Below are 72,089 nucleotides of genomic sequence, written 5' to 3'. Positions count from 1 at the left end.
TTTAATAGTGTTTATCCTACTTAGTGTGAATATTTATGTTTTACTGAAGAAAACTTAATGCATTTCAATGCTTCCCTCAGCCCTGATGGGGATGTTACATAATACACACGGCATGCTCATGTTACCATCCTAATATACAACAAATCCTAACGCCTGGTCCACAAGTGTTATGGTTCAGGAATTGTGTCCCTGCATTAATAGTCACTCTGGGAAGCAATTTGCACTAGATAATGTATAAACTATGACCATTCGATTTGTACACAAACTCTCTGGGAATGTAATTAAACTGACTTTTAAGCCATCTCTATCTTTTATGTGCAAATAAAGGCCAAAAACCATGGCTCTAGTCTTCCTAGATATTTCTATTTCTTTGGGAATATTTTGTAACTGCATCAGATTTTAATATTAAGTCTTAAATCTTCAGCAGCCAAATATTCACAAATTTATTGGTATTTTGTGGAGCTAGTAACCCTATATATAAATAAAATAGTAAAGAGATTGCTGTTTTAAAAAATATGACATTACTGCAATCAGTAAATCTTTCTAACTTTGTTGGACACAAATGAGTAAAATGTGACCATTAAACAGATTTATCTGAAGACTGAATTATTCAAGGAGCAGTGAAAGTATTTTATTTTCTATGGGAAATGTATGTCCTTGATGGGCACATATAGATTTGTAGTTAGTGAGTGAACACTAACCATAGTTATAGATTGTTTAAAGATACATATATCTTATATATATAATTACATATATATATCTCTTATATATATATCAGCCTAATAATTTTATATATATCTTACATATATATATATATTTATTTAGTAGGCTGATTTGAGCTGTGCCTCTATTTATTGGATAAGCAAATTGACACATAGGAAGAAAGAAAACATCCTGTATCACACCTTCGATTTGCTGTTAAAGAACAGCTTCTCAGTTCTTTGCCATCAGTCTTCTCCTCTTCCTCTTCTTCTTCTGTAGTTCAATACCTCTATCTCATTGTTGTTGTTGTTGTTGTTGTTATTGTTGTTGTTGTTGTTGTTATTATTATTATTATTATTATTATTATTATTATTATTATTATTGTGGTACTGGGGATGAAACCCAGGGGCATTCTACCTCCAAGCTATTCCCCCAGCCCTATTTTTTATTCTTTATTTTGAAATAAGATCTCACTAAGTTGCAGAGGCCTCACTAAGTAGCTGAGGCTGTCCTTGAACCATGATCCTCCCGTCTCAGCCTCCCAAGTACAGGGATTACAAGTGTGTGCCACCACGCCTGGCTCCCATTCTTCATTCCTTTTTGACTTAGACTTTCTATTATCTTCATTAGCAGTGAGCATTTTTCAGTTTCTCTGTGAAACACGCACTGAATGTCTTTGAGATTAATGATTATCTTCGTGGATATGAGGCATGGGATAGGTTTTAAGGCTCAATCTGAGAAATCCATTACTCAATTGAGCCACTGAATTTTTTTTTTTATTAATTTATTTTTTATTGGTGCAATGTATTCATACATTATAGTGGTATAAAGAAAATACTTTTGTAGACATACATGCACATATCGCCCAGTTAGCCCCTACCCGATCCCCACCCCATTCCCTCCCCATCCCTCCTTCCCATGCTTGAGCCACTGAATTTTAATACAATGAATTCCAAGGAAGATCTAGTGGCTATAATTATAAATGCTACTACAGATGGGTAAGATTTAAAAAAAACCACTCCTCCAATTATGTTTTAGTACATCTCAATTTTCTAAAAGTGACTGTTAACAGAAACATTAAGAGAGGCTGATGCTGAGCAGGTTGAAGACTGATGTGAACTTCAGCGAAGGAGCTTCACTGAAGGCTTCACATGAACTTGATGTTCTTTATAATTTGGTGGAGTGACTTATAGTCAAAATTTCCCTTCAGGAGACAGAGGCATGGAGACATTTAATAGTATACCTATTCCAGAAATGAAGTCAGAACATTAAATTAAAGCTCAGGGCATCTGAGGATCCCATATTTGATATCACCCATTTAGCCATAGAGAGGATGAATTGAGTCACCAGTGAAAATTCTGGGGGAGGGGACCCTAAAATACTTTCTTCTGACTATGCTACATCTTATCTTGCCACGCTGTGGGTGACAGAGCCTGTCCTCATTATCTTATGCCCAACCATGAGCCCTTGTGTAGGAGAAGTGAGAAAAGTGAAGTCTGTGGTGTGATTTTGATTGTCATGTGGGAAGAGGACGTAAACGACTCCCTCCTCGCGGACCAGGGATCTGAGTGTGCAGGCCTTTACAGATGGATCCAGGGCACGGCACTCTCTTCTCTGCCTGACAGCTGAGAGCGCACCTCCTACTTCCTTGGCCACAAGCACACATTTTTAATAAGACATCAGTCGAGCAGCAGAATAGCAGATATGCGTTTTCATTGCATTCTGTTTCCTTCAGCTCTGTCCCTTCACTGTTAAAGAAACTATCACCACCTTTGGGTTCACAAGGTAACTTTCTCAGTAGGCAGGCAGTTCCCAATTTTTACATGAAAATTCCAAACAAGATATGACCCACCTCACCAGCTTGTGTTACAAAATAAGGTCTCCTTTGCATTGCCTTAGTCCTACTGGTCATGAGAAGGCGCTTCCTCTGGAGGTCCCCATCATTTAGATGTTAAGGGGATCAGTAGTGATTAATAACACTTTGCAGGGGAGAAAATGAGAAATTTTGGCCATTTCCCTTGAGGGAGACCCTTTTGCTTGAGCTGCTGCTGCTGCTACAGTATGATGTTACAACCAAAACAGGGAATCTGAGCATCCCAGGGCCAGGCAGAGCCCCAAGGCTCTGAGGTATGCCCGACTTTCCCTACCTTTGAGTTCAGGGTGTGGACAACACTGCTTTCCTTCCCAGGCTTATGCCCTCCCATGGTTGCTTCATACCAAACCAGTTCTCAAACCGAAGATATAATTCTATCACTTTATGCTTATATACAGACATTTCCCCCAGGGTGTGCTATTCTACCTGCATATTGGTTTAGGAAGGGTTATGTAAGCAGCTTTGCCAGAAACAGCTCTGAACAGCTCTCCTCCTCCACAACGCAGGCTGGTGTTGAGCTGAACTCCACCTTTCCTGGAGCCCCTGGTCTTATCTTTTAGCCTCACCGAAGGCAACATCAGACCACTAGATGATTTCACTCTTACTAATGTGGAAATGCAATACTTTGATTACTTTCTTTCTAGAGGGCTATTTAGACCTTTCTAGGAATCTGTTGATGTAAACATACAAAGGAGAAGGACAAAACCCAGTTTTATCCACTGTGCTAACTGTGACTCAGCAATTTGCTGTGCCAACCAGAAAACCATTATGTGCTTGTCTTATATCATATATTTAAATGATACTGATTTTTCCCCTAAACATAAAAAGGGAGTCTGCTATGTTGCTAAAATTAGGAGTGACTAGAGCTATTTAATGTTAGTTTTCTAACAGAAAGTAATATAAAACATATTAACCAAACAACCAAACAGGTAAATAAAAAGATTCAACCCCCAAACAGTAGTTTTTGTACTATGTAGTCTGAATAGAAGCACTATCATCGAGGAAGAGAGAGATAATTTCTGCTAAAGGTAAAGTTTCACGTGTAAAACAGTAGCTACCAACATAGATGTTCTGACTGTGCTAAGGACCAAGAGAAAATTCATAGTCTAATATAGGTTGCACATCCCTGGTCTAAAAATCTGAAATAAAAAATACTCCAAAATCCAAACCTTTTTCAGAACTGATGCGACACCACAATTTCACAACGTGGAGTGGAAAACTCTACATTTTGAAATTTCATTCCATGTACAAAATTAATTACAATATTGTATACAATTATATTTAGGCTATGTGTCTAAGGTATTTATAAAATATATATATGAAATTTTGTGTTTATGCTTGGGTCCTGTTGCAAAATATCTTATTATATATGTGTAAATTTCCAAAGTCTGAAGAAATCCAAAATTGTAAATATTTCTAGTGCTATACATTTAGGTAAGAGGTATATAACCTGCAATATAGTCATGAAACTTGAATGTAACATGAGGACGAAGCATCCTTCTTGATTTATACAGAGCCCAAAGAATGTCTAACTGCTGATCAGTGGAAAAGGGGATAGGAGGGTAATCTACCAGGACCCAAGTAGGCTGCAGCTAATACTCTACACATACTTCCTATGGACAAAGTTTAGTCTGGAAGGCTTGTACCTCATTCCAGTTTAGGCAGATGGGAATCACATCAAACATTAGTAAGATTCTGAGATCATCAAATAAAACAAATATTACATATAATTAAATTATCTTGAAAAAAATCCCCCAATGTATCCATAGGTTTAGAATGTATTTCTTTGTGGGTATAAATCTAGAAAAATATCAGAGTCACATCACTTCCTCTATTCTCGGGCATATTCATTGATTAGATGGCAAGTGGAATCACTCACGGCAATGTAATGTTCTCGTTCTTTCAAGTGTGTTTAATTCAGACCACAGTAGCTAAATATGCACATAGTATGACTACAGAGTAAGCGGGAAGGGGATATTCTCACATGTGAGGTCTAGACAGATGCGTCATACCAGGGAAAGTCTTGAAAGTCATCAAAAGAGATATTATTCTAGTCGCTCTGGGAAACCATTTGAAACATTTAAATAGGGGAGACACATGATCTTATTTATATATTTAAAATGTATCTTTGACCTATGTGAGAAAAATGTATAGTCTCCTGTGTAGAGTCAGGAGTAGAAGAAGGAGAGCCAGTAAAAGAATGGTAGTGGTCCAACAAGGAGATGTCAATAGCCTGGACCAAGATGGAACCAAGGAAAATAATGAAAATGCCCAGCTTGTGAATATGATTAGAATATCTACACAACAGGACTTGCTGATGAGCTAGACATGGTGTGGGAGAGAAAGATAAAAAGAAAAATGACTACAGACTGTTGACCTGAGCAATTGGGTGCATGGTGACACCCATGACAATGATGGGAGCAAATATGATGGAAACAGGGAATCAGGTTTAGTCTTAGACACATTCACTAAGATACCTACTACATCAAAGGGGAAGTGTTAGGCACGTGATTCATATGTGAATCTGCAGCCCTGGGCAAGGATAAATATGCAAAGCCATCAAAGTATATATGTACATAAAACCATGGGATGGAAGCAAGCACATGTATGCATAGGAAAAAAAGGCATCCAAAGACTAAGCCAATGGAATCACAACACTTAGAGGCCAGGAAAATTGGGAAGAAGGAGCAAAGAAGACTGAATCTCTCAGACATCACTACTACTACTACTGATATTATTATTGTTATTGTTATTGGTTTCATCTCATTTTTTTAATGCAGAAATTATTTTTAGAAGGGTGCTTTTTCTTTGCACTTTCTGGTGAATATTGCCTTTCCCTGGTATGACGCATCTGTCTAGACCTCACATGTGAGAATATCCCCTTCCCGCTTACTCTGTAGTCATACTATGTGCATATTTAGCTACTGTGGTCTGAATTAAACACACTTGAAAGAACGAGAACATTACATTGCCGTGAGTGATTCCACTTGCCATCTAATCAATGAATATGCCCGAGAATAGAGGAAGTGATGTGACTCTGATATTTTTCTAGATTTATACCCACAAAGAAATACATTCTAAACCTATGGATACATTGGGGGATTTTTTTCAAGATAATTTAATTATATGTAATATTTGTTTTATTTGATGATCTCAGAATCTTACTAATGTTTGATGTGATTCCCATCTGCCTAAACTGGAATGAGGTACAAGCCTTCCAGACTAACTTTGTCCATAGGAAGTATGTGTAGAGTATTAGCTGCAGCCTACTTGGGTCCTGGTAGATTACCCTCCTATCCCCTTTTCCACTGATCAGCAGTTAGGCATTCATGCATGCAGCACTCATTGAACCTTTCCCCAGCTCCCAGCCTACTTTCTTCCCCTTCCTGTGCAGGACATTGTGATTGGCACTGATAAATTTGTCTGTGTATACCACGTTCATTGAAGTGTTTCCCTCATCAAGTCTCCTTCCCTCCTCTCACCTCCCTCTGTTAGGTCATTACCCCACTAGGGTTTCTCCTTTCTAGCATCCCTTCTGTGCCCCAATTTCTCTAGCTTCCACATATGAAGGAAAACATTTGGCCTCTCATTTTTTTGTGACTGACTAATTTCAGTATATTCTCCAGTTCTATTAATCTCCCTGCAAATGACATAAATTTGTTCTTCTTTATGACTGAGTAGAATTCTATTGTGTGCATGTCCCATAATTTTGTAATCCATTCATCTGCTGATGGACATGTGGGCTGGCTCCATAGTTTGGCTATTATGAATTGTGCTGCTACAAACAGAGATATGCATGTGTTACTATGGTAGTCTGATTTTAATTCCTTTGTGTAGATACTCAGGAGTGGTATGGCTGGTTCATATGGTAGATTTATTCTCATTCTTCTGAGTACCCATCATACTGAGTTCCAAAGTGGTTGAAGCAATCTGCAATCCCACCAAAAATGTATCAGAGTTTCTACTCTCCACCTCCTCGCCAGCATTTATTACTCTTTTGTGTTTTTAATGATAGTCATTCCAATTGAGTTGAGGGGAAACCTCAGAGTAGTTTTGATTTGCATCTCTATGATTGCTAATGATGATCAGAGACTTTGCAATTATTTGAAGAAGGCATAGGACCAATGCTCCAACATATAGGCACAGGGAAAACCTTCCTCAATAAGACCCCAAAGGCACAAGAAATTAAAGTGAGGAATATTACGAGGGATTGCATTAAACTGAAGAGCTTCTGTGCAGCAAAGGAAACTATCAAGAACCTTAATAGAGAACCAACAGAATGGGAGAAGATCTTAGCCAGCTACTCCTCCAATAGAGGACTAAGATCTAGATTATACAAAGAACTCAAGAAACTTACTGCAAAAAAAAAAAATTAAATTAAAAAATGGGCAAGTGGAGCTGGTGGATCTGGGTGTGGTGGCAGACGCTTGTGATCCCAGTGCTTGGGAGGCTGAGACAGGAGGATTACAGGTTTCCAGCCAGCTTCAGCTATTTAGTGAGGCCCTCTGCAGCTTAGTGATATTTTGTTTAAAAATAAAGAGTAAGCCAGGCATGGTGGTGCACACTTGTAATCCCAGCATTTGGGAGGCTGAGACAGAAGGATCTCAGTTTGCAGACAGCCCCAGCTACTTAGTGAGGCCCTCTGCAACTCAGTGAGACCCTGTTTCAAAATTAAGAATAAAAAATAGGGCCGGAGTATAGGGGGTATAGCTCAAAAGTAGAATTTCCCTGGAATTCATTTCCAGTACTGCAAAAAAAAAAAAAAAAAAAAAAAAAGTAATTTAACCAGCCTGGCCTAGGTGTTCATCAACAGATGAATGGGTAAAGAAAATGTGGTATATACACACAATGGAGTTTTACTCAGCCATAAATAAGAACAAAATTGTGTCATTGCGAGAAAATGTATAGAACTGGAGAACACTGCGCTAAATGAGATAAGTCAGACTCAGAAAATCCAGGGCCACATGCTTTCTCTCATGTGGAAGCTAGAAAGAAGAAAAAAGAAAAAGGGACCTCATATAGGATCTCAAAATAGGAGAGATATCATGCTGGTAGAGAAGCGTAAGGCATGGGGGAGGGGAGGGCAAGGGGAGGTTTGGGGAAGGAAACAGAATAATGTTGTATACATGTGAATGCATCATTGTGACCACCCACTCTCATGTCATGAACAATTACAATGCACCAATAAAACATTTAAAAAACAAATACGTAGCAATGTGTCACTTGATACCATGAAAGACTGGTAGAATAAAAAAGTATAATTTGCAAATCATTATAAAAATAAAAGCCTTAATGGTGATATAATTGGCGAGTATCTTTGTGAACTGAAACCAACAGTTATTACCTTCACTCTAAACAAAACTTGTTTGCAAATATAGAAAAAAATTTAAATATAATAGTGTTTAAAATATTTTTTGTGGTCCTGGGGATGGAACCCAGGTCTCTCTACCTCTGGGCTATGCCCCTGACCTATTTTATATTTTATTTTGAAGCAGAGTCTCACTAAGTTGCTGAGAGCCTCACTAAGTAACTGAGGCTGGCTTTGAACCTATGCGATCCTTCTGACTCAGCCTCCCAAGTACTGGGATTACAAGCACGCACCACTATGCCTGGTTGTGTTTTAATCATTAATACTTTAAAAAATTTTTGTACAATAAAAATGTAATAATATTCATATAATACATTACTATGTATTTACTTTTACTCAAAAAACATGAGTAGGTCTTTTGTTTATGTTAATAAAACATTTAAAAATCATGTAGTTTTTATTAGGCCAAAAACTTTAATAATTTTCAAACAACAGAATCTGCACACAAAATATCAGATTAAATTTCCATAAAGTGAATTTTAAACTTCAATATCATTAATTTCTTTATACCTTTTGTTTAGCATTTAGTATGCAGACTTTAATATGGCTAAATATTAGTTTTCTCCTGTTTGCTTAGTAATGGAACATAGCATCTTTAGCAATCAACCAGAAAAAAAAAACAACTCATGTTCCTTTGCAGCTAGGTTTGCTCATGTGACTACATTCAAGCCAATGAGATACAAATTGAAGGGGTGTTCATGACTTTTATTTTTTTCTCCTTCTTCTTTTCTTCTTTTACTGGGTATTGAACTGAGGAGCACTCTGCCTCCAAGTTACATCTGAATCCCTATTTTACTTTTTATTTTGAAGCAAGGTTCACTATGTTGCTGAAGGTCTCCCTTAACTTCTGAGTCTCGCCTCAAACTTGTGATCCTCTTGTCTCAGCCGTCCAAATCCTGAGATTAAAATTATGTTCCACCACGCCTAGCTGTGCACAACCTTTGGTAAGTGTCCCTGGAGGGAAGGGATGCACTTTTCTTTATTACATCCTTCTTCCTACTGGCCCAGCAGTGGATTGGGCCACAAGCACCTCCCTTGGACTCTGGAGCATCAACTAAAGATGGCTGAGTGACAAGATAGACACTCTTGAAGACCTATGTCACAGATGATTTGGGTCTTACTTTTGTCAGAGTAGTTCCTGGTTGGTGGTAGAAACACCCAGCCATACTGAGTTGTGTGGAGGTGTAAGTGGTTGGTGAAAAGTAGAGGGCATGAGTACAGGCCGCTCTTCCAAGAAGAGTCATGAGGAAGCACTGGAGAGGTGGGGTGGAGGAGTGTGGGCCAGTGGAGTTTGGGAGTGGATCCTGCCTTTCCTGGGGGTGGGGAGGGAAGGAGAGTGGGGAATGTGGAATGTTTATAGTTTGATTCCAAGAAAGAAATAAGTCTTGAAGAAAAAGAAAGAAAGTTTTGGAAGAAAAATCAGAGAAAGGTTGAAAGATTATAGTAAATGGGGTTATCATAACCTCCATGGCGGAAGGGAAGAATGATAAAGATAGTTTAGGAAATTAAAGATCCAATAGTCCCAGTTGACTTTTCTTTTCTTTCTGAAACTTAATTTAGAAGCAAATCAGGTCTCAATAAAGAGGGAAACAGACAAGATTTGAATAACCTTCCAGGGAGTTGGAGAATCAACAAACCACAGACAGGAAAGAGCAGGGATGCTGGGCACTTCTGCGGGCTCACCTGAAGCTGGCCATGAAGGGTCAAAAAGCAGTAAGCAAAGCAGCAGGACTTTCTTCAGCAGCTCTTCACAGCTTAGAAAGGAGAGTCAGCGTGAGTCATTATCCTGTTTTAGAATAGACTATTTGCAGGGCTTATAGAGAGGATCAAAGGGTTGGTGGAAATGAGTGTGCTGATGACAGTGTGGTTGAAATAATAAACCATGAAGTCCAGACAAGTCAGGAAATTAGTTGAAATGGGGAGGGACGTAGGGGAGGAGTGGAGGTGATGTGGTGGGGACGGAACCTGGCAGTCCACCCGGGAAATATAGAAGGCAGGAGGTCAGAGGGGGAGCAGGGGCCAAGGGATGACTGTGGGTGAGGTTACAGCCAAGACGGGGAGGGAGAGGGCAAGAGCAGAGAGGATCAAAGGCTCCTGTAGTTGAGGTACGAAATGCCTCATCCAAATGAAAGCTGAAATTACCCACAGTTTTGGAAGGAAAAAAATTAAAGAAGAAAACTGATCCAGGGTCCAACCTCATTCCAGAGTCCATGGCTGTAAACCAAAAACTAATTGTGTGGAGACATGCAGTCACTGGAAATAACTAACTAGCTAACGGTGCTTCTCGTCAGCATCGTTCCGATTTTTCATAAATGTAAACCCCACAAAATGCACACCATTAGGTCCATATTAGTCCTTTTTAGAAAATGTCTTTATTACTATCAGATCACTGTGAGTGTGCTATGTTGAGCCCTTACTACTGGTTCTATTTTCCTAAGAATAATGACATCTTAGTGGTTGGGACAGAGACTTGTGCTATTGATTTCTTACTTGTTTCTTGTTCCAGTAGAGGGCACTCAAAGCTCAAATAAATCTGTGCAATTATTTTTTTTTTTACCACAATTGTTGTTTTATGTAATTAAAACTCATATTTAAAGGAAAAGAAAAATTCTAGCTTAACAGAGCTTAATTATTAGTCATGCATGTACATTTCACTAAAATGAGATGGGATTTTATAAATGACAACCTGCAGACAGGCCTCCCTATGCACACTGCTTCCATTTTTCTTTTTGCTCAGCAATAGTAAAAGTAGAAAAGAAATTCTCTTGTCTAAGGGACAAGATGGATTTCCCAAACATCAAGTCTTCAATAGAAGCCTGATTCTTGTGTTTTGTTTTTGTTCCTACCTGGATTTCTTTGAGGTTTCTCAATAAATTAGAAATAATCTTATAAGTTTTGGACAAATATCTTTCAATGAAAGAAATCTGAGAAAGAGCTAAAAGAAATGGTGGTAGAACTAGAGAAGCCCCTTTGGCAAGTATGTGTCACAATTGGATGAGGTCTTCCACAGTGAATCTGCAATCTGCAACCGCTGTGAGCAGCCCACAGGGAGCTCTGAGGAATGCTTCCAGAAGACTTTGAGTCTTAAAGAGTTGCAAAAATGTAAGCCATGTCAGTGCTGGAGGGAAGACTCTTCAAGCACAAGATTAACTCTGAGTGGCTTCGATTGCCAGTTTGGCAGGATGACAGTGGAAGATGTGAAAGGTGGTAACACTACCCTCAGCATTTCATCAAAGATTCTTCTGGAGGAGTTAGGCTCTGGGGTCAAGTGTCCTACAGCTATTTCTTTTATTACCATGACTGATTGGTCTGCCATGATCCAAACATGGCAGCTCTTCCAAACATAGTGGAAGGTTTGCTTTGGCCTTACTTCTTAAGTCAGGGAAGTGAATGGGCATCCTGCCAAGCATCCTTTAGTAATGGTGATCTATCAGTATGAGTTAACTACTTAAATAGTATTCAGGCAGCTAATGGGAAGGGAGGAGTTTCTCCAAAAAAAGCCTTTTTGACTGGATGGCACTATAAAGAGTATGTTATGACTTATTTACAGCAGCCTTTTTTTCAAGCATTTGTTGTGAGACTGTGAAACATTATGTTTTAAACAGCTCCCCTTATCTGCCCTCCACACCTCCAAACACACAGCCCTCCAAGTGCTCACACATGGAGTTTGTCACCTCTGGACTCTCTGGGGCTGGGGTCTTGCCATCTCACTGGTGCACACTCTCTCATGCTCAGCCTGTGCATGCCGGTAGGACAAAGGTCTGAGAGGCTATGAAGAATGGATCTTAAAAGGCATGTTCCCCCTTTCCTAATGACATGGCAACACAAGACAGAGGATTTAAGGTGTAAGACCCAGAAGGTGTCCTAACATCAATAATGGAAATTGAGCAACTTCAAGATTATGGGTTAAATACAGAATGTGTATTTATGGCTTGGTCTAATTGTTGAGCATGTCTAGCCTTGCCAGGTATTGTTGAAAGACCAGCAACAGCTGTCTCATTGTTTATTCTTTTTCGCAGCTCCCTGACATTGGCTTGATTTATAGTTGTAGGTGATAAATTACATGGTAGAGTCTAGTTTCTAACCCTCTGGCTAAATATTTTCCATTACCTGGGTAGGCAAGCTAAATATTTTATTTAGAAGGAGAGCAATGATCTTAAGAAGGTCATTAAAATGCTAGTGAATGCCAAAGTCCTTAAAATCAACCGGCAAGTCCCTGTAGGAGAGCGTGGTTGAGTGGAAAACACACAGTGGTCCAGTCTGGAACTCTGACTTTTACCATTTAGGCAAGACACTTTTTCTCTGTGAGTTTCAGTTACTCCAACTCTGTCTTAACCAAGTATTCTCCAGATCTTGTGCCTCTAGGGAGGGTTTTGTATCGCTGAGGATGCATTCTCCTGCCAGCAACAAAAGACCTGTCTAAAAATAGCTTCAGAGTAAGGCAGGTATAATCTTACCTAAGAGGAAGTCTGAGCACTGGGGAATTCCAGGAAGTGTAGACAGCCACTCAATGATGTCAGCTATCCTGCAGTTATCTTGTCTTTTCTTTCCTCAGGGTCACAAGATGGCTGTTTCTAGTATCATATCCTCACATAGTGACATTTGGAGAAAAGGCCAGAGGCCCTGTCTTATTTTCTCATTTCCATTTTCCTAAGGGCAAGAAAAACGTTTCCACAAGTTCCAGACTTCACCTCACTAGCAAGAATGGTGCATTGTGACCATCCCTTGATGAATCACCATAGTTACCCTAGGTCAGTCACTATTCGCCAGGAGAGCTCCAGCCTGCCCTGGCCTGTGAGGTGAGCATGAGCCAGATATGAGCTCAAATAGGAAAGGGTGGAGGCTAGGGGCTGTGGTGGTCAGCAGTCTCAGTCTATTTTGCATGTAAACATGCATGCAAAGACTTGCACACTCATATACAAAATGACAGATATTTCTATCCAACTAGTGCAATCCTACTAGGTAGATATTGCCCTCTTTATTCCACAGTTGGTATATATTTGCAGTTTGCTTAAAGTACTTAGAGACACACACAAGGCCCCACCTATTAAGTTCCTCTGGCAGGATACCCTATGCCTGCTTAACTCAATCCCATCCCAGTTCCTGTAACCAACGACATTCCACGCTATAGATATGGTGGCAGCTGCAGCAGCATCCCTGCTGGAGCCTCACTAAATGACCGTGGTGGAAGAGGGGAGAAGGATGTATGGTTGTTTCTAAAACTTGTTACAACTAAATTGTATACTTTGTATAATCAGTTTTTCCTGTATCAATAGTTGGATAATTTCCTTCTGAAAAGATGGAGAAAGCTCCCTTTACCATATGGTTCACCATCTCTGCATTCGAAACAGCTGATGCCAGGTGATTTTGCCTCTGCCCATCAGGGTGCTCTGTCTTTCCTTCTTTTCTGAGATGTTTGCACAAACATAGAACCAGAGGAGATTCAGAACGAGCAGGAAAATCAGGTGGCTCCAATTCTCTATCCTTTAAGCTCTCCTGTTATGGAAGATGGAGGGAAAATGGGGCTCTTCTGTATATGTAGGGGGTGGGGGCTGGAGTTCTTTCTCATCTGAGTCCCACTGAGCTGGGCCTGCAAGTTGGAGTTCTAAGAAATTGAACTGGAAGAATAACTGAGTTCAACAGTTATAAGAGAGCCTAGATCCAAAATACCAGAAGGTGAATCAGGATGTTCTCAACAGTTAGAGGAGCAGGGCAGAGGCAATGTCAGCTGGGAAACGGATCCAAAAATTCAAAGCCAGGACAGTGTGAGCAAGAGAAAGCACACAATGATCAACAGAACAAATGGAGAGGAGAACCAAGCAACCGAAGGGCATGTGTGTCAGTCAGCCTGGCTTACCCAGGAGCAGTTTGCATGGAAATAGTCTTTCCAGTGGTTACATCACTGAAGTCTTGGGGTTTTAGGAATGCAGTGATTAGACAAGAATATATTTAACTGTTTAAAAATGAAGATTGGTTTCTTTCCTCATAGACCACTCTCGATTTAAGAATAATTAGAAATGAGGAGGAAAAAATAAAGAGAATTGATGAAGGAGACAGTTCAAATCATTGTATGCCCATAAATGAAGGCATCACTACCAATCTCACTAATGTGTAAGGAGAGGTGGGAGTGGAATGGGATTTATAAGAAAACACATCAAGTGTTGTGTGCATGTATGTTTGTATTACTTTGAAACTCACTATAATGTATAATTATACTGTATCAATAAAAGTATAATAAACAAAATAAAAAGCAATGGATATACATGTATAAAAATATTGAGAGTGTTTGATTTGAGTACCAAAGCTATTCTCAGAATAATCTAAATCTTTGACATCCCTTTTTCTCATAGAATAACCTCATCTTACTCAAGATGTTTTTAAGCTCACAGCCAACATCATATTAAATGGGGAAAAACTTCAAGAATTCCCCCCACAAACAGGAACAAGACAAGGATGTCCATTATCACCACTTCTCTTCAACATAATACTTGAGACCCTAGCCAGAGCAATAAGGCAAGAAAAGGAAATCAGAGGAGTACAAATAGGAAAAGAAGAACTCAAATTTTACTACTTGCAGATGACATGATACTATACCTAGAAGACCCAAAAAACTCAACCAAAAGACTTATAGAACTGATCAACAAGTTCAGCAAAATATCTGGATACAAAATCAATCTTAAAAATTCAGAAGCTTTTTTGTACACCAACCATAAATCCACTGAAAAAGAAATTCAGAAAACACTTCCACTCAGGATCTCCCACAAAAATTTAAAATACGTAGGAATAAACTTAACCAAGAAGGTAAAAGATCTCTACAAAGAAAATTATAATACATTGAAAAAAGAAATTGAAGATCTTGGAAGATGGAAAGATCTGCCATGCTCATGGATAGGCAGAATAAATATCATTAAAATGGCCATCCTTCCAAAAGTGATCTACAGATTCAATGCAATGCTCATTAGATTACCAAGCTCATTCCTCAAAGACGTAGAAAAATCAGTCCTTAAATTTATTTGGAACAACAAAAAGCCCAGAATAGCCAAAGTAGTTTTCCAGATTTAAGAAATATCATTCACAGACAGTTAAAATATACTTTTAGGAAAAATGGGCTGACATGAGATTTGTTGGGTCTGCTACCATATGATTGCTATAGATTTAGGTTTACTATATTTTAGAACATCTCAACGCAATAACCTAAAGATACCAACAATGTAGATGTGGGTTCAGATGAGAATTTAGCCTATGGATTCATAAGGTGTAGAGTAATTAAATAATATTTGTATATGAGGCAGTACTAGAACATTTTCAAGGGACACATATAAATATGTGTTGATATTTTATCTATCTTAGTTGAGGAAACTTTAGTCTCAATCAACAGATAAGTTGACTAATAGTAGCTGAAGGTAGTAGAAGCTTGTGGTTTTCGGCTGACAATATGTTTGGAGGCAGAGTCCAAGAGCTGCTCTTCTACTTTTTTGGTCTGCCATCCTCAACATGATGGCTTACTGCCATAGTGTCAAAAGATGAATGCTTTCGCTCTAAACAATGCATTAAAAAAAAGGAGGAAAGAAAATTGCTGACACCAATTTTTTTATTAGAAAGGACCGGCTTCATTGGCAAGAACCGAGTCCCATTCCTTACTACAAAGAAACTTAGGAAACTGTGTTATTTTTTCAGCCTTTAGAGAGCAGGTGGCCAAGGAAGAATGAGGTGGGAATAAACTTGCCTAACAATGACTGCCACACCTTGCTACAATAAAGGCCCATCAGAGGGAAGCTATTAAAACCCAAGGGCAAGATCTTGTTTGTTTTAAAGTGGGCACTTTTATAGGGTTTTCCTATTTAAATGAAACTTTGTGTGGCATGCCATGACAGTCTCCCAGGAGTAGAGGCCTAAGGCTTCAGACTGCATTTAGAAGCAGTCAGAGGGCTGGTAAGCAGGAATGTGAAAAAGAGTTTTTAAAATCAAATGCGTTTACTTATTTTCCTTTACTTATACCTATCTTTTTCTTACAAATCCAGTAGCACATAAATTATTACAAAGTGGCACAAATTAAAATTAAAGCAAAAGTAGCATAAACCTGGAGCACAAGAAGTCCAAGAAGCATGAAGCCGATGGGGAGTGGGAACCCAAGCAGCCCACACTGCATGCTGAGGTGATCATGCGCCGTAAGTGGGCCCCAAGCTACTCTTTCATCTCTTCATGGGTCAAAAGGAAAGTCACAGTTACATACGCAGTTCACAGGGCATATCAACAAATGTGTGGAAGGACACAAAAGAGGGTCCTCAGCTGATCTATTTCGTTTATGTGCTGGATTTATTTTCTTGTCTCTTGACCGGTGCTTCCTCTAAAAGACCCTGTTCAGATTTTTCCAATTGTGATAGGAAAAAGCTGTTCCTGAGACCTAGAGTGAACCAGTGGGGAGAACAGGCATCCACCCACTGCAACCTCCCACGTTACCTTCTGAGACAGGTCTCTTCAACTCCTTGGCCACATGGAATGTTTTTTGTTTGTTTGTTTGTTTGTTTGTTTGTTTTGCAGTACTGGGGAGGGATGGAGCCCAGGGGCATTTTACCTCCAAGCTACACCTCTAGCCCTATTTTTTACTCTTTATTTTGATATGGGATCTCACTAAGTTGTGGAGGGCCTCACTAAGTAGCTGAGGCTGGCCTCAAACCCACCATCCTCTTGTTTTAGCCTGCCAAGTACAAGTGAGTACCATCACATCCAGCTGGGATTGTTTTTTTTTAGACCTTCTCCTGTTAAGGGAATTTTATTATTGTTGTTACACAGTAAAGAAACAATTTTGCTTTACTTGCTTTTTTTGATTTGAAGGAGAAAGGAAATATATGTTTGTTGCTGGCTCTTCCAGTAGCTCATTTAATCTCGCTGGTATGCAAGGAGTCACATATCGTAGTTGGGTTAAATGAGTTGCCCAAGGTTAGAACTAATCAATGGCAGGGCTGGGATTTGAGCCTGCATCCAACTCTGAAGCACAGGTCCCTCCCATTACACCACTTCAAAGGCACTGCTTTTATTCATAAAAGCAAGGCCCACTGTCAGAGCTAGACTTCTGAGTTGGACCATTCTCCCCTATTCCCTCTGCTTCCAAGACTTTTTCTCTCACAGCTGTACTAGGAAGATTCCAGGACTTGGAACTGGAAGGCTTGCTTATGATTCTTATCCTTTTCCTTAATAGCTGTGGGGCCATGGATAATCCAGAGAGTTTCTCAAAGCCTAGTTCACTCATCTACAGAGTGACCCCATTAGCTTCATGGCAGTAATGGTGGTGGCAGGGCAGGATTAGTGTCAAACTCCAATTAGGTCCTATTTATTGTAAAATCTTTGGAAAAATTGTAAGCTTTTTGATGTATTACTTTTTATTTGTTATTGTGACCTCAAGATGTTGTAAGAGAGAGAATCCCAATTCTTTGGTTTTCAGCTCTTGAGTCATTTTTTAAGGCAAATCTGACTGTCATGTTTGGAAAAGAAAGACAAATGGTTTTGGCTTAGTCATCTCCTGAGGCTGAACACTGACTCCATGGGCACCCTGTTCTTCATGGAACTTGCCACAACCCTACAAAGAAGGAACTGTTTGTGGTCACCTTTCCCTAAGCCAAAGGAGAGCTGGCCTGTGTTAGTCAGAGCTGTGTCCCGGCATGTACCACAAGTTAGTGTCCATCAATAAGAATTTGGGGAAATTTAATGTTGGGTAGTCACATAGGCAATGTCTCAAAGATAAAGGAATGGACTTTTCATAGCAAATATAACCTGCTACCAGGGTAATTACTTTGGGATGGGAAGACTCTGGAGATCATGTCAAAGGTAAATATGTTTCTGGTTCAGACATCTAATAAGGCTAGCCTATTTGCAGCTGTACAAGGTAAGCATGGGCATTGTCCATATGCCGTATTTACACAGACACAAAGCCATACCTGTCTGTGTAGGCTCATGTGCAGGGACATATGACACCTTAGTCAGACTTTCTGAAGAGCACTCCTTGGGAAGATGGACAACTTGGGAAAGTCAGCTAGTTCCCATGTAGATCCTGCAGGTATTGGCAAAGACAGTAGCCATCATGCACATGTATATGGGGCAGTGTCTGTCACTCTCCCCTCCACACAGCTTTTGGCTCCCCAGTCCTTTGCCTGAGCATAATTTCAAAAATTTGAAAACCAGTAAATAGAGATTTCCTTCCTGGATAGGGCAGAAGGTAGCCCTCCAAAGGCTGAAGAGCCCCCTACTTCCAAGTAACTGTAGAATGTGAGGAGAGCTACATTTTCGCAGCCCCAGGCTGTGCTCATGACTCCAGAAGTCTCTGTTGTTGGTCGGCACCCATAACTCCATGGCACCTTTAACAATTGTTGAGGCCTCCTGCTCAAAAAGCATGTCTCAGGCTGCTTGTGAACACAGAACCATTAATTATTGTTGTCATTGTTACTGGTGACTTTAATAATTAGGGTGCCGGTGTGGTAGCACACGTTTGTAATCCCAGCTTTTCAGAAGCTGAGACAAGAGGATTACAGTTAGTGAACAGCCTCATCTACTTAGTGAGGCCCTTTGCAACTTAGTAAGACCCTGTTTCAAAATAAAGAATAAAAAAGAGGGCTGGGGACATAACTCAGAGGTAGAATGCCCCTGGGTTTCATCTCCAGTGCCATAATAATAATAATAATAATAATAATAATAATAATAATAATAAGAACAAATACTTAGAATTTTTTATGTTACTTGTTATCATGTTTTAACAAATTTCTAATCAGACACACATCTCTTCTTGTTAGAGAACACTACTATTAGGAATTCCACCTAAGGCATGACACATAATGTCTCATTTTGAATTGAAACATGATGGCTAACATAGAATAGTATGAAAAATAGGGAATGTGCTAGAAATATGTATAATATATACACATATGTGTCAACCACACAACTCAGAGGAAGGAGGGTTTATTTGATCACTGTTTCCTTGGAGATTTTAGGTTCAGTCCATGTGAGGCTGTGGATGCTGGGTCTTGGTGTGGCAGAGAGGAGCAGAGAGAAGCAGAGTCTTACAAGGCTTAGCTCTGGAGACAGGAGAGCTCACAGGAGAGAACAAGACTCTGGTCTCACATCATGGTGGCCGAAAGCAAGAGCCAGCAAGCAAGGGGATTCAAAGACAAAAGCACAGTCCCTATGATCACAGCCTCAAGGACCCACCTTCTCCAGCCACACCAACCTAGGTTAGCACCCAGTAAATCCATTACAATGCACTTATCTACTGATGAGATTATAACCGTCATAATCTACCTCTATCAACCCTGAGCTCTTCAGGGGACATTCTGTATTTGACCATAACAGAAATAGACGCATGTCTCTAAAAATGTGTCATCGCGATTCCAGGTTTTCACGTGTATCAGTGCAGAATATCAGTGGATTTAAGAAGAATGTTTGCCAGGTTCTAGGAGTTAGTAGTTACCTTTCTTTCAGCAATATCACCAGGTCACAGAAGTCAGAGAAGAGAACCAAAGACTTGAAACTCTCTAACTGCAAATAGCTCACTATCTAATATGCAAAGATCTCTATGCGGCTAAAATAAATGAAAAGAAAAATAATAAATAAAGGAATGTACCAAAAGAACTATGCAGTTGATAAAACAAATTTCCTGAGCTGGGTGCGGTGGCACACACTTGTAATCCCAGCATTCGGGAGGTGGAGAGAGGAGGGTCGTGGTTTGTGGTTCGTGGACAGCCTTAGCTACTCAGTGAGGCCCTTTGCAACTCAGTGCGACCCTGTTTCAGAATAAAGAATAAAAAATAGGGCCAGGGGTGTAGCTTGGAGGTCGAATGCCTCTGGGTTCCATCCCCAGTACTGCAAAAAAAGAAAAGAAAAGCCAAATTTCCCATGATATTTAGCATTCAATGGGAAAACACTCTTCCTAAAAATATTTAGTAACAGAATAACACCTTAAAAATTTGGTATCCTGAAACAGTCCATGAAAAACTGACCAGAGAAGAGAGGGCAATGTGATAAAAGATACAAAATAATTTAGAAATAAAGGGTGAATGAAGATCAAAGAGAAAAAGATTGTATAGAAACTAAAGCTACAGTTTCAGAAGTGTGGGGGCATTCTACCTCTGAACTACACCCCAACCATAATATATATTTATATTTAGTACTTGGGATGAAACCCAGGGGCATTCTACCTCTATATCCCCAGCCCTACTTCTTTTTATTCTTTATTTTAAAACAGGGTCTCACTGAGTTGCAAAGGACCTCACTAAGTAGCTGAGACTGACCTTGAACTGTGATCCTGTCTCAGCCTCTCAAATGCTGGGATTATAAGCGTGCACCACCACACCCAGCTTATTTATTTATTTATTTATTTATTTATTTATTTATTTATTTATTTATTTATTTATTGCTGGTCTGGGGATAGAGCCCAGAGGCACTCAATCTCCAAGCTACACCCCTGGCCTATTTTTTATTCTTTATTTTGAAACAGGGTCTCACTAAGTTGTGAAGGGCTTTACTAAGCAGCTGAGGCTGTCCTTGAACTGTGACCCTCAGCCTCCTGGATGCTGGGATTACAAGAGTGCACTACTACACCGGGCTCCAGCTTTTTATTTTGAGACAGGGTCTCATTAAGTTGTTGAGGGCCTAAGTTTCTGAGATTGGCCTTGAATTTATGATCCTCCTGTTTCAGTCTCCCAAGTATTGAGATTACCACACCTGGCTTGTAAGACATAGTAATATATATATATATATATATATATATATATATATATATTTTTTTTTTTTTTTTTTTTTTGGGGGGGTGGGGTGGGGTGGGGTGGTGCTGTGGGTGGAACCCAGGGGCTTTCTACCTCTGAGCTATACTCCCAGACCTATTTTATATTTGATTTGAAAACAGGTTCACTAAGTTGCAGAGTGCCTAAGTAGCTGAGGCTGGCTTTGAACCTGTGTGATCCTCCTGTCTCAGCCTCCCAAGTGCTGAGATTACAAGCGTGCGCCACCACGCCCAGCTTATCTTATATTTACTTGAATTCTCACAAAACCATGGGAAACAAGCCATTAGTGCTATTTATGGTTTCTATATTTAGAGTAAGTAGGGCTTTGTGAGTTAAGAGATATGTCTCAGGATCTCTCTAATACAAATGGAATTGGGATTTGAATCTTCTAATTCTTGATTCAGCAGGCACTAGTTATCAGATTAGCATTGATTCTGTTTTGATTTTAGAAAGTTTCTATAATAAAAACATGAGAAAAAAGAAAACTGGCTTAAGGGTTGACTATGCTGAAAATAAATTCCTCTTTCTTTCCCAGGACTAGGCTATGTTTCAATATTGCTAACAATCTTGTCAACGATGACAGGTAAAGGCCTTCAATAACAGTGGGTTAGCTGAGTATGGTAGTGCAGGCCTGTAATCTCAATACTTGGGAGGCTAAGACTGGAGGATCACAGGTTTGAGGCCAGCCTTAGCAAATTAGAGAGACCCTCAGAAACTTTCCAAAGTAAAAAATTAAAAAATCCGAATCTGTGTAAAAGTATCAATATAGCATGGTTAACCTGGACACTCACTGTTGAGAGGGGGGGAAGGGAATGGGGTGGGGGAAGGCACCAAACACAGTCTAAATATATACCATTTTCAATATGTTCCACATATAATAAAATAAAATATAAAATATAAAAATAAATAAATATCAAAAAAGTGTTAAGTGTGAAGCTCAGAAGTACAATGTCCCTGGTTCAGTTTCTAGTACTATAAAAATAAGCAAACAAATGAACAAACAAACAAACACCAATAGGATATCAGTTTGGGGCTCATGTGCTGTGCCAACCACTTTCTAGGAACAACAGTTAAGATTCAGAGAACTAAACCAAACTGAATCAAATATTCATGTTTCCTGCTATGAAGAGAAGAGAAGAAACAGACCTATTAAGTCCCAGCAAAAAACACCCCTCCAGCTCTGGTGACTGACATACCAGCTATGCTAACTGACATACTCAGTCTTAACTATAAAGGGACAACCCAGGACTGACCAAAAGGCATCAGAAAGATCAAAGGTATAAACAAAGAGCAAGAAGAAAGTTTGATGACGTAGGAAACAGAAATGATTCCGTGTAATGAACAGAAAGTGTCTTTTCTAAAGGTACTTAAAGTGTCTTTAGAAACATTTCAGAAGAGATGACTCCAAAGACAGAGAGAAAACAGAATAAAAGAAACACTTTCTTATAAGTTAAATATATAAATTAATACAGAGCAAAGGTATAGGAAATATGAAAAAAAGAAAGAAGGAAGCAGAAGCATTAGCCCACAAGATATAACATCTGACTAATTAAAAGTTGTGGTCTGTGATGACAGTGTGCTTCTGTTATGGTGGTGGTTATTGTTATTGTTTACCTATTAGTAAAAAGTAATAGTTAACATTTGTTGAGGTTTTCACTGTGGTAGAACCTGGGCTAAAGTCCTAAGCCACAATGTCTTGGTGAAGTATCTTTCCACGTTTTTTTTTTTTTATAATAGAACACGGAGATTCAATCAGAGATATATTTAGGAGGTAAATGGTTACAATGTAGTTCTTAATTGTATTTAGCTGTGGGGAAGAAAGACTAGAAAATACAGATGGTAGAAAATAAGGCCCTTGCCTCATATTCTTCTGCCGGGCAGATTCTCTCTGAAACTGGGAAAGGCAGTGGTGGCTGTCTGGCATAGGTGATGGAGGAAGATGGCCAGGACATGGTCAAGGGAACAGAAGGAGAGGGCTAGGAGACTGGTGTCCACCTCAGGAGCAGTGGAGACTTGCAGGAGCCGTATAGTGCCCAGGGAGAGCACCCAGGACGTGGTTCTTGAGGATTTGTGCAACCAAGATACTAGAGTCTCAGCACTAACTAGTGAGGCCCTTGAACAGAAGGCTTTCCTTTGGTCAAGAACCAGGAAGTTTGAGACAAGAGGACTGTTGGTTCAGGACCAGCTCCACAACTTAGTGAGACCCTCAGTAACTAGAAAGGTCCTGAAGCAAATTAAAAAGTAAAGGCCTGGGAAATGTGGTGTGGAGGTAGAATGCCCCAGTATTCAATCCCTAGTACTAAAAAGAAAGAAAGAAAGAAAGAAAGAAAGAAAGAAAGAAAGAAAGAAAGAAAGAAAGAAAGAAAAGAAAAAGGAAGAAAAGAAATTAAAAAAAAGAAAAATGATTTTGTTTTGACCTGATCAGACCAAACAGAAAGAAAGCTCTGTTGATGGGTACAGGTAAGACAGAGGATGAGCCACACATCATGATTCCCAGTCCATCAGGACTGTGAGGGAATCAGACAGCTTTCAACCTTCACTACTGCCCTACCCTCTCCCATTCCCAGAATTTATGTCCCTGGGAAAATTTGGAGACTTGACAGTGAGCTTCACTTACTATCCATCCCCTTCCTCACTCACCTCTCCCAGATCTGAGCACCTCAGGAAAATATGCAGGGTTGATTGGAAGAGGGAGGTCCACAAAGGACTTCATGACAGAAAAGATCAAATGGGCAAACATTCAAGGTTAAAACTGAGAGCTAGTGGCAGTTTATTTACAGGAGAACAAGTGGACTATTAGGGAAGGAAACGAAAGGAAGAGGTGTGCATATGAAAGGAAAATCAAAGCCTCATGGTTGAAATTGATGTGATCATAGAAAAATAATGTAAGTTACCTATCCTAACCACTGTAGAGTAAGATTTATCCTCACTCTTATTTCAGTGCTCCCTGAAGCTTTTATCTTGTATAATATCTTCATAAGAGTAGATGTACTAAGAACCAGTTGAATGATACTATCCTGAATAGACTTTTGTAAAATTTAAAAATTTCATCTTTAATATTTTTCTAATATCTATTAACACATACAAGGGTTACACTTTAAAGTTTTATCATGGCCTAAGAAGTGACTATGGTACATTTCCTATATCCCATATTCTCAGTGTGAAACTTGAAGGTCGCATCAATGTTGGCTTGTTAGGCTTTAGCACCATCCCAAATCAAGCCTGCTGAGATGGTCATCTTTGAATGGCACAATGAACTCTGAGCCTCCACACCTCTTCCTTTTCTAATATCCCACTTGTTCTACTGTAAATAAACAGTCACTAGCTTTCAGTTTTTATCTCGAATGCTTGCCCATCATCTGATATTTTCTGACAAGAAGTCCTTTGTGGACACCCTTCTTCCAATCAACCCTGCATATTTCCCTGAGGTGCTCAGATCTGGGAGATGTGGCTGAGGATGGGGATGGGTAGAAGACACTGCAGACTCTCATTGCTGCCACTGCTGTCCCACAGGAGAAGGCAACAGGGCTTCCTGTCAACCATATCCACTTAGTGTCCTTCTACCTGGATTGAAATCTTAGCTCCATCATACCTTCCTTGGACAAGTTATTCGGTCTTTCTAAGCCTCAGTGACTTTACCTGTAAATGGCAGTAATAAGAAAATTTGCTTCAAAAAGTTGATCAATGAATTAAAGGAGATCACAAATATATCACAAACACTGTCCTGCACTTAGTCAAGCTGAGAGCCTGACCACTGATAACTAACAAGGATAGCATCCTCCCTGCTATACCCAGTGGCATACAAACAGCCTCAGGGCTCTCGGTATCCATTGTGCATCTTGGTGCCTGGATTAGTAAAGTTTCTCTAGAAGAGAGAACCTCCAGGATCTTTGTATTATAAAAGGGGACTTGTCAAATTGGCTTACATACTAAGAAGTTGTCAGTCCCCAAATGGCTGCCTGTACCTGGAGAGCTAGAGAACCCACAGTGGCGTGGTCCAAGAACCTGGAGCCTCAGAACCCGAGGGAGCAATCACAGAGGTCCACTCCAAGTCAGAAAGGCCCGGAAACTCCCTGGAGAATGGCTGGTGAAAGTCCACCTTGGGTGAGGGAAGGAGCTGGACTCTTTTGTCCTTGGGCAAGGGCAACAAGAGCAGACACAGCCCTCAGGAAGAAACCAAGCCTGCCTTCACTTGCTTCCTTGTCCACAGGGCCCCAGGTCCACATGCTTGGGTGAGACGTCTACCCTCTCTGCTGTTCCACATGTCAGTCATCTCATCAGCACACACCACAGCCTCTCCTTTTATGTGTGTGGTATTAGGGATTGAACTCCAGGGTGTTCTACCTCCAAGCTACACCCCGGAACCCTGAACACCCGTTTTTTTACTTTTCATTTTTGAAACAGGGTCTTGCCAGGTTGCCGAGAGTCTCAGTACATTGCTGAGGCTAGCCTCTAACTTGAAATTCCATTTTAGCTTCCCCAGTACTGGGATTACAGGTGTGCACCATACTTGGCCCAAAGTCTCTTAATCCTAGGCGTCTCTAGTCTTCTCAAGATGACAATCCAGTTTAACTATTTTGGTGCCTTGTACCTCCCGAGATTTTAAAAATTTCTTTAACTTTCTCTCTCATAGGCTTTTGAAGGACTTTCATGTCCACTCCAGGTAAGAAAGTTAACCCTATGACCATGCAAAAATTTCTCCTTTAAAATCAAACTACTTCCTGTTTGTTCTATCTTGCTTCAACCATACTACCCTTCGCCTCCTCAGTGCCTCTGGTTCCTGATAGCAACACTTTTCACCAATATCAGTTGTTTTCTGGCATTTTTCTTCACTGAGTACACTTTTTAGTTTTTTTATTATTATTATTTCTCTTACTCCAATTCTTTATTGTTCTGTTGTGGCTCCTGCTCTTTCAGAACCTGACCTTGGATACTCTACATGCACTGACCCATATAAAGCCTGTCACAGGGCATTCTACCTCCGAGCTACACTCCCAGGCCTCTTATTTTTATTTTGAAACAAGGTCTTGCAATATTGCCATTCATTGCCTCAAACCTGTAATCCTCCTGTCTCAGCTTCCTGACTGTCATGAGCCACCACACCTGGCCTCAGTGGTCAGTATCTTTGAGGTACTTGGAGCTGCTCTGAAGTAGCTTCATCTCTTAGCCAGCTTTCCACCACTGGGACAAAACTCCTTAACTGATCATCTTATCAGGAGGAAAGCCTTGTTTGGGCTCATTGTTGCAGAGGCTGCCGTCCACAGTCATGGCCCTCATTGTCTTTGGGCCTGTGACAGCCCAGTACATGATGGCGGGAGTGTTAGGGAAAGGAGGCTGCTCACCTCATGGCAGATGGAAGCAAAGAGAGAGAAAGGAGGAGCAGGACCCCATGACCTGACTCCTCCCTTGGGTTCTACCTCCTAAGGGTTCTCTCACTCTCAGTAGCACCGTGGACTTGGGACTATACATTCAACACATGGGACGTAGGGAACATTTCAGACCCAGCCATCACAATCTCCTGGCCCTTCTGCCACCATGACAATGCTTCCAACTGTCTTCTCAAACCTCCCGCTACACCATCTCTACCACCTTTACCATCTCTCTCAGAAAAAAACTTACCTCTTTTTTTTCCTGTGAAAAATCAACTATAATAGATAAAAATTCTTGTCCTTCCCTTCTCTGTCAGTTACTCTCAGGTCTCTCTATGCCCATCCTATATTTTTCCTAATTTTTTCTTAGAATTCATTCACCAGCCAACAAATACTTAGTGAGCAGCTACTACATGTCAGGCATGAGTTTAGGTGCTGAGATTTAGGTGTCAACAAGTCTCTATGCTCATTGTACTACTGTCAGGTAGACAAATATTGAATAAATATAGCAGGTGGTCATAAGTATAATGGAGAAAAAATAACAGGCAATTTATTAGGGTGTATGAGAGTGGAGTCAGTTGCTATTGGGTGTTGAGTGGTCAATGACGGGCATCTTTAATCTGGAGACAATTGACAAGAAAGCAGGGCGTTGAGCTGTGGGCTGTCTGGTGGAAAATGGTTAACTCCCCAGCAGGTGAGTGGCAAGTGCAAGGCTCTGAGATGCATAGGTTCATTTTCTGGAGCAGACCCATGTGCAAAGGATAGAGAGAGCAGAGGGTAACAAGAATCTATGATCAAGGACACAGAGGACTTGGAGTGGGTCGAGAAACCATGGAAATGTCTAAGCAGAGAAGGGAGCTCATCTGACTTAGAATTTTGAAGGATCAGTTGGAATGTTGGCGTATAAGGGCATGGATGGAAGTAGGGAATCTGCTAGAAGCCGATTGCAAAAAATCAGTGGGGTGGTGCACTTAGGTAGTTGGGATGGTGGGTTGGCAGTGATAGAGGAGGTAAGAAGTGGTGTGAGTAGGAGCCTTTAAAAAAATCAATCCATCAGCCAGGTGGAGTGGCACAGGCCTATAATCCCAGTACTTATGAGGCTGAGACAGGAGGATCATATATTCGAAGCCAGACTCAGCAAGTTATTGAGACCCTCAGCCACTTGGTGAGACCCTGTTTTGAAATAAAAAAATAAAAGGGGCCAGGAGTGTAGGTTGGTGGTAGGATGCCCCTGGATTCAAACAGCAGTACTAAAATAAATGAATGAGTAAATAAATAAATAAATAAATCCATCATTTCTTACTACTCAGGACACTCATTTCTCTCCTTTTTTAATGTCTTGAAGGTATTTTAAAATATTTGCTCGTTTCCTTTAGAAGAGGAACAGGCTTAACTCTCTTCCATCTTAAAATTAAAAAGAAATTGCTCCCCATCCTCAGTGCCCTCATGTCTAGCTAGTCATTATTCCATTTCTTCACGACTTTTGGAAGAGTGATTATCAGAGCTGAATCTCTTTAGCCTGCTCACATCCTTTTCCTCCCACTGAAATTTGCCCCTGATGACAAAGCAGGCCCGGGCAGGCTGGAGCTGGCGCTGAGTCAGGTCTCATCAGATCTGTTGAACTTTTCTGTCTGTCTTACTGGACTGCCCTGTGTAGTCTGACACTTCACAATTTTCATGTTTCTTGGCTTCCTTGGAGATGCTGTCTCCTCGGCTTCCTCTCCACATCAAGATCCTTCTCAAAATTCTTCACGAGCTTCTCCTCCTCCACTCGCTTAAATGTGAGGCTCCTCAAGACTCAAGTTTCTATTCCTCTCATGCTCTGCCTTTCTTGCATGAAGGCATTAGTTGCTGTAAGAAATAGATTACAAAATGATGATTTGGGAATTAAAATCAATAGAAGCCCATTTTTTTTTTTTTTGTGGGTCTGGGGATGGAACCCAGAGGCATTTGACCTCCGAGCTACACCCCGTGCCCTATTTTTTATTCTTTATTTTGAACCAGGGTTTCACTACGTTGCAGAGAGCCTAAGTAACTGAGGCTGTCCATGAACCGCGATCCTCCAGTCTCAGCCTCCTGAATGCTGGGATTACAAGCATGTGCCACCACTTCCAGCTCTATTTTTCACTCAAGCAATAACGGGAAATTAATGTTCCAAGTCTGTGATGTTTGATGTTTTAAAATTGAAATTCTAACTCAGGGGCCAAGATAACCAAAGAGCTATCAGAGATACAAGGATTCCATAGGCTACTGCAGAAGAATAGTAAAAGTAGCTATCTGAGAACAGATCTCAGGATTCATAAAACGCCTTGAAGACATTGAGGCCATAAAAGATTGTAAGTTTGTGAGCCAGGTGTGGTGGCTTATGATTGCAATCCAATATTTGGAATAGCTGAGACAAGAGGATCATAGGTTTGAGACCAGCGTGCAGTAACTTAGTGAGATCCTGCTTCAAAATAGAAAGGAAAATAGGGCTGGGTTATAACTCAGAGGAAGAACTCCCCTGGGTTCCAGTGCTAAATAAAAAAAACAAAACAAAAGGAAGGAAGGAAGGAAGGATTGTGAAAGTGTACAGAAAGAAATATTTTACAAAATGCTTCTAGAAAAAGCACCTGCTATGTGCAAATCTCACCTCCTGCTTGGATGCAGAGTTAACTTTTTTCAAATTGAGTAACAAGACACAGCCTGCAACAGCACCCCCTGCCTGATTCATATTTCCCTAAATGTAAAATGATGTTTAGCAAAGCAGAGAAGAAAAGGAGAGGGCTACGTTTATGAAGACGGCTGTTATGTTGCACCAATGGTGAGACTGATGTGTGGGTATAGTGAGCACAGTACAGTTTCTGTAAGAGGGAGGGCAGGAATGGCCTGAGGCTGTTTCAGATTCTACCCAGGAGGAGGGCCTGGGCTGATAATATGCCAACAAATGCTTTGTATGTGGTTGAATCTGGGGAACAGGGCTGAGGTGGGAGCAGATGGCCAGAAAAGGAGCGTGACCTATGTCAGGGATGCCGTAGGAGAACAGAATGGCAAGAGGGGGCTGCCAGTTAACAGAGGGCCACGGCCCACAGCACGGCAGCTGCAGATGGAAGGACCCAAGGTCCAGAGCAGGAGCCAGGTTTAAGCATCTGCCTAGCATGGAGCATGTGGGGTCAACTTAGTTTTCTCTTGCTGAGTATTGTGGCATAGGCTTATCTCTAGGGATAGAGAAAAGGAGAATTTGTTTCAGGTGAGAAAAGAAAATTAGGAATAAGATCAGTAAAGATGTGGGATGCTACAGAATAAAATACATGTGGCGGTACAGAAGAAATGGACGGCAAACTGCAGCAGTTTTTGAATGCAGTTAGCTCCAAAGCCAGGGATGAGTGAGCCCTACGGGGCAGAAAGCCTTGTGCCTCCACCTTTGCAGAATAGGCCCGGTGGCACACACAGGTCACACGAGGGCTCCTGCCTGCCTTCTCAGCTTTCTTCTGAGGCTGAGGCCATTCACACCTGGCCCTCCAAATGAAGAGCTAAGACAAGGATTAAATAAATAGTGTTCAGGGAACTAGAAAGGGAAATAGAGGGAGTGTAGCTATACAATCTGGGAGCATAGAGATGATTTGCTATGCAATCCTATTCAACAATGAGTTAACAAAACAAAATGCTGTCGGCAGATTCATGCATGCATTCTAACTAATAAGAAGGAAGCAAGCAAAGTAGGAAGCAAAGCTGAAGTGCACACGCAGAAACTAAAAAGTCCTTAAACCAACAATTGTCTTACACATTCAAGAAAATTTTAGAAACAAACAGAAACACTTGTCAAAAATGTAATAGAAGAAAATGTTCCTGAGATGAGGAGAGATTGCTCCACTTCTGGCAGGACATACACCATAATTTTGTTTCTGGGGTTTTTTTTATATATATTTTTAAATTCTAGAGGTCTGGCCTTCCTATCTTTTTCCCTCCTTCTTCCTTTCTTCCTCTCTCTGCCCCTTCTTGGTTCCCTTCTTTTTGCCTTAATAATGTTTGAATTTTTAAAATAAGCTTCTATTATTTTTATAATCATAAAAGGTCATTTTTAATAAAGAATAAATACTGTTTAATGAGAAACTATCATTACATTACAAACTTTGAGTAACTACAGGTAGGGAAACCTAGAATCATGTACAGTTGTTTTAAAGTTCTGACACTAGGGATTGTTATTTTAATCAAGATAACTGTTGGGTGTGGATTTGAATCAACTACATAAAAAGATATGATGAGACTAGAGTTAAAAGAACAACATTAAAGCTGGAAAAGATAAGAATGGGCTGGGGTAGAAAGTTCAGCAGCAGATAAGAGGTCAATGGAATGAAATATAGGGCTTATATTTGTGCACTTTCAATAGATGATAAAAAGCACATTCCAAAAGGGAAGACTCTGCAAATGGTGCTGATTAAATTTTTGGAAAAAAAATACTTTAAAAAGTATAGATTTCCCCTGTTCTCTATGTCAAAATATATTCCAGATAGTTTGGAATTTTAATGTCAGAAATTAGATGAAAATACAGATAACTATCATTTTGATTTCCGGAGGGAGTTAGTTTACATAAAAAATATAAACTCCATTTTGGTGTGAAACATTGTAAACCAAATCAAAGGGCAAAGGACAAATGGAGGAAATTATAATAATTCATAGCAGACAGTGGGTTAGGGTCCTTAATGCAGTTTTCAATAATAAAATATACTTATATGAACTTACATGTAATGAAATCTTATTTAAATATGAAAGATATGACATGAACTGTGACTCAAAAATAGGTTGTGCAAATAGACAGTACACTGTTTAATCTTGACTAATAATTTAAAAATGCAAACTAAAGCTGGGAGTGGTGGCCCACGCTTGTAATCCCTGTGCTTGGGAGGCAGAGACAGGTGGATTGTGCTGGTTCGGAGAGAGCCTCGCTGGCTTAAGAGACCCTGTTTCCAAATAAAAAAAATATAAAATAGGTCTGGGAGTGTAGCCCGAGGATAGAAAGGCTTCTATGAATCCCAGTACCACCAAATAAATAAATAAATAAATAAATAAATAAATAAATAAAAAATGCAAACTAAGACAAAGTATATTCTATATTTCACCTGAAATGAGGAAAAAGAAACTATTATAATATCCATTAAACAAGAGGAAGAAATCATGCTCTTATACTAGTCAGAATGTAAACAAGTAAAAACTTTTAGGAGATAGGAGGATCTTAAATATATTCAGCTTCTTAGATTCAGTAACTCAGCTTCGAGGAATTTATCTCAATAAAGTAACCAAAGATGCACTCCAAAACATGAACATATTAAAAAAAATTGTTTTTGCGGTACTAGGGATAGAACCCAGGGACATTCTACCTTCGAGCTACACCCCCAGCCCTATTTTTTATTCTTTATTTTGAAATAGGGTCTTACTGAGTTGCAAAGGGCATCACTTAGTAACTGAGGCAGTCCATGAACCAGGATCCTCTTGTGTCAGCTTCTCAAATGCTGGAATTACAAGCATGTGCCACCACTCCTGGCTGAAAAGATGTTTTTGATACTATTTACCATTGCAAAGTTTAGGAAGTATCTCTAATGTATAATAATAATAGTCTGGTTTAAAAATAAAGACATCTAGTTGATAAATAACTTCCCCCACACAGTCACTAATGTTTCCAGGAGATAATATGACCACTGAAAAATATTCAAACCTATAATAATAGACATATCCACTTTGAATATTACAGTTTATTACAATTTTGTTTTACATATACAACAAAATTTTAATAGTTGGTTCTGGGAAGGATGATCACAAGTGATTTGTATTTGTGTATTTTCATACTTTTTATATTTATATTTATTTTATATTAATATTCATGTTACTTACTTTATTCAAAGAACAAGTGTTGCTTTTAAAGGCAGTATGGGTTTTACTTAAGCAACGATTTGGGGGTTGGGAGTGACCAAAAGATTCCCTCCTTGCTACCTTCATAGGGTTTTTTGCTATACAGATGCACCAGAAGAGGGCGCCTCCCCACTGACATGACAGCTTAACCACCCGGTAAGTCTGGAATATTCCACAAGTCAAAAGGATTCACTCTCCCTGGTGGTCACATTCCTGTCCTGGGTCTCTCAGAATGTTTATAAATGGAAGAAGGTGTTGAGTTTTTTTTGTTTTTTTTTTTTTGAGGGGTGGGGGCTACTGGAAATTGAACCCAGGGGTATTCTGCCTCTAAGCAACACACTAAGCCCTATTTTATTTTTTATTTTGAAACAGGGTCTTGCTAAGTGACTGGAGGTCTTGCTAAGCTTCTGGGGCTGGCCTCAAAACTTCGATCTTCTTGTCTCAGCTGTCCAAGCACTGAGATGACAGGTTGGCTTCACCACCATGCCTGGTAGGAGGGTGTCATTTTCTCGTGGCCCTGTGAGAGCTTCCTCTAGTTAGAGTATTGGCAAACATTTGTGTAAGTGATTTGTGCCCAATGAACCCTTTGCCCTGGTTCCACGTAGGCAGATCCTGGGATGCAGAAGTACCCTTCATCTGGAAAAGACAAGCCGAACTTGGATCTACCCGATGGCTTTTCCTGAGCAGCCACAAAAAAAGTTCTGGGGCTGACTCAGCCACCAAACAGCTAACTACCTGAACCCTCCAATGCTAACTAAAAATTATGTGCTATTCTTCACGGTACCAGTTAGGGGCAGCAGACGCCCTGGCATTCTTTGTTATTTAAAGGCAGTGTCCAACCCGAGATACTAAAGTTGCTGTGTATTAGTATCTTATTTACCATGGAACACGGTCTGGCATTTTCTTCACGCGCCAGCTGATCATTCTGGAAGCCAAGCCTGTCACCTTTGAGTGCTATAATTCAATACTAAGCAAAGGTGGGGCCAAGTAGTAAATTATCCTGTATAATTACTGCATTCTGCAATAGCTGAGTCTGTTTCATTATTATGTAAATATTACGAAGCCTCAGCCTTCTCTTTTGGTCTATCATTGTACCTCTCACAGGCCTAGTAAGCTTTATTTTGACTTTTTAAAATACCCCGAGGATTGGACTGAGAATAAGGGGGTGAGTGAAGACATCTATAAAATGGCTTCTGTAAGGGCCAGAGATGCTGTGTTAAGAGGATGAAGTATAGCTCAGATTGCAGTAAAAACATTTACTTTTCCTGATGCAACATTATGGAGGCACTCCTATATATATATATATATATATATATATATATATATATATATATATATATATTTGACTGTGCCTGACACTTGTGTCTGTTCAGAAAGAAAAAAACAGTAACATGATGCTAAACAATGGAGTCTTGGAGCCAATGTCTTCTTTTGATTCTTATCACACGCCTCTTTAAGTCTTCAAAAGTTCTTCACTGGATACAAAGTCATAGGTGGGAAAATGGACCACAGAGAGACAGATTGACTTGACACTTTCAAACCAGTGACATTGCTGAGAGGGTAGTCAGGTCTCTCCTGTACCAGTCTGCCTTGACGGCTGGCTCCAGAATGTTTGTACATCTTTCCAATTCACTGCAGAGCAGGACACAGAAAGTTTAGTTCAGCTAGCAAAACTTTTCAGGAAAAGAATAACATTAGTGAGTAATATTTACTATGCACCAGCACATTCTATGTGCCTTATGTGTTATTAATTCACTCATCCCTCAGAACAATCCTATCCATGAGGGAAGTGCATTATTAGTAGAATTTACTAAGCAGAGAACTGAGCTATTGAGAGATACAGTCATTGCCCTGCATCCTCAACTTTGAAAGTGGTCAACTTGACTTTGAACCCAGGCAGTCTAACTTAAGACCCACATTGTTAATCACAACCTTTGACCACATCTCTGAATGGAGTTTTCACATTTAAAACCAGGTGTGTAGAGCCTGTGCTTTGGTCACCACAAGGCCAGGCTTGGCTGTGCCCTTCTGGATCCTTGAGAACCTGTTCATGCCAGGTGTATTTTCCAGTCAGATGCCGTCATCAAGATCAGAGTGAACCCAGAGTCATTTGGGATGCCATTGTTGCAGAAACTGCCTCCATCTCAGGCCCAGGATGAAGCTGCTCTGTGGAGGACTGTATCTTCCTGGAACAAGGCCCCTGAGTGAGACTGGGTCCTTCCGTGCCTCCATCTGAAAAGCTAAGCTCTTCTCTGGGAGTTTGAATTGAAGGTTAGGGATGATTGCTCAGAGGGGGAAAGTGTGAAATGGTAACTTTCATATGACACTTGAGAAATGTTATAATAAAGCTGAGTAAATTGGAGCATGAGTTAGCCAGTCCTTTGCCTAATGATGTCACCCACTTTGTGCTTCCTCCAGCCTATGATTAATAAAAGGGGGTTATTACAGTAACTCACTTCTAGTGGGCAGCAGTGACGTCAGCAGCAGCTGAGCAAACTGACTACATTTAGTCGTGCGTGTGTATGTGGGCATTTTTTTTTTCCCTGTGACTAACATGAACCTAACAGCATCTAATAAAACAAAACCTCCTTGGAAGTTGAGGAACTTATGGGGTGAACTCTTTTCTGCAGGGAGCACCATTTTAATTATTCTCATTTCATTGCTAAATGATGTTGGAGTTGGCCAAAATTACTTTATTGGCTTTCTGCCCCTGTTTCCTTACGTGATCACACATGAGCCCCTGGCCTGTGGGAGAGGTTTTCTGAGCTTTTTCCCTGCTGACATAATCGCTCTTCTTCATTCGTTATTCTAGCTCCTCTTTCAAGAGGAGTTCAATCAGTCTTGTGACAAGGAACTTAGTGGTCAGTTACTGAAAGTTTATGGCTGGTTGTAGGTTTTTGTAATTCTGGTTAAATTCTATGAGAACTTTGCATGTATTTACAGTTTGCTTTTCTAAGTTGATTAAGACTCACAGAAGTCCTGCTTGTGATTTCTTGCAAACTTGACTTTCCTAAATTTAGAGCTGAGCACCTGGAAATATTTACTGAATGAACGGAGCTCTGCCAAAGCGCAGCCTCAGAGAGTGTGCACAGTGCCCGTGGACAGTGACACCCGGGTCATGCCTGCCTGGACGTGCTTGGGAGCTGCTCCCACATAGGGCCAGAACCTTTGGACTCTATTAGGACATGAGGGAGGCAGCAATTTACTGATTAAAAAAAAAAAAAAAAACTACACACAGGACTGCGCCCAGTCTTTTCCTCTGGCTTTTGCTCTCTGAAGCTATAATTTGGAAACAGGTTGTGGGGGTATTTCTGAGGATAAGCAAGACTGGATTAGAATCAAGCTTTCAGCTCTCTTATCAGTCCAATGGAATCTATATGCTAAACCTCTGTGTTCTCAAATCACCAACATGGAACTTATTACCCGAGGGGATCCAGGTGAGAAAAACGATTATGACAATCTGTTCTATGTTCCTTGGGGAGTCTTTTTCAATAATCTTCTGGGGAAATAGGGAGGATCAATTGCTGGAGCAGATGTTTCCTGATTGGGTTAGAAGTGAGTTATGAAAGACAATTTAGAAATATATGTTGGTCATGAAGAACTCTGAGAGCATATGTATTTGATATGAGTGTGTATATGTGTGTGTATACATGTGTGTGTTTCCATACATATATTTCTTTATAGAAATTGTAATTACTTCACTCAATACTGATTTTTTTTTACGTATACTGAATAATTACTTGTTGGGAAAATATCCAGGCATTTCTGAATCATTGGAAGTTGACTGAAGCCTTTGGGTCCAAAATGACCATTTACCTGAGGAGACTGTGAATCATATATTGGAGGAGACAACAAAGTGTCAGAGCTTCTAAGACCCTGCCCTTGTGGTTCTCTTCATCTTAAAATGAACTCTAATCTATCTTCTTCTTTCTGGATGACCCAAGTTAATCAGAGGCTAAGCCATGAAGTAGGTCCCTATGATCTAGACAACAAAATTTCACATCTAAGCTAGTTTGATCCATGAAACTTCCCTTTGTGGGTCTCACCAACAATTGTTGTTGATAATGATGATTATTACTATTATTTTTTTACATTATGTGGGACCTTCACAACAGTTTTCCCAGTCCTCCCACAAAAGCAACACCTGTTAAAAGAGGGGCATAGCCTTCCTTTAGCAGCCCCCTCACTGCCTTGAAAAAAGAAGTTTCTAGAATATAATGTTTCTTGGAATGAGCATCAGGATTTAGCCAAGCATGCTGTTTTATCTCTTTGGATATTGATTGTGTGTCATTCCCCTAAGGTATTCAACTAATAAAATCAGGCTACAAAGCTAGAGTGTGTGTGTATATGTATGTATAGATATAGATATATATAATCTTTTTTTTTTTTTTCCTTCGGAGAAAGGCAGGGTAATCTCAAGTTTGTGAATTTTACTTGAGGGAATTCTCTGTTGCATGGATTTATCTGATACTGATTTGCTAAAATGAACAATCGAATTCTTCCTTCATTTACTCTTTTTCATGAGTTCATTGCCTCCTTGGGTGCAGGCCAGCTCATCTCAATTTGTTGCTGGTCACCAAGATTCAGCTTTTAGTGAAAACCAAAAGCCAGCAAGAATGGGATCATGGGAGAGAGTTGGTTGGAACAGCAGTGTTGTCTGGGGGTGACTCTAGTGTATGTAATGTAGTCTTGGTGTGGGCCTCTAGTAGTCAGGCTGCTGCATGTGCACAAGGAAGTGGAATCGCTTGAATTATTAATAAAATGCACAGTTGTAATCTTTTTCAGTGTTATAATTTGTTTCCAAGCCTTCTTGGAGCATGGATGTGAAGAGAATTAGGTGAACTTTATAAACCAAACTGGAACAATTGTCATTTGGGCGGGATCACCTCTCTGCTGGGGGACGAGTCCTGTGAACTCTAAGAGTCTGGCAGCATTCTCTGGTCTCTACCCACTAGATGACTGTAGTGCTCCCTGCCTCCCCGTTGGACAACCCAAACTGTCTTCAAACATTGGCAACCCCCCCCCCTGCTGAGAGCCAGTGCTCTGGAATGAAGAACAACCTTGACCTGCTGGATTTCTTTCTTTCTCTTTCTCTAATTGTTTAGCTCTAGCATCTGAGGTCCACTCCCGCTTCAGACGAGGGCATTTCCAAATACTCTGAAAATAGGAGCTCTTACCAGATCACAAGGGCTTGTGGGCTATTCTGGCAGTTCTGAGAAAAATGTGAGCCTTAGGAAAGGAGTTTCGGATTAACTATTTCTGACCTTGTTGTTTTTCAGTGAACTTGGAAAAAATTTTTAATGTTTTCTGCCCCCCCTTGTCTTCAAGTATTCATGTATTAAAAGCAAAACAGGTTCCCATTTTAATTTTTTGTCTATGAAATGCCAGTCCTTTGCCAATCATCCTGCCTAATATCCGCTTGGCCCAAGCCACGTGGAAGCTGTGGCTGTCCAGGAAACAGGCAGGGTCTGCCCATCCCGGTTCCATCCACCATTTAAACCATTTGATGATCCCTTTAGTCACCAATTCTTGGTATCTACTGCAGCAAAATACCATTCTGGGTCCTGCCCACGTTTTCTGGGTTCTGAGCTGCCTCCTGGGGGAGTCACCACTCACCAGCCAACCCAGGTTTTCCTGCCTGAGCCCAGAATAACACTTAGCTGCTGAGAACACCTCGCAAGTCCTTTTGATTCCTCTACATAGTCACGTTTCATGTTCGGTTTCCCAGACGGGATGAAGCAGAAACCATGCTTCTTTGGAAACAGATTTTTTCATAGAAAGGAACTAAAACACCCTCCCCGTCAGCAGCCTGTCCGTGCCTCTGAACCCCCAGCCTTGTGTCATTTAGCTGAATCACAGGACAGCTTCCCAGTCACCTGCCTGGGGTATTTCACGTCTCCTGGCTTGTATTCTTTGACTGAATCACAGTGATCCGTGAGTAGCAGCTAAAATAACAGAGCCATGAGAAATGGCCCCCTTTCCTAGGCCTGCCTCCTTGTTCCAGGAGTAGTGAGGAAAGAGACCAATTAATAGCCTGGATGAAAGCCGAAGGACATACGGTTAGCTTGAGAAGAAAAGTGAACATTCCTGCTTCTCCATCTATGCCAACTTTGTATGGGGACAGCTGCTGTCCCGATCAACACCACTACAGTGCAGGGCTAGCTGGGCCCTAGGGACGTGTCACCCCAGGATAGAGGCCGGCACCGGGGCAGGTCTATCCCTATTCTTCGCACAATGGAGCTCTTATCCTCAAACGAACTTGGTTTTTTGACCAGCTCCCTAATTGTGATTGAAAACACCAGCTCCCCAGCAATGTACACGCATTGAAGTTAGCAGCAGCAAGACAGGCCCTAATTGCTCCATTTACATAAAAGTAGAAACATACAACTTCTAAATATAAATCTCTGGCACATCGTTCCTTTTGCAATTACAGTAAAATAAGGTACCAGTTTCCCTCCCGGCTCCTTCTCACAGCAAGCTGCTCCACCGGGTTCGCTAGTGGCTGCTCCTCCAGGCAAGCAGAGAGCCATGCAAATGCTCCGGCGTGCCGTTGGGAGCTTTGTGAAGTAGCCAATAAATCAGACCGCCTCCGCTAGGTGAATAACGCGGTGGCAGCCGGCCACTCCGCCAGTGCAGGAGCTGGCGGCAGGCACCGAACTCCGCACTCGGAGAGAGAAGGGCAGTTTGCGGGTGCGGGTGCGTGAGGCGCCCCTGCTCGCCTCGCCCGCGGGAGCCCGTCGTCCCCGCTGCAGGTCCCCGTCCCTGACATTTGCTGTGGTTCGGTCCCTGGCACTGAGGGGCTGGGTTCAGAGATTTCCAGCGGCACTCACTGAACAGCGATTTATTTTTTTTTTCTCCCTCCCTGAATTCTTTAGCTGCCAAAAGGGGGGAAAATTCAAGAGCTGCTCTTAAAAGAAGTTGCCCTTGCTGGTGCTCAGGGTAAAAATAGAGGCGGCCGCTTGGAACGGGTTGGCCCTGACTCCAGGCATCCCGCGAGCTGGGCTCAGCAGCGCGTTCCGGCGTGATCCCCGGGAGCTGCCAGCAGGTGCTGCTCAAGGTACAGTAGCAGGGCCGAGGAGCCGGGCAGGGCCTGGGTTGCGGGGACGCTCTGGGAAGGGAGCAGGAAGTGAAAGAGAAACCAAACCGAGGAAGGAAAAGGAGATTCTTGTCAGGAGCTAAGCTGACCAGCTCAAGCCCCGGGCCCTGGAGGTCAGCAGGGAGAAGCTAACACCCAGCCCAGAATATTCCATAGGAGCGATTTCAACCTGCTTGCTTCCTCTCCCGCCCCCACCTTGGCTTCTGCTGGGTGAGGAGGCTTTTCCACTTTGGATCAGCTCTTGAGATTGGGGGGTCAGCTAGAGATTCCCATCCTAGATGTAGGGCCAGTGTGGTCTCAGAGTCACGGTGGCCCCTGGAGTCAGGGTGCTGCGCACAACCATGCCCCAGATGTCTAAACCGGATCCCTTTCTCCCCAGAAATAACATCACCTATTATCTTCTGAGCCCTGGGTTTAACGTTAATGGATCCCATTTTATAGATGGAAAGACTGAGGCCCGAGTTTACATGGTGAGGGAGTTGTGCAACTGGGGTCTGACCTGGGATTGTTTTGGGTGCCCACCACTATTTGTGAGGATACAGCAGTGCTTTCTGCAGAGCAGGGTTCATGCATGAGGCAGGAGGTGAGTTTATGTGTGCCCTGAAGGTCATTGCTTTCCAGTAGTACCAACCCTCCCCCCCTTAAAAAAGCAGAGAAGTTGCTTTCTTACAAGGGGTTTCAGTTCGCCCAACTCTAAACTGAGGAGTGGGCTTGGGGTTTCCCATCACTGATCCTGTTTCTGTGGTCGCCACTCCAATTCCCTCTGTTCTCTACAACGAAATGCCTTTATTTCCTACTTCAGTTCGGCATATGCAGTTCTTAGAATACTCCGCTCCCCCCCACCCCCACACACAGCTAGCACCCACACTTTCTCTGCATCTAGCCAAGAGAGACCCTCTCACACAGAAGGCTTCTGGTGTCCTAAAGGAACCTGCTTCAACCACACACCAGGAGGCCAGAGCCTCTAGATTTTGCTTGTGGGCACAGTGAAAAGTTTATTTTATGCATGTTAAATCCTGCATACAGAACAACATATCTGCTCATATGGCTTTCATTAGCTTCCAATTTTGCACGTTTTATCCAACTTGTCATGAGAACCCGGCTTGTGCTTCAGCCGCACTCCTTCAAACAAGCCTTCTCCACCATCCTGGCCTGAGGAGTCCTTCCTCCTGGGTCATTCCAGGCTTGCCAGTGGCTCTCCCCTACATAAGATCCCCTAAAGGCTAACCTTACCCCTATTTCAGCAGTGTTTACTTTGTATAAATCTCATATTTGCAATAATTTAGAAATCATAGAACTTAAAGTTCTAGTAGAAATGTGTGGTTTTTTTTTTTCCTTTTTCTAGTTAAAATGGGTTTCTAAAGACCTGGGAAGGATACTTAATAAAGTTTACTTGCAGAGAATGACTATTTCCCAAGTTCTTGATGATGAATGATTTTTGAAGCAGGCATTCAATTTCAACATGTAAAATAATAGTGTGTTTCAGGGGAGGGGGCCATCATCGCATGGATATACACATTTTCCCTATATTTTCTTTAATGAAATAGCTTACTTAAAAAATAGTCCCTATAAAGAACATTCTGAATTTTCTTCCCTGTAAGAAACAATAAAATACTTTGTAAATAGAAGCAATCTCATGGAGTAACAGATGTTTTATGTAAAGACATAAAACTGAACCTGAATATAACAAGACGTGTGTGTGTGTGTGTGTGTGTGTTTGTGTGTAAGTAGTAAAAAGAAGCTGAAAGTTGGACACTCATTGAAATCTAATTTGATCTCAAGATTTTTGTAAAAGGTAGTAGACTAGTCACAGTCAAGGTCTCACTGGCTCTGTGCATCACCAGTAGTGTCTCCGAGCCAAGAGGGATTTCCATTAGATAATGAATTATGAAATGTCTCACACTGGAAAAAACAGTCATCCGCTGATGTCATGCTGATTCTAACCAATCCTAAACAAAGCCCCAGCCCTCCTCTGTTCGAGTGGTACCAATGTGTGAGTGTACAAATAAGTAGTACAGTATAAAACTTCACAGTGCCAATACCATGAAGAGGAACTCAGACAGCTCCTACCACAGGATACAGGAGTCGGCTGGTGAAGGAGAAGGGACCAGAAAGGTAACACTTTTCCTTCTTACTTATGAGCTCTTAGCACATTTAAAGTCAGTGAATAGGAGGACCTTTATAACTTATTGGCATGTCCATAGGCATTGTGATTTGTACCTTTTTCTATTATCCAGGCAGGTTAATATAGCTTTTAGCAGTCCTAGAGCATGCAAATAGATTATGTGTTTATACAACCCACTCAGCACATATATACAAGTGCATATGCCAGAGAGAAAGCTATTTTTAAGAGTTACATTTGCAAACAGTAAATTCAGGGAACACACACATATTCATATGCACAGAGAATCCAAATACTGATAAGTTGCACTTATCTAAATGCTACTATTAGGACTCTTGAGTTGTTTGGAGTCATTAAACTTTTAGTTCTATTTCAGACTCTCTTGTAAAACTTAATTGGACGCCAACAGACTTCGGGTACTGTATCTGTGACTCCGCATAGGTGCCTGACGTTAGGAATTACAGTACAGAGATGTGTGATTAAACCATTAGAGCGCAGCTGCCCACTCTCCCCTTCCTTCTCTCACCATCTTCTACTAAAAAACGGAGGCTTTTAGGTAACACTGACACATTTTTATCAATAAGTCCTGGAGCTGAATCCCCAAAGTTTTAGAGGACTTGTTACAGAGGAAGTCTTGCAAATAAATAGTTGTTTTTCAGAAGGGGACAGTGTATACAAGTCAGAAAAGTGCTGTTGCCTCTACAAGCTGTGACTTTAACTGTCTGTCACAGTTTTACCACTCTCTTTCCCTTGTACTCAGATCTTAGGTGCCTCGTAATGATACTTATTAACTCTTTCCACCCAAACTGCACCGCACCCGCCTGACTAGAATCTAGGAACACACTAGGTGTCAGATATAAGCTGACTGTATCTACAGAAACCAAGAGGGCTTATGTGTGGGAAAGAAACCGAGAAGGAAGGAAAGCTTTAACAGATGGACCCCTTAAAGATACTTCTGCAAGATAAAAGCAATAAGACAGAAAATGAGAAAAAGGAGTGTGTGTGTGTGTGTGTGTGTGTGTGTGTGTGTGTGTGTGTAGGGGTCTTACAAAGCCTCAGAAAGGCATTTTGTAAGCATGCAGATTCTTCTTTTTCTGTGAACACTAAAATCCACAATAATTTCATCTTTGCTGCTCCTTTGAGGGGAAAAGGGAACAGTCAAGGAGTCATCCAGGAGTGTACTGGTTGGGACTGGGCAGAGGACACGCTGAAAAACTCTCACATGGCAGAGAAAAAGAAGTTGCCAGTATATTTTAGAGATTCTTTTCCCATAGGGCCAGTTATTCAAGTTGTACCAGTACTCTTTTTATGAAAGAATGTGAGAAAGGCTAAATGAATTTTGCGTTTTATCTGTGAAGTTGGGCCACGGGTGCTAAGCTGTCATTTGTGAATGCCAGTGGTTCCAGGGAAGAAAGGGCTGCTGTAGTAGAGAAAGTATCTCCTTGGACTTGGGCACCTTAAATGCAGCCTGTCCTTTGGAGTTTTTCCGTGCCCTGCTGCATTGCCCAGTTGGGAAAAGTCGAGTGTCTTCTAGGGCCCCAAACAAAAGTTCCACTGGAGCTCCCTTCGGAGGTCCCCCTTGGGCAGATGACCCTGAACATTTAAATATGAATGAATGGGAGGAAGAGCTTCTCCTCCGGACCCTACCTGGCCCAGCGGTCAGCGACTCCTGGGGCTTCCCAGCCCCCTGGTGCCTGCTCTCCGACCCCCGCTGTTCCGCCAGGTGGGCGCCAGCCTCACAGGGCAGCCGCCAGGTGGAGTGGAGGGGCCTTGGGGGCTGACTTCTCAATCCAGGCGTCCCTGTGGACTGAGATGATGGCGTGTTTGATTTGGGATTTTTCCCCCTTCCCAAAAAGGATGAGAGAGAAGAAGCAAAGGGACCTAGCTGAGAGAGGAAGAAAGAAAGAAAGAAAGAAAGAAAGAAAGAAAGAAAGAAAGAAAGAAAGAGAAATCACTCAGAAGTTAACAAAATGAGGAGAATTTACTGTGGAAGGGAACGTAGAACCCGCGAGGATGGTGATATTTGAAGAGAGGTGTGTGTGAGGGAGCAAGGAGCAGAAGGGAAGCAGCCTGTCAGAAAACGGGCTGTCCCTCCTCCCTAATCACAGCCCTTACTCACAGACAAACTCCCTCCCTCTCCATTCACTCACTCACTTAGGGCCAATCGCTTCTCTCTCTCTCTCTCTCTCTCTCTCTCTCTCTCTCTCTCTCTCTCTCTCTCTCTCTCTCTCTCCTCTATTCCTCTCCCCCTCTTTCCGTCTCTCTTCTCTCCCCCTCTCTCCTCTCTCCCTGTCTCTCTCCCTCCCATCCTCTCTCTGTCTCTGTCTCCCCCCTCCCTCCCTCCCTCTCTCCCTCCCTCCCTCCCTCCCTCCCTCCCTCTCTCCCTCCCTCCCTCCTTCCTTCTCTTTTACTCGGAGACAGTCAGAACTCTCCTCCCTGACAGCCACAAACCTTACGGCACTGACTGCATTCAGAGGGAAACCTGCAAACAAAACTTCACAGAAAACTTTTTGCTCTTGTTCCAGAGAATTTGCTGAAGAGGAGAAGGAAAAAAAAATTCCAAAGACCTGTGCGTGAGGGGGGAGGAAAAGCAGGGCCTTTTAAAAGGGCAATCACAACAACTTTGGCTGCCAGGATGCCCTTGCTTTGGCTGCGAGGATTCCTGTGGGCGAGTTGCTGGATTATAGTGAGGAGTTCCCCCACCCCAGGATCCGAGGGGCACAGCACAACCCCTGATTGCCCGTCCTGTGCGCTGGCCACCCTCCCAAAGGATGTACCCAACTCTCAGCCAGAGATGGTGGAAGCCGTCAAGAAGCACATTTTAAACATGCTGCACTTGAAGAAGAGACCCGATGTCACCCAGCCGGTGCCCAAGGCGGCGCTTCTGAACGCCATCAGAAAGCTTCATGTGGGCAAAGTGGGGGAGAACGGGTACGTGGAGATAGAGGACGACATCGGGAGGAGGGCAGAAATGAATGAACTTCTGGAGCAGACCTCGGAGATCATCACCTTTGCTGAATCAGGTCGGTGCCGGCATTTGCAGGGGGGTGGGGTGGGGGCGGGGGCACTAAATATATATTTCTTTGACAGTCCTAAGAGAAACTTCTTTTCTCTTCAGCTGGAAACTGTCTGGGAAGGTTATTAGTTATTGGGTGATGGTAGCAGACCGGGGAAGACAGGGAGGGGCTGAGAACTACGGAGAAACAGAATTCTCTGGTGAGCCCTGCTTGGGGATGAGGACCTTGCACTTGCTAAACTCAGCAGGTCCCATGGGGAAGAAGCGCATGGGCCAGTCTCGACCTGGAAGCTGGTCGGTGAGGGGTTCCCTTGCTCTGCCTATGAAACCAGATCTGAGCAGCTAGATGAAAGCCAGCATATCTGGGTGTTGGGGAGGGGGTAGAGGTGGCTTCCGGACCCCATCCGAAGTTTTATTTTTGGAGGGGCGGTGAGGGTGAGAGCGCCTGGGGCTGGATGGCGGAATGTCACCGCCTTAGGACAAACTCTCCCTTTTAGAAGCCCAGTCTGGGGCCCCACTGTAGACAGAGGGCGGATTTGTTAGTGACAGTCATTTTCACCTTTAGAAACTGTGTCAGCAAGTGCACAGGACATCCTAGGCAGTAAAAAGCTACTTTGGGGGGCAGGCAGTTGACATTGAATCAGCACTCACTGTTGTTGGAATACTGATTTTTTTTGCTCTCTGAACCAAAAAAAGACCCCCCAAAATCAGTTTTGTTCTTTGTAAAGTTACTAAGAACTCTGCCAAGGAATGCAATCTTCACAAAGTGCTCTCAGATACTATGGTGAACTCTCACTCAATCCTAAAGAGGAAGAACTTTAATAAATAGATTTTAATCAGTGGCCCAAGAACAGAGTAACCTGTTGCTGAATAGAATATACCTGTCAAAAATATGGACCATAGTAGAGTTGAAGCCAGGCTATTTTTATAGTTATAGGACACACATCTTTTTGCATGCCTACAAGCTCATGCATGTTGGGCACACAGATGTGTTAATACCATGTTACTTTCATGGTAATGCTAGGCTAAAGAATCAGATCCCTTGCCAAATCTATTTGAAAGGAATGCCATTGTTTTGTTTGGTAGAGCATATGGCCAGTAAAGTATGCACAGGGACTCCCAGCATTTTGTTTAAAAGTTTGCTGCAGCAGTATAAACAATTAAGGCAACACTCAGAATTTCCAATCCTGAAAACCTGTTGACTCAGATGTTCTGTTTTTAAGAAAGCCATGTAAGACCTGGGCATCTTTTGGGGGGAGCAGATAGCCTGCTGGCTTGGTGGATTCCCCGTAGGAGAAGTCTTGGTGGTCCAAAGCTCCTCAGGCAGGTTAGTTCTCTCCCTGGAAGCCTCTATAGTTTAAAGAAGTTCCTATTTCTGTGAAAGCGCTTTCTTAATGCATCCCCCCAAAGTATGATCTTTGTGACTTTATCTTCCACAGCATATTGAGGAAAAAAGTCAGTTTTGAGTTTTCAAGTTAGCGCCTAATTTTCCTCAACTTTCCATGGTGGAAAGGTAGGAAACTCATGACATTGGGTCGTGCATACAGAAAGGACTTCAGTAATCTAGAAAGCAGCTGTGTCCTGACACAAAGGGATCCATATTATGTTTTCATAAACCAACCTTTACCTATGATGGCCTTACCTGTAGCTTCTACTCAATTGGCTTTCATCGCATCATATGACTAGATATACCTATGTTTTTGACCACTTTTAACTGCTCATTCTGACAGTACGTCCTTCTTTCTAACTTCCTGGACTCGCTTGGCATTTAGAGATTTGGCACTGAAAGAATTGGGCCACTTACCTCCTTACGTATGGTTCTTATCTCAGTGCCAATCGTTCTCTTAGTTATTTGGGATCTTGTCATTTTTTTTTTTTTTTTTACTTCTCTGGTGTTTAGTTTGAGAGAAAATTAGTTACTTTTTTTAAAAAAAGAAAAGTTATAGATTTACATGTTGATAAAAGTTTAAGGTTTGTAATGGGGAACTTCTGGTTGAGTTAATATCTTGACTTTGGATTTGTATGGGAGGGTTATTACAATTGCTTATTTTTCTCACCTGAGAAGTTGTACACACCAACTTTTGCGCTGATTTAACATAAATTTACAGATTTAATGATTACCATGTGGACAATCTACTCTCTAAATAGGGTACCATGCAAGCATTTTGTTGTCAATATTGCCTTCCAGGAAATATTTATCATCTGAGTAATTGAAGTGGATATGTAGAAATGAATAGCAAAGGTCTATGTATTGCTGTTTTTGAAATAATTCAGCTTTAATACTATCACAACTGTGTAGAAGGCCAAGATTCTTGGAGAATAGAAAAGGGCATGCAATTTTCGTTTCTTTATAAGCACTTGCACAGGATAAAATCCAGAATCAGTGTTACCCATAAGCACGCCATAGTACCTTTCAACCTCAAGAATTCATAATTTTGGAATGCATGATTTAGTTTGGCCTTTTCTCTCCTCAGTGACTGAATAAAGCCGAGGCACATCCATAGCAGTGGAGGGACTAAAATGGCCAAAGGGCCTTGAACCTGTCCCATTGTGCTCAGGCAGAAAGTGTCCCAGCTCTGTGGAGCTGATGGGAATTGCTACTGGCTAAGCAGCTGAAATCATTCTAAGGCTGAAATTTACTCCAAAACCCCAGTTTTGTGTGTGTGTGGATGTCACCTAGGACTGTTCACCAAGATTAGTATCATCTTTGCACAACTAGCCCCAAATCCTAAGTGTTTATCCTAAACCCTTTCTTCAAAGAATGGTAGTTGGGATGAGCGAGTGAAGCAGAGCCAACTATCACTTTAATTGTCAATGAAACTAAAATCAGAGGCCCTCTTGGCTGATATGTCTTATTTTGTCTGTAATTCATGACAGTAGATTGTCAATGTACAATAACAATATAACCATCGACAATCCATATGCTGCCAAATTTAGATGTTGATTCTCATAATTAACTTAGCAGTTGAGAGCACTTATAGAAAGGATAAGGAAAGTCAGACGATACACCAAGAAGTAGATGATGCTCCCCTCACGTAGGTGTTAAAAGCAGCACATTAATCCTTCCTCTTGGAGGATACACTATTTACAGATTTGAATTAGAAATGTCCACTGGCTATACAGGGGTCTCAGCAGGCTCGCTTGGGTGGCTCTTTCTCCCACCCGAAGAAAGACAACTCAAGGTCAAGATGACCCCACCATCCATCCCCTCTTCCCAGTCTTCTGAACTTTCCTGTGAATTCCTCCTCACTGAACCTCTGAACCTTTAGGAGTTACACACTCTCTTTTTCTGAATAATGGGAAAAGACTGACCACAAGAGGGCGCATGCCAAAGACTTTTGCTCCCTATCAGTGGATCTGAGAAAGTCAATTGCTCCTACTCAAGCCTCAGCACCCAGATCTTGGTGATTATCAGTCACTTCCTGTTCCCTCTCATCCTCCTGAAAAAGTTCCTTATGGGACAAGAGAAACACGACTACCTGTAATACATGGAATGAGACAGAAGGCAAAGAGACAGTGCTGGTGATACATGTGAGCATTCCGGAGCTCTCTCGAAGGCAGACGAGTGATATATTTCAAAAGCAAACAAAGCAGAGCGTGGAGAAATGTGACCATGAATCATCAGCAATACTGATTTGCTCACGAGTCTCTCCCTAATACGGTCGTCTGGGTCTTACACAAACACCTCCCATCTCCCTTGATTCTGTTGCCTACTTTGCCTGCCTTATCAATGCTTTTACCAGCGACAAATGACAAATGACTTTGAATAGAGAGGAAAAAGGCTATTTATTTAACGCCCGGTAGGAACATGCTCTTCAGCCGCTGGGGATGCAGGGTTTGGAGGGGAACAGTTGGGGGGAAAGATGTGAAAGAGGTTGATGGTGGTTTTGTGGCCTGGGCAATAGGTGTCCTGGAGTAGGGGTGAGGGAGAAGTAGTAAGAGTCAAAATTCAGTTTTCACCTTTGAAGAGCTGTAGTAATACCTTCCCAGGCACTTTTCTTGGAAAGACATATTTGTCTTGGCCCCTCTTCTGCTACAAAACACTCCAGCATGGCTGTTTAGCTGTGGCCTAGAGCTCTTCTGACTCGACTGGCTCCTAGGTCTAGAACCAAAAGCGGAAAAGTTCTGTGGAACTTTGGGAGAAGTCTCTGAAATAGGCTGAGCCTATTTCAACCTATGATAGGTTGAATCTTGAGAATTTTTCCTACCCCCTCTTTAGGGAGCTGAGATCCCTTTCTCCAAATATTAAACTTTTTTTCATCGCCATTTAAATGGAAGAGGCTTGGATGGCAAATGTGTGTGGCTGGATTTATAACAATTCAATAATGGATTCCAAGGTGAGATACTAATTAAGCAAGCTGGGTGTGATAGCGCACACCTGTAATCCCAGGCTGTGACAGGGAGATCACAGGTTCACTTAGCAAGACCATTTGGAGAAAAAACAAAACAAATAAACTAGGGCTTGGAAGGTGGCTCAGAGGTAGAATGCCCCTGAGTTCAATCCCCAGTAACACACACGCACGCATGCACACACACACACACACACACACACACACACACGCACGCACGCACACACCAAGATAGCTACTGCATCTCCAAAGAAGAATAACCTTTCAGACCTGACTCGCGCACTGCCTCCTGCAGAAGAAAGTCTGAGCAAGAGTCCAGACGCAAAGGTTGGTGCTTCAGCGCACACATAGGCTGTCAAAGCAGCTCTCTAAGGTGCTGCCACTGACTATACCATATCTAGGCACAGGGAACCCTTGGTGAAGAATGGAAAATTAAAGTAACAGACACTTTTTACAGCAAGGCTTTCCTCCCCCTGTGGGTGAGTTTAAATACACTCTATAAACAGCAAGCCTTTCCACATTAACATTAGAGACATAATTATTACCCATATGTAAAAGGGCAGCATACTTTATGCAGGACCCTGGTGAGGGAAACCAAACCAAACCAAGCCAAACCAACCAAAACGCTGCATTGTATACTCCTTCTTTAATTAGAAATGTTCACACACCCCACAAATCTGAGATGCTGGACTTTTGGTGAGCAGTGTTTTTGCATCCTCGCGTGGGGGAAGGGAACAAGAAGGGGCTTGGCTATTTAACCCTTGGCATACCTTCATGACTGAGCTATTAAAAAAATTCTGAAAACAGAGGAGAATGCAAACACCTTTACTCCCAGCGTCCACAGTCTTTCCTCTGTGTGACCCTTCTGCCAGGCAACATTTCCAGGGTATTTTCTGTAAAGTCCACAATTTTTCTCTGCTTGTTTCTCCGCACCATTTTCCTCTCCCTTTGATATGTGTCCACCAGGCTCATAAGGGTTTAAGTGATGAGATATTATCACCCACATGGGTTTGCGTGGGACTTTCTTAGTGAATTACTCAGGCAGAGCAGGCTGTGATACAAGCCTTGCTCACAAGCTTCGGGAGGGGAAAAAATAGCGCAGATGATGAAAAGAATATTAACAGTGAGTAGGTAATTAACGGTTAGCAATGCAACCAGCTCTATCTAGTTAGTTCATATAGAAACCCAGTGCACACCTGTACAAACTAATGTAGTACCTGCTCACCAAGCATTATGGGAAGGCATCCATTTCAGGATTTTACAGCACCAGATAGTTGAGTCAAACCAGAAACGGATTAGAAATTGATCCTAAACATCTCAGCTTTAGGCAACCTTCCATTTTTCAAATTGTTCTGCGTAGAGATCTGCAGATCGGGGCAGCCTGGAAGCGTCACTTGCAGTACAACAATCTCAGGTAATATAGAGATGGAGGGACTGTAACAGATGGATGATTTATTGAATTTTTCATCCCTGTGAAATCTGAGGGTTGTCATATATTTCTGAAACCAACAGCCCTGATAAACAGTAATTCCATGTCAGCTTTCAGCCGCCTCATTCTCCCCACCCCCTTCTGCAATGAAAGCTAATGTAAAAGGAAAAGAAATGCACTGCTTAACCAGTCAGAATACAATAGAACCTGTAAAATGTACCTGCGTATGAGGCAGACATTAGGAAGACTTGAATCTCTCGCTTCCCCCTGTCCTTCTGAGCATTATGGCAACAGCATTTTCATGAAATTGGATCTCTGTTTTATTTTTTTCCCTGATAAAATATCATGCAATATACAAATAGCAGTTCCAGAAATGGACACCAGGAGAAGGAGGCGACAGGCATGTCAATTAGTAGGGGGAAAATCCAAATGTCAGAAATATGGGGGAGAGAGAAAGCACACAGGCAGTGGATGCAAATACAGGGAGCAGAGTCTTTCAGCTCAGATAATTAAACCGATGCATAAATCAGTGCCCGTGCCGCTCCACAATACCCAGGCAATGCCATGAAGTTAATTATCAGCCAAGACCAGCAGGAAAGTCATTTTATGATGACTCTCTGATCCTAATATAACAGCACCTGACAGATTGAGCCCCCTCTAATGAGCACTCTCTTTGTACAATCCTCTCTCAGGAACACTAAATCATTTGCTTCCAAGTACAGCTGCCTGTGAAGAAGGGGTGGGGCTAGATCATGCATTAGAAACCTGCTCTTGTGAAATAAGGGGCTGTCCTGCAGACTGTGTTGGGAAGCGTGTGGCCTTGGCTTCTCTAACCCTACAAAAGCAATTTGCATGTGGCTGTCACTTATTCTGGTTGGCCAATTAACCCTCCCTAGCCCCTGACCCCCAAGCATCCCAGGACAGCTCTGGACTTTACTCACGGGAAGTCCAGTATGTGCTGGTCACCACGGCCATCCATCCACCTTCACTCTCCTGCCTCTGTCCAGTGTGGCTGCATGCAGAGCGTGTGTGTGTGTGTGTGTGTGTGTGTGTGTGTGTGTGCGTGCACGTGTGTGCGTGCGCACATTGCCTGTTATCTGAAACTCAGGGGGTCTTCCTGGGGAGTCAGGAGTTCTTTCCTAGAAAAACAAAACACAACTGTGTGCCCTCTGGCTTCTCTAATTTAGCAGCTACTATGTCTCTGTCTGTGGAGTGACACCCTGTGCAGTTTAGGATTTCAGAAGCTGTGGTGCATGGAGGCAGAAGGGAAAACAGCGGGTAGTTTGTTAACATTCTCCACGGGGCAAGCCGAGTTGCCCACACTGGGAGGGAACCTCCAAGTTTCTCCAGACTGGCTGCAGAAGCTGGGGGCATTTCTGTCAGCCTTTCCCTTGGTGTTGGCAGGACCCTACCTCCTGATTGCCATTTTAGATTAAATGATTAAACTCTGCTTCCTGGGATCTTTCACAAGAGAGGGAGTGGGGGGGGGGAGGGAGGGAGAGAGAGAGAGAGAGAGAGAGAGAGAGAGAGAGAGAGAGAGAGAGAGAAAGCAACGAAAATCTCACCAATTCTTAGCAAAGGGTAGTTATAAGATTCACAATTTTTTTTAAAGTCTTCGTGCTTCCTAAAATTAGACAGCTTCCCCCTCTGAATGCTCCCTGTGCTGGTGTTCTGTCTAATCATAGACCCGGTTTTATTTTCATTTTGACTCCTGCCAGAGACATGGGGTTGGAGTCAGAGAAACTCCCTGGCCACCACCATCATCATCCTGGCAAGTTTAAATGAAGATGCCAGAGAATCCTCCAGATCCATATGTAGCCCTTCTTGGCCTTGGCCTCAGTGAATTTACCACTATCATAATCACAGTGTGCAGAGTGTGTTAAATTAAGAACAGAACCGCAATGCACAGAAAAGCCTGCCGTCTGCTGCAGAGAACTTGAAATTGTGCCTAAAATTTATAGTACCGTAAACATCTCAGGGCCTCGAGTGATAAGTATGGTTGGATTTCCGTTGGCTCTAGCAATCCAGGCAGGGAGATCCTCCTAGCAAGTGGTGACTACTTGTTTTTTGATATCGGAGGTTGAACTCAGAGACATTCTACTTCTGACCTACACCTCCTAACCCGTTTATATTTTTTATTTTGAAATGAGGTCTCACTATGTTGCTGAGGGTCTTCCTAAGTTGCTGTCGCTGGCCTCACACCTGCAATTTTCCTGCATTTGCCTCCCAAGTACTGGGATTACAGGTGTGCACCACCATGCTTGGCTCACGTTGTGACTTCTAAGACAGACTTCTTGAAGATCATTTCCAAATTTGTCCTTGGGGTCCATGAACAGTGGTCAGTTGCAAATAGGCACTTGGTCCAGTAAATTAGGACCCGTTTCTAGATACCCCCACGTGGTAAATACGGAAGGGAGGGAAAATATTTGATTAAGGAAAGAATTCTAGTTGGGATACCTGCTTCTTAAAGTAAATGGAGCTGCATAATAAATGTACAGGTGTTTATGCAAAATGAGAGAAAGAGATGCTTTTATCATTTTAGAGTTAGGCTAGAACTGAGGGCTTGCTGAATCCAGCCTCCACGACAATGTACCTACCTTAGCAGCAGTTGGCACGTAAAACATGGTTTCAGTGTTCATTTGGTGCCTCTGAAGGGACAAAGGGCTCCAGAGCCAGGAGGCATCTCTCTTAATTTAATAAACTGCAAGGCTAAGGGTGCCTGCATCGTTGCCGATTCTCTGCTAATCACTAGACCATGGCAATGAACAAGAGGGACCTCCGACCTCAGCCCTAACCTGAGCTGGCCTAGGGCAGTGGCAGAGGAGATCGCAGGGAAGACTATAGAGGAAGAGTCCTCCCATCCGAAAACCAAAACATGATTAAGATCAGCCACTCTAGCTGGTACGTGTGTGTATCTGTGTAGAGGGGCAGCACTTCGACATGGTAGGAAAAGCAGGTGTCACTTGCTGCCAGTAAGCTCCAGGAAGCACCTTGCAGCTGGACCACCAAGGATGTACAGCAGGCAAGAGCTGGAGCTGAAGGCAGGGCTGCTGATGCTGGGCACTGAGGGCAACGGGGAGCCAGGCCGGGCGAGGAGTGAAAGAGGGTGGCACAGCAGACCCGAGTGGAGGGATGATTGGAGGGAGGCCTGACTCAATGGCATAGGCCACAGAAGGAAAATCTTGCAGAAGTGACTCAGGAAAGAGGTGAGGGAGAAGTGGGGCAGGTGGGGACAGGGGACAGGAGGCCAGCCCAGGGTGCTGCCTGCCCAGCCCCCACAGTGGGGCCCGGGAAGCATGTTTGCCTTTTTGTGTGAGAATATTTTCATAGCTTGCTGGAGCTTCCAGAGTGTTTTCATTGCTGTGATCTCACTTGATCCATCCGAATCTGTGAGATAACAGGTCAAATGTCATCATGTCACTCCCACTTTACAGAAGATGAAACTGAGATTAACAGTGTGTCAACACAATCCAGACCCCCAGGGCCCTGTTCATTCTAAAACAAAGGTCTGCAAACATTTTTTTGTAAGAGGCCAAAGAATACATATTTCAGGCTTTGTGGTCCGGAGACTCATAGCTACTCAATTTTGTCTTATGGTACAAACATGGCCACAGGCAACATGTAAAATAAAGAGTTTAACTGTGTTGCAGTGGAACTTTATCGTTGCTAAACTTTACATTTCAGATAAGTTTCATGTGTTGCAAAATATGACTTTTCGTCAACAACTTCAAAATGTAAAGAACAGCAGGGCATGATGATATACGTCTGTAATTCTAGTACTTGGGAGGCTGAGACAAGGAGGATTTGCAGGCTTGAGGCTAGCTCCAGCAATTCAGTAAGATACTCAGCAACTGAGAAAGAACTTGATTCAACATTAAAAGGGAGGAGGGGTAGGAGTGTGGTATAGAGATAGAAGGCCTCTCTCTGAGTTCAATCCCTAGCACCAAGAAACAAACAAAACAGTAAATACCATTCTCATCATGAGCATACTGAAACGGATTTGGCCCATGGGCTGTAATTTGTGGACCCCTCTTTGAGATGGTTTGTAACAGAGCACTCTTGCTTGCCTGGAATTCCTGAGGGATGCGAAACCTGAAGCTAACAAGTGTCCCTGTTTTCTATTGTGCTGTGTTTTGTCTTTAGGCACAGCCAGGAAGACACTGCACTTTGAGATTTCCAAGGAAGGCAGTGACCTGTCAGTGGTGGAACGTGCAGAAGTCTGGCTCTTTCTGAAAGTCCCTAAGGCCAACAGGACCAGAACCAAAGTCACCATCCGCCTCTTTCAGCAGCAGAAGCACCTTCCGGGCAGCTTGGACACAGGGGACGAGGCTGAGGAAGTGGGCTTGAAGGGGGAGAGGAGTGAACTGTTGCTATCGGAGAAGGCTGTGGATGCTCGGAAGAGCACCTGGCACATCTTTCCTGTCTCCAGCAGCATCCAGAGGTTGCTGGACCAGGGCAAGAGTTCCCTGGATGTGCGGATTGCCTGTGAGCAGTGCCAGGAGAGCGGTGCCAGCCTGGTGCTCCTGGGCAAAAAGAAGAAGAAGGATGAGGATGGGGATGGGAAGAAGAAGGATGGAGGAGAAGGAGGGGCAGATGAGGAGAAGGAGCAGTCCCACAGACCTTTCCTCATGCTGCAAGCCCGGCAGTCAGAAGACCACCCTCACCGCAGGCGACGGCGGGGCTTGGAGTGTGATGGCAAGGTCAATATCTGCTGTAAGAAACAGTTCTATGTCAGCTTCAAGGACATCGGCTGGAATGACTGGATCATCGCTCCCTCCGGCTACCATGCCAACTACTGTGAGGGTGAGTGCCCGAGCCACATTGCTGGCACCTCTGGGTCCTCACTCTCCTTTCACTCGACCGTCATCAACCACTACCGCATGCGGGGTCACAGCCCCTTCGCCAACCTCAAATCGTGCTGTGTGCCCACCAAGCTGAGACCCATGTCCATGCTATACTACGATGATGGTCAAAACATAATCAAGAAGGACATTCAGAACATGATTGTGGAGGAGTGCGGGTGTTCCTAGAGCTATCCAGCCCGGGGGAAAGGGAGCTAGAGTTGTCTTGAGAAGACAGTGGCAAAATGAAGAAATTCTTAAGGTTTCTGAGTTTAACAACCAGAAAAATAGAAATTAAAAAACAAAAAAACACACAAAAAAACAAAAAACAAAAAACAAAAACTAAACTAAAAACAAAACCTGATGAAACAGATGAAGGAAGATGTGGAAAAAAAAAATCCTTAGCCAGGGCTCAGAGATGAAGCAGTGAAGGAGGCAGGGATTGGGAGGGGAAGGGGAGAAAGGTGTACCCTTCATTTCTTCTGAAACCAAACTGGTGACATCAGTTGTGTAAGTAGGGTATTGTCCTCTTCCCCTTGGGTTCCCTTGAGAGCCTCAAAGTCAGCTTGTCTAGTCCTCAGTAATGTGGACTAGCACAACCCAAATACCGTCTAGAAAGCCATGAGTTTGAAAGGGCCAGTCCCACCCAGTTACCCAGGTCATAAGTATGTCAGCGTGACACTATCTCTGTGTGTATCAGCACACACACATACACACACATGTAAAAGAACAAGAGTGTGCAGGTGGTCACACTTTCTTTTTCTGCACCACTTCCGCAACAAAACAAAACAAAACAAAAAACCAACATAAAAAAATTGAGACCAAGAATGGGAAGAATGAAAGACCAAGGAAAAAAGAATACCAAGTTACATTTCGTTAAGGTGCTTATGATCTTAGAACTATGCAACCTAATAGGTTTGAAACTGTTTACCTGAGAGAGAACAAAAAGAGAGACTTTTTTGTATTGGAAGTAACCTGATTAATTTTTATTTTCTTCAAGGAGAGATACTTGAAAGGAATATGTTTGTCCATCTGTTGGATCCAAACATTTCTATATTTTGTAAATGTTGTTTTTTTTATCGTTTACTATTTGCACTACAATGGTGTTTGACCTGTCTAATCCTTATTTAACAAGTATTTTCTTTGGGTGGGGTGGGGGTGGGGTTTAAGAGCTGCACTTAATGTGAGCTATAAAAGAACTGCTACAGCACACAAAATAGCTATTTTTATTATTATAATTATAATTATTATTATTATTTTGTACCTTAAAAATAGACACATACACCAAAGACATTTGTGTGAGCCTTTAAACAGTCTGTCTGTGGTTGGTATCATTCACCATCAATGAGTCAGGGCTTGAGATTCAAGATCGAGTAGGGGGAATTGTGTTCAGGCTTGAAAGTCCTGAAAAGTTTGCTTTTTGACTCCTTTTACATCCATGAAACAGGACATTTCATACTGGATGTACAGTAGTTGTACACTGTTGGATATCAAGTTCAATCAAATTCATGAGACTACATGCTTTTATGTGTATATATACATTGCTTGTGCATAAGCATATCTGTGTGTATATATACATGTATTGTACCATGTCCATACACATTTTAAGCACTTCAGGCTGTCTTTTTTTAATGTTCTTAAAGCAATGAATGTTTGTGTGCAGAACACAGTATTTTTAAGAAGGATAGGCTATAGTTTTTGCTTTTACTCTGAACTAAGTGGGCACATTTCAAAACTTTGGTTGGGAAAAAGCCTGGAAATTCCAGTGACTATTCAGCAAGGTCCTCTTTAAATGTACAGGGATTAAATTCCCTCCTCTTTCTCACCCCCGCCCCTACAAGTTATCCCCTGTGGGGAAAACAGGATATTAATCAAAACTGTGGGCTGATTTTTTTCAATTTATATTTATTATCTATTTGAATCAATCTTAAATCAGAAACTTTTTCGGGAAAAAATATCTTTAAGCTAAAATAAGAGTCGGGTGCAATTTTTTTTTTAATAATTCAGGCCTGATTGTGAGAAATATTACTTTTACCCACTGCGTTGAATACTGTTGTTGTTACTACTTAAAACAAATAATTTGGAGGAAGGTGCTTAAGAGAGTAGGAGTTAATGAAAAAAAAAAAACAGTTAAGAGGAAGCAGAGAGAAGAGAAAAAATATAATTTTTAATATTCTAATTTACAGCCAAAACTCTCGATGCATAGATTTGTATGTATTCATTCAGATGCAAAAGAAAATAACCTTTGTCTCATAAATATCAAAGAGTATTCTTAAAGTTAAATTTCAGTCTAATTTACTCAAGTATTTTGCTTGCCTAGAACAGCTAATAAGTCATTCAGTTATGTGCTGTTTAGAAGACAAAACCTTATTTTTGCTGACTTGTTTAAAGTTTGCAAAATTAAAAAACTAGAAAAAATTCCAATGGAGACAAATTACATTCATCAGTATTTTGCAAAATGTCGAAGCTTTTAGCCTTATGTCAACTTGTAGATTTTAAAAAACGTAACTGTAGCAAAGTGAAATATCAGTGAGAAACCAAATATTACCAAAGGTGGTTTAGCTCTTAAAAAATTATACTCTCAGTATACTATAACATTAGGCAAATGAGCCTTGTTACTGGGCAAATATACTTAATAATTTCTAAGGACCTGCTCTGTTTTTCAGAAAAATACACCATGAACTGCATGAGAAGCTCATGAGTGGCTTCTATTCAAGGTCCATTGATCTGGGGTATCACGCATGTAGGAAAGATGGGTATAGAGAGGCAAGGAGCACATGGCCATGCTCTACTTCAATTTTCTTGAAAAACTTTGAGGGACTTTTAAACTGCTTCTTCTTTGATACTGGAACTAATACTGGAACCTCTGGTGATAGTGTAAGGAAATCAGCGCTTGCTCACAGCTATAGCAGAGATGATCAAGGCCATGGAAAAAGCAGGAACTTTCAAAACAGCTGTGTGTGGTTCCTATTCATCTCAAGTCAATCTGCCATCTTGCTAAGCCCTTTAAGTCCTAGGCATATTGGGGGTAAGAGGGGTTTGATCGGTGGCCATAGTAATTAAAAACAGAGTGAGAGGAAATTCCATTTGGTAATATTTTGATTAAATAGTAAATGATCAGGTTTTCATATACTCAACAATTTTAACCTTGTTTCAATTTATATGGCCTTATAATAGAATTATGAATTGCTGCCATCTTTAATAATATTGGAAGGTATTAATTTAGTACCCTTAATAATTTCAGGAGACACAAAGCCTTATGACCAACCACTATTTTCATAATAGCTGTATGAGGCCAAAATTAAAAGTTTTAAAATTCTATCATCTTGAAATTTTCATAGTATGTTTTGACTAATAGGAGGATGGCTCTTATCTGAACCTACTATATGGCCATTCTTTATCTATGGCTGATCTCCAGGCTCTTAAATATCTGCCTATAATAATTCTGGAATCTCTGAAAAGCACCTGTCCTTAATATCTTTTAATAAATAAGAAATATTTGTAGGATGAAATTCCTCCTCCTCCTCCTCCTCCTCCTCCTCCTCCTCCTCCTCCTCCTCCTCCTCCTCCTTCTTCTTCTTCTTCTTCTTCTTCTTCTTCTTCTTCTTCTTCTTCTTCTTCTTCATCTTCTTCTTTTCCAAAAAAGTTAGGCAAATTCCAGCACACTAAGTTGGGATCTTCTTGTCACAAAAGATCAGCCAATTTAATGCTTGTTTAAGATTGATTCCACACTCCATTTTCAAGGAGAGTCCTTGTATTCTCCTTAAAGGTAGAATAAGTCAATTTGTTCCACCTTTGTGGGATTGGACTTCAGGAGGTGACTCTAAAAATCGGAGAGCCAAGTATGCCTCAGTTATATTAAACATAGGTTCAAAGGTTCAAATTATCGTGTTCACTTGAAGATATGTTTTCCTGTGGGCCTTTTGGCAACTTCCTTTTCAATATAGAGAAAAACTTAGTCACTCTGAAAACCTACATAATAAATGAAGCTTGTAGATGTGGGCAGAAGGTTTGGGGGTGGACATTGTATGTGTTTAAATTAAACCCTGTATTACGGAGAAGCTATTGTATGGGTAAAAAAAAAATGAATGCTTAGAAGCTGTTCACATCTTCAAGAGCAGAAGCAAACCACATGTCTCAGCTATATTATTATTTATTTTTTATGCATAAAGTGAATCATTTCTTCTGTATTAATTTTCAATGGGGGTTTACCCTCTATTTAAATGCTTTGAAAAACAGTGCATTGACAATGGGTTGATATTTTTCTTTAAAAGAAAAATATAATTATGAAAGCCAAGATAATCTGAAGCCTGTTTTGTTTTAAAACTTTTTATGTTCTGTGGTTGATGTTGTTCGTTTGTTTGTTTTTATTTTTATTTTGTGTGTTTTTTTGCATACTACATGCAGTTCTTTAACCAATGTCTGTTTGGCTAATGTAATTAAAGTTGTTAATTTATATGAGTGCATTTCAACTATGTCAATGGTTTCTTAATATTTATTGTGTAGAAGTACTGGTAATTTTTTATTTACAATATGTTTAAAGAGATAACAGTTTGATATGTTTTCATGTGTTTATAGCAGAAGTTATTTATTTCTATGGCATTCCAGCGGATATTTTGGTGTTTGCGAGGCATGCAGTCAATATTTTGTACAGTTAGTGGACAGTATTCAGCAACGCCTGATAGCTTCTTTGGCCTTATGTTAAATAAAAAGACCTGTTTGGGATGTATTTTTTTATTATTTTCTTATTTTATGTCTTATTCATTTTCCAAGATTGACACTGCACTCACATTGCCACAACCTTTGCTGGGTGGTAATTTTGTTTCTACTGTAATTACACAGGAAAGGGTTAGCAACAGAAAAGGATTAGAAACAGACTGGAGATGGGAGAGACTACAGAATCTGGAGTGAGAGCGCTCGCTCGAGTAGGAAAATAATATATATTGCCACGGCAGAGGCTTGTAATAGGCTGCAGATGATTTGGCCAGCAATATTTATACTTTATTCATTTTGTTAATTTCCTATTTCTCCAACTGTAGTGGCAGCTACTTATAGGAAATAAAGAGATATTCTTTTCTTCTTTCCCTCCCTCCTTCCTACTTTCTTCTTTTCTTTCTTCCTCCTTTCTTTTCTTGATAGAAAGCTAGAAATACATGGAACAACTAGATCTAGGGTACTATGTAAATGTGAAAGAAACACACGTATTCCTAGTGCTGGGGCCAACAGAACCAACTCAGAGCCAAAAATAGCATAAAAAATTAATTCAACCTGTTCTCCATAGTTTTGCCTAGTATCTGTGTATATGTATATTTCCCCGAGGTTATATGGGAAAAATAATGTCCACAAATATCCATATTGATTGAGAATGTGCCTGTGCATCTTTTTTTATGTTTGCCTACCACTGTTCAAGCACCCTGCTCAGTAAATGTTATCCCAGCTTTTTCAGAGAAATCTGAGGCACAGTTGAGTAATGTTAATTAGAACTAAGATCCCAACTCAGATCTATTTTCAAGTCTAAAGTTAATTTTATTTTTGCTTTTCCATAATTCTATCTCTGGGTTTTCTCTTGTATTAAGAGAAACAGAGGACATTGGATTGACTATTGAAGACACAACTTTTTAACTTTTTAACACAGACACATTACACTCACCTGGTAGTTCACTTGCACTAGCTCATAAAATACACATTTCATACAAGTTCATTTCAACCCCTTTGTATTTCAGTAGGAGAGTTTTAACTTTTTCATTAGAAAATGAGGATTCTTCATTTTTCATTACGTTTGTTTACTTTAGTTTTCTATTTTTATATTTTGCTAGAGGAAACTCTGTCTAAAGTACTTTATGAGACCAAAGGTGTGTGTGTGTGTGTGTGTGTGTGTGTGTGTGTGTGTGTGTGTGTTTGTGGAAGTGTGTGTATTAGCCTTCATTCATTAAACATTGTTAAGAAACTTATATAGATGTTAGAAACTATACAACAAGAACTGAAAGAAAACAAGAAAAAAAATTATTTTTGTTGGTACTGGGTTCCTGGAAACCCTTTTACCTCCGGGCTACACTCCCAGTACCTATTTTTATACTTTTTTATTTGGAAACAGGCTCTCCTTAGTCAGCGAGGCCGGCTTCGAACCTGCGGGATCCTCCTGTCTCTGCCTCCCAAACACGGGGGTAACAAGCGTGCGCCACCACGCCCGGCGTAGAAAATATTTTAATATGCATACACACATATACGAGGAGGAGAGAGAGTATGCCATGATTTCACACCTAAGCCCATGTCCTATAGAAGTTTAATCCTTTTCTGGAAAAAAAATAGAAAGGGATTTCCAAAATAGAGCTGTGTGACAATTCCTTTTTGCATCAAATAGGTTTTTTGCCCCTTTAACAGAATTCTAGTGTTTCTTCATTGATCCAGTTTTGAGTCTTTTCTTTGGCTCATAAAAAGTCAGGGATCATTAGAAATTCTCCATTACACCCTCTCATACTTTATCATGCAATTAGTGCCTATGGTAAGGAAAATAGAAAAGGCAAATTGTTTATCCATAAGCAAAGAACCAGAGGGTGTTTTCAAGACTTTTTGGAAATGCACACTGTCTCACTTGTCAATGTTCAATTTCAAGAAGAGCCTGTGGTTCTAGGAGTACCGCCATGACTTCAAATTTGCTCACTGGACATCAGGAAAATGTTTTTCTTACAGAACACTTGGCAGTTAACATCTGGAGGTGGTTTGGGGAAATACTAGGTCAACTGATTGATTTTTTTTTGGCCCATTTCTCCTTAGGAAGAAGTCAGTGCTGAGAAAAGGTCCAATCACTGTCTACAAGAGCAGTGAAAAAGCCACCCAGGGCCAGAGTTAATTTGCCGCCGTAATTCTTATTGTCATGGTGGTAGCCTTGCCTGCATCATTGTGATGTGGGAGACAAGATGTTCTAACACAAATACTATAATGTGGCAACAAAAGATCTCAGGGAATGCGCCTTTCATTAATGAAGTTGTCTCAACACAGTGGCGTACCAAAGCCTAAGCCATTTGAAAAGCTTGAAACTCCCATGGGATAGAGACAGTCATTAAGGCAAAACTATCCCATTGTGAAATAAAGAAAGAAAGAAAGAAAGACAGAAAAAAAAGACAAACATTGCTAATCTATGCCAGAAACTGGCAGGCCTAAGGCTGGAGAATGACAAAGCACTGTGCTTCAAAGTGTTTATTGTGCTAGAGCTTCCAAGTGCTTTGAAGACAATCATCAAACCCTTCTAAATGGAACCAGGGAGCCTTCCTGCCATTGATCTCTGAAACAAATGTTTGTGTCTTATGGCCAACTTATTTATCCCTCAAAAACTTTTAGTGATGTTGTCATACCAAAATTAATTTTCCATCTAAGCAATCATATCCTAAACATGATGGAATTACCAACTAGATGAAATGGCTTGGGTGACTTCAGCAGCCCACTGGGTGTTAGTATCTATTAGGCCAGGTATTAAGGGCTTCACAATTCTGAAATCACCTAACTCCAATGTTCAAAATAGTGGATGAAATACTAGACCAACTCATACAACCATGACTTGGGTTAAATACACAGAGTGAGCAAATAGAGTCCCCTCCTTTTAGACCCTGGATAAAATATGAATTACATTTAGAAAACTTAGCTACTTGGGTTCATTGAATCATTCAGTGAGCTAGACTATGAAAATGGTCTGGGTAGAAGATTTAAGAGTGGTCTCTGAGCTAAATGCTGCGTAGTGGGAGGAGAGACCTGTGATTCCTTTAACAATGAAGGGACAACAAATGTTAGATGGCCTGACCAATACTCTCAGATAGCCAAGTGTCAACAGGTATATAGAAATGGGACAAGTACACCTTCCTTATCCTAAGAAAGCCAGTTCTCTTCTGGAGGTCCAATCACTTTGGCCTACTCCCACACCCAGGAGTTATAGGAGAGTGAGAGAGGGTGGTAGATGAACAAATTTGGGCTTTAAACACTTTATGAAGCAGGAAATGAAATTGTATGTTGAACAAAAATGCAATTATGATTCTGACTAGATCCATCTATCACTCGGAAAGCTCATTTTCAAAGTAGCCCACTGACAAATTGGTAGTATATGGATTAAGCACTGGAAATAAATTCTGTGGGAAAGAAATTATTGTAATAATGATTTGGATTATCAAAAATAGGGAGACAGTATATGAGAACCAGAAGTGGCACGGACGAGTGAGGAGGCTTCTCTCTAGCCTCAGATGTCATTTGGATTTCTTGGGGGTTAATCTGAAGAAATCATGGGCTGGCTTCTTGGAATCAAACTGTTTCAGGTATCATATCATTTTCCTGAAGAAGGAATAAGGGACAGTAAAAATTAGTGTAGACAAAGAAGCGGGCCTTGACCAATGAAAGGAGAGGCTGCAGGTGGGGATGGAAGGATCCTGTTGCATCAAGGACTCAATGCTTGGTTCCCAGGTAGTAAATTATAACAGTGTATGGCAGAGGACTGTTGTCCCTGACTTTGCATCAAAAGAAGCACCACAGATGTCATGGGGAAAACGAGCTAACAGTTCTGGGAGCTCCGGGAGGTGGCATGATCATCAGATTTTTTTTTTTTTTTGTGTGTGTGTGTGTGTGTGTGTGTGGTACTGGGGTTCCTGGAAGCCCTTTTACCTCCAGCCTACACTCCCAGACCTATTTTTATGCTTTTTTATTTGGAAACAGGGTCTATTAAGCCAGCTCAGCTGGCTTTGAACCTGCGTGATCCTCCTGTCTCCGCCTCCCAAGCGCGGGGATTATAAGCGTGCGCCACCACGCCCGGCTGATCATCAGATTTGGACATTCACAGAGTAGCTTCTGGACGTGGTGACAGTGTGATGTGTCCCCCTGACGGTGAGGCACAAATGTGATAGCTGAGGTTTCCCAGACCTGACAGGATAAAACTGAGGGATGGGATATGGAGCTAAATTCTGTCTTTGAGAAAATTAGTCAGGAGCTAATGAAATTTCATTTAGTGTAACCTTGCTTTTACAGATGTATAAGGGTGGAAGGGTCAAAATTTACATTAGATTCACATTCTGTGGCACTAAAAAAGTGTGGCAGATCCTTAAGAAATGACAGTTGGACCCAATTCAAACAAATCACAAAAGTACTTGTCTTACTAATAAAGACCTTTAAGGGCAACTTACTTTGGACAATTTGAGATAGGTTTTATGTAAAGAAGTGAGGCCCGGGAAATAATATCTATGAATTACTCAAAGGAAAGACTTGGAATAGGTAAAAGCTAGACTTAGAAACAGGAACTCCTGGACAAGGAGAGCTGAGAGAAATGACCTACAATGTTTATTGGTATACCAGATATTTATTTAACAAACTACTATGAAGGTATTGTGTACTGAGTACTGTTCAGAATACTCTAAGTCTTATAAGAACTCTACCCCCACTTTTATAATGATGGATCTTAGTCACTAAGTCACAGATGAGAAAACTGTGATAGAGAATAGTTGAATAACTCACCCAACGTCAAGTGCCTGGGATGCAACAGAATTGAGTTCAAACCTAGAGAAGTCCTGTTCTAGCCATGTGTTCTACTGCCTTTCTCCCAAGAACATGATTGCTGTCCTCCATAATTCTGATGATACCACATAACGGCCTTGTCCTACTTCTGCGTATGGTTTGCATATTTATAGCAGCTGCAACCAACTAGTTATTCAGCTGGTAATCTGTAGCGAATGGGCACTGTAGTGTGGAGGAAAGAAGTGTGGGCCAAGAGTCAGGAAATCCAAGCTTTATCTTGCTTCCATCAGTGGATGACTCTGTCATATTAAGACACAGTGACATCTTTGGGTTTCAATGCCTGCACCCGTAAGAAGGGCCGAATTAAAATCTCTCAAGTGCATTTTAGTCAAGACATGCTAAAATCCAAGGTAGTTAGACATAGATCTTTTGGCCAAAGTACCTACATTACCTTTCATAACAGATTATCCCCACAGGCACATAACTGATCATCAGATATATTTAATAGCTTGTTATTCTGTTTTATGTCCCCAGATTACTTTTATATTATAATAGCTACAATAGTAAAATAAAATATTTGACTTAGTTACTTACTGTGGAAAAAAACAATTGCCAAAATCACTAAACCAAGCTGATAAATAATTGCTTCAGAATGACCCATGTTGCTTTTTTTTTTTTCAGTACTGAGGATGAAACCCAGGGGCATTCTATCTCTGAGCTATACCCTCAGCCCTATTTTTTATTCCTTATTTTGAAACAGGGTCTCCCTGAGTTGTAAAGGGCCTCAATAAGTAACTGAGGCTGTCCTCGAACAGCGATCCTCCTGCCTTAGCCTCCCCATGTTGCTTTTAAGGAATAGGTCAAAGCAAAAAGATGAGGTTTGTAAACACACAGTGTGTCTTATTCTTGAGTGAGATCAGTCAGAAATGTTTTCTTGCATCTTTCTCCCCATTTTTGCCATTCTGGTTATTTTATGCACATGTTTCTATATTTCTGGGTTTGTGTATCACTTGAGATAACATTAGCTTTCTAATTCTTCACTATTTATCAAGAAAGTGTATAGTTTTGTTTCTATATTTTTATTTTCTGTCATTCCTCATATTTCTGTTTAGTATTCATCTTCCAGTCTTTTCTGAAATTGGCAGAGAAGGTTTCATTGCTTAGGCAGAGAAAGTTTCAAATAAAATTTTAGCTCTTAACCCAGAAATTCTCCAACAGTAATGTACATAGTTACCTGAAAATTTTATTTAAAAATACACATATTTACTTTTTACCTATCAGGGATTTTGAGATAATAGGTTAGGGATAGGACCTGGAAATAGACATTTGTGAAAGTTCTGGAACAGTGACTTGATATTTTTAGTTTTAAAATTATTCAACATGTTGGTATAAGGGATATGCTCTGTAAAGATGAGATTTTTGTTTTGTATTTTTTTGCAAGGAGATGGGACATCTTCCAATTAGAACACATGCACAGTGCCCTATCATATTATCTGATTATATCAGGCTATTTTGTTATAGTAACATGAAGCTAACACAGTCAGCTTTCCTTCACTATAAACAGAATACCTGTCATAATTAACTGATTTAAAGAAAAGACTTATTTTGGTTTTGGAGGTTCTAGTCCATGATTAGTTGATACCCTTGACTTGGACTTGAGGTAAGATGGCACATCACAATGGAAGCACTTGGTGTGGAACAAAACTTCTCACTTCATCAACCAGTGAGCAAAAGAAAAAAAGAGGTCAAGGTTCCACACTTCTCTTTGTGGGCCCACCCCAAATAACCTAAGGGCCTTCCTTAAAGCCCAACATTTTAAAAGACCACAATCTCTTCTAGTAGTGTGGTCCTGGGATCAAGCCTTTAACACATCAGCCTTTGGAGGATATTCAAGATCTAAACCATAGGACTAGGAATATAGCTCAGTGGTAGAGCTCTTGCCTAGCATGCACAAGACCTTGGGTTTAATCCACAGTACCCCTCAAAAATTGGAACTACATAAGCACATGGTGTAATGACTGCAAAAATACATTTATAAAAGATTCTTAAACTAATTCGGTAGGGAGATGATATTTTAATTATATATAGAGAGAGTAGAGATATATTATCACCTATTTTCTCTTTAGATTTACTATGAAACAATTTTAATAATCATATAAACTCATCTTTGAGAAATATGAACTTGACTTCACAGACATACCTAGTATACAGCATTAATTTTACTGGAAATTGTGTATGCATAAAAAAGCTGAAGGGTTGAGTTTTGGAGTGAGCACTTGATCTGGGCTGTCCTTTGACTCAGTGATGTAATCTTCAGTTAGATTTTCATTTTTTGGTAGTAGATATTAAACCCAGGGGATTCTACCTGCAAGACATGACCCTAGCCATTTTTATTTCTATTTTTTATTTTGGAACAAGGTCTCACTATATTACGAGGCTGGTTTTTAACCTGCAATCCTTATGTCTCAGCCTCCCAAGTACTGGGGTTATATGAGCATACCTCCACATCCTACGGGACTAGATATTTTGTTGAACTATATGTTCTGATTCTAGATTTATTCTTTTGTAGGGTAGACCCATTGATACCTATTTTGCTACATCCCTGCAGTGCTATTATGGTGAGAATATGGTAATCTGCTTTAGGGTTAAGATCAATCTCCCAGGCTATTAATTTTTTTCTCATCTTAATTGTATCGAATCCAATAACTTAATGTTGTACACCCATTCAATGTGTCACTGAGAGATGAATTTATAATAAAGTAGCATACCTGTTTGAATATAGTTATTAAAGAGTGCTAGTGACCATGTCACACAGTCTTGGTCAAACTGTATTTCTGACAGTACCTTTTTAAATATTGAAAGCTATTTTTCCATAAAGTTTTCAAGTAGGGTCAATCTAGAAGTCTACTTGGATTAATATGCTGTATATTTACTGTTTTGCTCTAAGGAAAATTAATTGGGAATGCATTTATTGCAGACCTATCACCTTCTAGAGCCCTGCAGCAGAGAAAGCTTTTGCATTTGAAAAGGCAGAGGGGCTGCTTGGACACAATGAGAGGGTACATGCAATAGAACAAGGGAAGCTGAGTTTACTGTCAGTATAAGAAGGTGTTGGAAGATGTTTCTAACCATTATAGTTATGCATGTCCTGTGATGTTTGGCTTCCAAGCTTCTTTCTTTCGTCTTTCTTTCTTCCTTCCTTCCTTTTTTCCCTCCCTCCCTCCTTCCTTCCTCCCTCCCTCCTTCCTTCCTTCCTTCCTTCCTTCCTTCCTTCCTTGCTTCTTTCTTTCTCCTTTTTTCTTTTTCTTTTTTTCTTTCTTCCTTAGCAGTGAATTAAAGCATAAGTAAACAAAATAAATATATAACAATTATATAAATAATTATATTTATATAAACATATAAATATGGTGAAGAGAATAACTTCCAGGTTATATAATACAAAATTTAAAGTGAAAATTGTAGAAGATGTTTTAAGTATGATTCACACAAGAAACATGATAGTAACTTAGCAGTTCCATGGCATTGGGCAAATTATTTAAATTTGATAACCATCTTTTGTTTCTTCCTTAAGTCTGGGATAAAAATAGTATCTACCCAATAGGTGAATATTTAGACATATTAAAGTGGAAAAAAATTAATAGCAGAGCTCAGTGCCTGACTTAGTGAGTACTTCACCAACCCCTGTTAGAAATACATGTATTTTTATGTTTCTATCTTGCAAGTATTGTCAGAAGTGCCTTCCCTCAGTCATAACCTGGTGTGAATTCTAGGACTTGAGCTCTGATAGTGGCCCTGCAAGACATTTTAGGAGTAGATGTAGTGGTGATTTGCTTTCTTTGTTATCAGTCACAAATGATTACATTTTACCCAAACAATTTTTCTTTAAAAATCAATCTCTAATTATCCATTTCAGTTTAGTCCATTACCTGGGGTAACATTATATTAGTGTACTGTATAAATTAAAGTAGCATCTAATTTCTTTGAATTTCCAGAAATTTAGAAGAAACTACACAGGAGTCACTGATAAATCTTTCCTAGTAACTTTCTGGCCCAAGTTGGTACAGGCCAATCATATGAGCAGACGTTCATTTTTTATCAGGACAAGTAAATCAACTTCTGGAAATGGACTCAGTTTCCTAAATGATATTAGAAGGTTTTCATGCAAAGAATGCTTTTCCCCCCATGAATACTTTTTTGAATACTAAAAAAGGAGTATGCATTTGGTTATTTAAAAAAAGTAGAAATGTGACCAAATAGGTCTAAATAATAAGTGCATTTGATGTTTATGTACTTGAAGACCAAATTATTAGGCACAGCATAATCATGGCACCAGCTCCATTTCTTTATAATATAACACAGATCCACTCTGATCAGTGTAGTCTTCAGTATTTTGACTTTACCATCAGGCCCCTGATCACAAGAAGTAACTTAACAAAAATCTGGGCATAACTTATTTCACTTGCATCCAATAGTAGATCACTTCTAGCCTGAGTTGGTACATGCCAATCATAAGAACAGACATTCATTTTTTAACAAGACAAATAAAATCAGCTTCTGGAGATGAACACAATTTCCTAAATGATATTGCTACTAGATAATGTGGAACTGCACAGAGTAGAAGTTGGAGAGTCAAACATTACAGGTGCTAAAGGACTGTCTTCTTGATGGAATTCTTTATACAGTCTCAATAACTTCTACATTTTAAATAGAAAATACAGCATAATTTAAGTTTTATGTGATGCAGAATTACTACTAATGATAATATTAATGGCTTCTACATAGGTAGGGAGTGCTGTTCACTTTTAACTGGAAAGTTTCATTCAAAATTTCTTTTGAATTGTATGGCTGCTCTTCTAAATACTTTGTCTACTTGGTGCTAAACACAGAAGATCTTCTGGTAGAAAGTAATCCCTTTCCCAATTTTTCTTTGCTTCATGAGAAAATCATAGAAAATATCTTAATGGATCCACTCAACTGACTTGATGGACAGTCCTTATGTCCAACAGAAAACGCATCACCCACTGATCTCAGAAGACTGAATATATGTGGCTAGTGGGTTATTCTGTGCAATATCTGTGGGGTTTTTTTTTGTTCCTATTGGTGGAGTTGTATGCTAACTAAGGCTCAGGTCTTGGGTAAACATTTATCTGATTTGATATACATTTATATGGATTATAGAAATGCCTGTATTTTTTCCAGTGACCCATGCAAACAAGGATCCTCCTTAAACCTTTTTATGCCAGTCGCATTTATGTCTGTATCACATAAAAACTTGAAATATGAGGAAAGCGTAAACAATCAATAAGCTAACAAATAAGTGAAAAATCACTAAAGACATTTGTGGTTGAATTATCCACAAGAGAGATCATTGTAAAAGAGTGAAGGGTAAAAGACACCAAATATAGTAAGGTTCTACATTTGTAAAGCTTTTCAGGGTTAGGTTATCCTTCTGTGTTAAGGAATTCTAAACTGTAAATTGTAGAGTATGTGCTAAGTGTGATGCACACAAGAAACATGATGCTAACCTCTAATCAGCAGATCCACTCTTAAAAACAAAAACAAAACAAACAAACAAACAAACAAACAAACAAAAAACAGGCCTTGGCCCTACATCAGATGAATGAATTCTCAATCACATATTTTATGCTAAAACTGAATGTTAAGGTCATATATATCATTTTGTATAATTACCCTCTTTAACTTCTCCATTACCCAGCTAACTTCATATACGGTAGGGAGGCTTTTGTGGTATATTGGAAAGATTAGGGAGTGTGTGTGTGTGTGTGTGTGTGTGTGTGTGTGTGTGTGTATTGGGAAGGTGGTACTGGGGTAGAAGTAAATGTGTTAAGTTGCCATTTAAGGTAAAAGCCATGTAGACTTTAAATAGTGCCTAAAGTTAATAAATAAAAAAGATATAAATATATTATTTGGCACTAAACAATAACTATACAGAAAAATGCTAAAAGTGTTAAAAATATTTGTCTTTGGAAAATGTGACTTAATAGTGGAGGTTGCGGCTACACATAAGAGACTGTTGTTTCCATTGGATGCTTATTGTTGCTACTGGTTTTTAAAATGGTGTATAACTTTTACTATTTTAAAACCAAAATACCAAACAAGAGCATTTACCATTTTTGATTTTGTTGGTTTGGTAGCCAGCTTCCAATACTCCCTCTCTAACCTTGATTCTTGATATTCACAGTCTTGTATAATCCCCACTCAAATAACACATTGATTCTATTAGGGTTGCTTTGTATGACCTATAATTGAATGCTACAGAAGTGTTGGTACATCAATTCCAAGATTAAGTTGAAAAAGACCCTTGGCTTCTGTCTCCATCTCCATCTTCTACTCTCCTCTCTCTGCTTCTCTCTCTCTCTCTCTCTCTCTCTCTCTCTCTCTCTCTCTCTCTCTCTCTCTCTCTCTCTCCTGAATCATTTACTCTAGGAGAAGGAAGCTGCCATGGACTAAGAACCTTGTGGAGGGGCACATGTGGTAAGGAACTAAAGCCTCCTGCCAAATTCTTTGAGGCTCATTTTTTAGTTATAAGTTTTAAATAATGATACCTTCTTTGGAAATTATTGTGAATTTTGGGTAGCAAATATATGACGTTCAAGATAAGATGTATGTAGACTCTTAATCACTACTGACTTTATTATTCTAAATATTCTAAATATTGCTGTTATAGTTATTAAATTGCAAAAGTCATTCAGCTTGTATGGACAAAAGATTTCAGAATATATTTATCTGCATCCTAAACCTATTGCCTGTCAAATATAAAGGTATAAATGGATGGTTATAGGAAATTTGGGTAAACATTTATCTGATTTGATATACATTTATATGGATTACAGAAATTCTTGTATTTTTCTCCAGTGACCCCTGTAAACAAGGAACCTCCAGTTGGGAAAAGGGAATTCATGGCAACATAAGATAGAAGCAACTCTTGGAATTACATGTTTTATAGGAAAAGAAAGAAAGATAGAGAAGAAAATAAATACTGTGTATGTCCACTCAGAAAAAAGGGAATAGAAAAAACTGACATGCTAGAAAGCCTTTTGAGTAGAAAGAATTGGGGTGGGCTTACAGAAGGCAGGATGGGACAGGAGATCATGGGGGGGAGAAGTAGAGTGAGGGAGAGCAAGAAGAACCTAGCCCTAAAATCTTTACAAATGTAGAACCTTTCTAAATTTGGTGTCTTTTTACCCTTCACTCTTTTACAATGGTCTCTCTTGTGGATAATTCAACCACAATTGCAAGAAGAAAGGAGCCAGATGTGCTGAGCCACTTGAATGGTTCTGATTAATAGTGTATATAGACACATCTTTCATGGTCTACCACGAGGACAAAGATAAACAAAGGACTCCCTATAGATCTGAACCCAGAGTCTGGATGCCTCCCAGGTTCATGAAGCAAATAGGGGGAAAGAAAGTTGTTAAAATTGAACCCATCAGGAGGCTGAGACAGGAGGATCATGGTTCATGGAGAGCCTCAGTTACTTAATGATGTCCCTTGCAACTCAGTGAGACCCTGTTTCAAAATAAGGAATAAAAAATAGAAGCCAGGCATTGTGGTGCATGCTTATAATTCCAGCAATCAGGAGGCTGAGACAGGAGGATCGCAGTTCGTGGACAGTTCAGCTACTTAGTGAGGCCTTTTGCAACTCAGTGAGACCCTGTTTCAAATTAAACAATAAAAATAGGGCTGGGGGTGTAGCTAGGAGGTAGAATGCCCCTGGGTTCCATCCTTAGTACCACACAAACAAAAAAAATAGGGCTGGGG

The 72,089-nt window shown here is 40.9% G+C and overlaps 1 protein-coding gene across 1 annotated transcript; it reads left to right on the top strand.

Moving 5' to 3' along the window:
* Positions 1-43,821: 43,821 nt before the first annotated feature.
* Positions 43,822-55,010, top strand: INHBA (inhibin subunit beta A; the record flags this gene model as incomplete). The annotated part of the gene is made up of 2 exons (XM_080702005.1): positions 43,822-44,209; positions 54,124-55,010. The coding sequence occupies 2 exons, from the start codon at positions 43,822-43,824 to the stop codon at positions 55,008-55,010; spliced, it is 1,275 nt and encodes a 424-aa protein (XP_080558131.1).
* Between the last annotated feature and the right edge of the window lie 17,079 nt (positions 55,011-72,089).

This window comes from Muscardinus avellanarius (assembly GCF_963383645.1).
Source record: "Muscardinus avellanarius genome assembly, chromosome: 9".
Classification (NCBI taxonomy): domain Eukaryota; kingdom Metazoa; phylum Chordata; class Mammalia; order Rodentia; family Gliridae; genus Muscardinus; species Muscardinus avellanarius.
This window is presented reverse-complemented; position numbering and strand designations above follow the sequence as displayed.